Source organism: Vidua macroura, chromosome 14 (genome assembly GCF_024509145.1).
Source record: "Vidua macroura isolate BioBank_ID:100142 chromosome 14, ASM2450914v1, whole genome shotgun sequence".
NCBI classification, from domain to species: Eukaryota; Metazoa; Chordata; class Aves; order Passeriformes; family Viduidae; genus Vidua; species Vidua macroura.
Genome location: NC_071584.1, coordinates 15,387,826 through 15,457,833, shown reverse-complemented (window position 1 = coordinate 15,457,833; position 70,008 = coordinate 15,387,826). Strand labels below are relative to the sequence as shown.

At 54.7% G+C, this 70,008-nt stretch overlaps 2 long non-coding RNA genes across 2 annotated transcripts; both read right to left on the bottom strand.

Annotated features, from left to right (window-relative positions):
* Positions 1-15,061: 15,061 nt before the first annotated feature.
* On the bottom strand, positions 15,062-15,600 carry LOC128814625 (uncharacterized). The gene is made up of 2 exons (XR_008439429.1): positions 15,434-15,600; positions 15,062-15,252 (listed from the first exon to the last, which is right to left on the bottom strand). It is a non-coding gene; the product is annotated as an uncharacterized LOC128814625 (long non-coding RNA).
* Positions 15,601-25,220: 9,620 nt separating this feature from the next.
* On the bottom strand, positions 25,221-26,474 carry LOC128814618 (uncharacterized). Its single transcript, XR_008439427.1, has 4 exons — positions 26,370-26,474; positions 26,152-26,249; positions 25,752-25,856; positions 25,221-25,649 (listed from the first exon to the last, which is right to left on the bottom strand). It is a non-coding gene; the product is annotated as an uncharacterized LOC128814618 (long non-coding RNA).
* Between the last annotated feature and the right edge of the window lie 43,534 nt (positions 26,475-70,008).

The window sequence follows — 70,008 nt, the reverse complement described above, 5'->3', positions numbered from 1 at the left end:
AACACAGCAGAAACAGAAAACAAATCAATCCACATAACAACAGCATGATCAGCTTTTGTCTGGCCCGGAAGAGAGGAGAAAGAAGGGAAGAGAGGAGAGATGGAGTGATAGGGAGAGAAGGAGAGAAAGTGCAGGGCTGAGGAGGGGCAGCATTTATGGACTCGTTGGAAACCATCAATCACTGTTAGTGCAAGAGGCTGTTTAGAGCTGGTGAGTATTAAATTCCAGCAGAATTTGATGAATAACAGGAGGAAAAACATTCCTGTTGTAGAAGAATAAAAACAAGAGTTCCCTCTTCCCCCTGTGCCAACCTGAGGAAAAGTCCTGGGAAAGGTTGCTCCTGAGCAAGAGGACATGGAGCAGCCTCACTGGGAACTCCAGAGGGGCTGCAGGGCTGAAAAGGATCTGAACTGGAACATGCAGGACCTCACTTTCCCAACCCAAACCTCAGCTGGGGTGGAATGGATAGGGACTGGCTCATTTTGCCTTAATGATCAGCCAGCCCCTGCTAATTATTAGCAACTGCAGTGAGTCTGCTCAGATAAAATTAGGCTCCTGACTCCCTAAGCCTTGCACCCTTTGGGGCTCAGAGTGGTTCCTGCTGCCCAGGGGCCTCCTCCTGCTGCTGAACCTGTCATTCCACTGCATGGGACACACTCAGGGCTGCCCTCCTGGCTCTAAAGATCCAGACTCCAAAAGCACAGACCCTGGTGATGGAAATTGGCATTTGTTGCTTCCCCATGTCGTTCTCCAAAGCAGTCAGCAGCAGCATCTCTTCTTAATTAGACAGGCTGGTAATGAGAGCCCAGGGCCCCAGAGGCTTGTCTGACATCACCAGGTATTGCTGTCAAGCAGACACAGAAAAATGCACTGAGAATCAGCCAGACTGTCCCCAGAATCAGGCAATTTGTCCTAAAAATGCAGGGGCTGATGCTTTGTCTTTGGTGTGTCTCAGTGCTGGGAGGAGGGAGGGGAACACCTGAACCCAGGCAGATTTGGAAAACATCAAACAATGGCACAGGGGGCATTTGGGCTTCTGATGAAGAATTAATTTGCCATCAGCATAATTGTGAAAGGGAAAGGCTGGTACAGCTCAGGTGACCTTTTCCCAGAGCTGTGTGGGCTGTCACGGTGACAAATGGGACACCTGGGTGCTGGCACAAAGGGGTAGCACTCCAAGGTCACCTCGGTTTGCTAAACAAGGGGTGGCTACACTTTGGGGCCAGAGCCTGGACCCCCAAGCTGCTGTGGGAGGTGGGACTGAGGCATTCCCACTCCAGCCACATCCCAGAGGATGGGCAGTGGCTGTGCACGGTTCCAGCCGGGCAGAGACCCCAGCGTGGCCATGGCAACATGAGCATGGCATGAATGCGACATGGAAACATGAACATGATCATGGTCACCCACCACGGAGCACCCGGCTCTGACCCAGCCCCCTCCTGCCCCCAGAGATGCCAACACTGCTGTGGGAACGGGACGGCCAACACAAATGTCTCCTGAAGGCACCGTGCCATGGAGGGTGGGCACAGAATTCCCAGCACCTGGCATGGCACCCACCAAGAGCCTGGAGTGATGGTGGCACAGCTGGGAGCGGGGTCCCCCCTGGGGCCCTGGCCCTGTGTCCCCTGGGCCCTGTCCCTGCCATGTGGCAGCAGCCCAAGGGCCGCTCTGATGGGAGAATGACTCACAGGGACTCTGCTGCGGGTGTGTTTCCTATTAGGGCCGTTCAAGTCTCCGCAATTAGGAATGCAGCTCAACCAGAGTGTGAATCCCTAATAGGAAACATTCCCCAGATGCGCATGAGGGCCCCGAGGAAGATGCCAGCCCTGGAAAGGGCTGGGGGGCGAGAGCCGCCGGGATGGCTCCCACATGAGGAGGCATCAAAGGCGAGGCTGCAGTCCCGGGGTCTCCGTGGCCACTTCTGCCAACTTTGATCAGGGTTTGTCGTCTGACTCCCAAACAGTTTTTTCACACTTGTTTCCCAAGTGTGAAGAGCCCGAAGCCATGTTGGAAACTCTGAGACAATTTCGGATTCCTTTGCAACAAAGCCAAGGCCAGGACAATGGGACTTTGATGTTATTGACATATTGGTTCAGAGTTTCCTTGTTTCCATTTCCCAGCATTAGGCCGGAGCAGAGGGCTGCTGCCTTGCTCTGTTTAATTAGGTAATGTTTGTACAGTGCTCGGAGAATATAAAGTGCTCAGCAAGTGGAAAGCGTTATCCTTATTACTATGCCTTCCATATCCACTGGCTGCGCTTGGTGGAGCTGCAAAAGCTTTGAAAGAAAAATAAAATAAGGTCAAGTTTATTTTATTTAAATGTAAAATAAAATTGTAGTGCTGAGCAGAAGTAATGGACTGGCAGAGGCAGGGAGGGAAGAGCTCTGTGTGTCTCCGGAGCAGGGACAGCGTAGACTTTGCCAAGCTGAGCCCCCTTGATGTTGTCCCAAGCTGTCCTGTCACTGTGTGTGTCCGGTGTGGCCTGGACAAGCCCTTCCCAGAGGCAGCAGAAGGCAGGGCAGCTCCCAGCCTCCCTGCTGGAGCTGCCACCAGTGGAGCTCCTGGTGCCCGTCATGCTTTCATCAGGTGGAGATGGGACAGCTGTGCCAAGCAGGGCCACCACGGCACTGCCAGGCACAGCTGGGCTGGACAGGGGCTCCCAGCACTGGCACAGCCTCCAGGCAGCTCCTGGGTGCTGCCAGCACTGCCAGCCCACGGTGCAGCATTCCAGAGTCAGGGAAAAAACCCCCTCCTTCTGTTGCTGATCTGTCTCCCAATCCCGAGCACTGAGAGATCCTGGAGGATGCTCTGAGTAGCTGAGAACGGGACACCCCTGCACTGCCACAGCTGTCCCCCACCCTGGAGTGATGCCAGGGGTGCTCCCACCCAGGACTGCTCCACTTGGGCCCCAGGGCTGGGGCTGGCTGAGTCTTCTCAGGCTGCTGTTCCCTTTTTCCTTCCCCTGGGTGATTTCCCCTCATTGTGATTCCTCTCCTTGCTGGTGATAAAACATTTGACGAGTTGCACTGAAGGCCCAGACTCAGCAGCCCACCCCAACCCTCCCACCCCAGCGTCTCCCCCACCAAATATGTTTGTATTTTTAACATTTTTAGGCAACAATCTTAAACCGAAGCAGATGTGACAATGAATATTTATCTGCAGCATCTCAGTATGGGATTTTCTCTTAAACTCGATAAAATAAACTGCTCAGGATACAGAACAACATTTCTCCTAATATACAATACACAAGGGGCAGGAGGGGAATTAGCAGATGAACTCGGCATTAAAGCCATTTAAAATCAAAAGAGCAGCAGCATTTACATGCGAGGAGAACAGTTGGTGCTTTCAGTGAGATCCTGGCATGTTTTCCTTCTCATTCCTGGAGGCTGGCAAACACCAGGCAGAAAGGCTCCTGCCAGGGAGGGGCAGGTGAGCATGGGGCTCTTCCCACAGGTGGGAGAGGCAGGAGCAGCTCCTGTCCCGAGTGGGGAGCAGCTCCCGTGGGATGGGAGGAGGGGAAGAAGGCAAACACTGCTCCAGTGACAAGGAGGTCGCCAGGTCCCAGCCTCCTGTCTCTCCCATGCTGTCCCACTGCTGTCCCTCCCTCCTGGGGGCCCCCAGCAGCTCCCCCCTGCTGACTTCAGCAGCGCTGGTTTCCATCCAGCAGGAGAGTGGCAGTCAGGGATTGTCCCCACCAGCTGCTCGGGACTGATGCACACGGGGTGCTCCAGGCTCCCCAGGCTGGCATTTCTGAGCTTCCGGGGCAGGATGTGACTCTGCTGGTTCTTCAGCACCTGCCTGTGCAGCAGAGGGTGGGATGCTGGGGGATCCCTCGTGCCCAGGGGTCGGATGAGCTCCTGTCCCACAGGGCAGCCCCACGGGACCAAATCCTGTTCTCGCTCTGGTGCTGAGAGCCCCTTCCTCACTACCCTGCTCATCCTCAGGGCCTGGCTTTTGGGGCTGGAAGCGAGGAGTGACTGAAAACTGCTGCAAACCTTGGGGTGAGTGTTGGGGCTCGGCCCAGCCCTGCTGGATCCGGCGGCTGCCGGAGGCAGCGCGTTCCCCTGGAGCTGGAGGGCACTGCCAACCTTGCCACGTTGTGCTCCAAGAGCCAGGCACGTTTCTCCAACCTGCTGTCTCTGACGCAAATCCAGAACAATATGCAGATTAAAAATAACAACCACAACAAAAAGGCTCCACCACCACCCCAGAGAGCCCCAGGCACACGGAGCCCTCCCCAGAGCCGGAGCGGGGAGCAGGCACAGGGGCTGGGTGTCAGCTCGGGGGCCTGGGCATGGCTGGGAGGCTGGAGGGGCAGCAGGAGGAGCCTGAGGGTCTGTCCTGTCCTGTGTCCAGGGCTGAGAGGCCACTAAAGCCCCTCGTGCTCATTCACAGCCCCACAGCTCTGCAGAGGGAGCAATTTGGAAGGACCAGGGATAGCTGTGCCATGACGGTGGCCCTCTGTGACCAGTCCCCAGCTAAGCTGAGCCAGTGACCGCAGGACCATGCACTGGAACATCTTGTTCCTTTTTGGTTTAGGACCATCTACCCTCCTCCTCCTCTCCCAGAGAAGGATCTGTGTCTCTGGGTCCTGAGGGACCCCTAAATAACGAGTCAAAGGGACAAGGTCTCCTTTGCTCTGCAGAGAACGTGAACTGGAGCCAACAAACTGCTGACTGAAAGGGCTCAGCCGCTTCCCGAGGGCAATGGTCCCAGCTGGTGGCACTCACAGTGTCAGAAATGGGATGGTGAGGGATTGAGCCTGGTGGGAGCATTTCCAGGCTGACACAGGAGATGCCTCCAGTCACCAGCACAGGCCCGTGGGCCAGTGAGGGTGGTGGAAGGCGTTGGAGTCCCTGTGCTGCTAAAGCATGGGGAGGGTCCCCAGGCCTGCCCCATCCCCTGCCCAGGAGGATCCTGCTCAGGACTTTGTGGTTCTGTCTCTTGCAGCCAGCACCAGATCCCAGCCCGCAGTCCCCCTGCCCCGAGCAGGGATTTTCCCCTTGTGCTTCAGTCCCTGAGCTTGGCCAGGGCAGGGCTCCCCATGGGACTCCTGGGGCAATGAACATTCCACCCTTCACCTCCAGAGCCTGGCCAGGTCCTGGCTCCCCTCGTGCCTTCCCGGGGTGTGGAGGAGGCCGGGTTTGATTTCCTGAGCTGTGCCCAGAGCCTGCAGGGGAGCAGAGGGACATTCCCAGCCCAGGAGCTGCCCAGCATCCCGAGACAGGTTTTGTTCTTCCCGAACTCCATGGGAGTGGCCTCATGCGATGCTGCAGCCACAGAACATTCCTTTGTAAGGAAATAAAGTGTCAGTGCCACAGCTGTGACATCCAAGCTCCGCTTCAGTAGCGTGCCCTGGGCAGAAAGAGGCGGCCGGTTCCTGTTTAGGTTTTCGGTTACTGTGTTTGTAAAATATTTATTTTTCTTGGTGTTTCTATCCCAGCCTTTTTAGAATCCAAATATTTGGAGGCTGGAGGAGCCGTGGCCGGGCCCAGCACTGCTCTGCTGGGCTTGGCGTGTGCCAGGCATGCTGATGGCCCCGGACCCCCCCCAGCCAGCCCTCAGCATCAGACAGAGTTTGAATGCAGTCTCCAGGGGTGGAGAGGGTGGTATGAGGCACTGAAAGAGCTGGGAGAGGAGAAAAAAAGGAGAAGAAAAAAGAAAAGGGAAAAAAAAAAAAAAAAAAAAAAAAAAAAGCAAGGCAGTGGCGTATAAATGAATAAATAATAGTAATAAAAAAGATCATTGGGAAGCAAAGACATTCTTTATGGTGCATTAATGTGTTTTCTCAGCTGCTCTCTTGACTCGGCACCAGCTCTTGCAGTTCCTGTCCTCAGGACACTCCGCTGGGCACAGGAAGGTTTGTTCTGGCTGCTCTGTCCCCGTCCCACTGCCCCTGGAGCTCCTGTCACCCACTGCCTGGTGGGGGAGCACAGAGCCCCCCCTGCCCCTTTCCCCATGGCCTCCATGCCCATGGCTGCCTCCTGGGACTCGGCTCTTTGGGAGAAGAGCCTCTTGCTCCAGAACAGCCCCTCAGGTGGGAAACGCCAGAGGAACCGGGCGTTTTGTCCCCTTGGTGCCACCCAGCGCTGCCTCCTCCCATGCTTTCCTCCTCCCCCATCTCCAGCAGCCTCCCAGGGAAGGGATCCATCCCCAGAGCTGGTGGGACCCCAGCCGTGGAGGCAGCAGCTCTTATCAGGCGGCTGCCAGCTCTGTCACCACGCTGTGCTGAGTGACGGGCGCTCCCACCTGCTCCCGGCGCTGAGCACGGGGTGCTGCTGCTGCTGCTGCTGCTATAGAAACACCCAACTTCGCACACTCACCTCCTTTTTTCTTTCTCTCTTTGCTTTTTCCCTTTAGACCCTCAAAGCCGCCTCTGAATTCCCTCACCGTTCAAAGGAAGATCCGGCGGCTTCTCAGCGCAGCCGCATCCCTGCCGAGGCTCCGTGTCCTGGCTGTGACAGGGTGTGGAGATCCATCCCCACCTCACGGAGAGGCAACTCCAGAGTCACCAGGAGCTGAGCTGAGCTCGCACCGGGGCCACGGGATTTGTTCCCTGTGCTGGTGCTGCTCCGTGAGCTCATCAGCTGCTCCAGCAAAGCCCCACACAGAGCTCTGGTGGGTTTATTTTGCTGGCTGCTCTCACCCAGCTGTTTATTTTCTTGAGTTTCCCCCGTGAACCCACTCCACACCTGGAATTGTGCTGACGAGTTGACTTCAAAGCTGAGCTAACTCTGCAAATCCCTTCCATGCGTGACTGTGGGGAGCAGGTGCTCCTCGCTTCCCCAGGGCTGCAGAGCCCCCCAGCAGGAGAGCAGGATCCGCCTCATTCCTCATTTGCCGTGCAGAGACACTCACATGGAAAACCAGCGTGTCCTCAAGTCATGGAATCACAGAATGGTTTGGGTTGGAAGGGACCTTAAAGCCCATCCAGTCTCTCCACCATGGGCAGGGACACCTTCCACTAGCCCAGGTTGCTCCAAGCCCCATCCAGCCTGGCCTGAGACACTTCCAGGGATCCAGGGGCAGCCAGAGCTGCTCTGGGCAGCCTAAGCCACCAAGCCTGGACTCATCCAGCGTCACCGTGGTAGATCCAGCACATCCCTTCTCATCCCTTCCTGACCTCGTTGGCCTTGGCTGACAGTGGCTTGTTTTGGTATCAGTCCCTGTGGACACTCAGCAAACCAAACCAGTGTAAGATCAAGGAGACATTTACTAATGGGCTTTTGCCTGAAATTCAACCCTTCCTCAAAAAGAAAGAAAAAATTCCTTGAAACTAAAAGGTTCTAAACAAACCTGACTTGAGAGTCATTTAACACCCTGTCAGCTTCCCTTCCCACTGCTCCTGGCTCTGCCGAGGTGAGCCGTGTCCCTGGGATAGGGGTCCTGCTCTCCTGTGCCTGCTAGGAAGGTGCAAACAAATCCTGAAGTGCAGATGCCAGAGTCACTGACCCAGAGAGACCCTTCTGGAGCCCATCTTTGGCTCGAGCCTCAGTGGAAGGCCAGGACAGGCCATTTCCCAATCCCTCCACTTTGATTTCCGTTGTCTCTGCTGTGATTCCACTTCCCACAGAGCAGCCCAGCATTGCTGCATTCCGGAGGCATTTCGGAGTCCTGGGGGTGTTGGTCTGGGTGAGTGGCACAAACGGTGATGCCATCAAAGCGGGACAGACCCTCCAGCTGTGACACCTGTAAGAGTCAGGTCAGCTGTGTTTGTCCTACGCCACAGCTCATGAGTAACTGCCTTGCCTTCCTTCCTTCCTTCCTTCCTTCCTTCCTTCCTTCCTTCCTTCCTTCCTTCCTTCCTTCCTTCCTTCCTTCCTTCCTTCCTTCCTTCATTCCTTCCTTCCTTCCTTCCTTCCTTCCTTCCTTCCTTCCTTCCTTCCTTCCTTCCTTCCTTCCTTCCTTCCTTCCTTCCTTCCTTCCCTCCTTCCTTCCTTTCCTTTCTTCCTTTCTTCCTTTTCCTCCAGGCTGACTCTCTTCTCTTCTCTTCTCTTCTCTTCTCTTCTCTTCTCTTCTCTTCTCTTCTCTTCTCTCTTCTCTTCTCTCTCTTCTCTTCTCTTCTCTTCTCTTCTCTTCTCTTTCTTCTCTCTTCTCTTCTCCTCTCCTCTCTTCTCCTCTCTCTCTTCTCTTCTCTTCTTCTCTTCTCTTCTCTTCTCTTCTCTTCTCTTCTCTCTCTTCTCTTCTCTTCTCTTCTCCTCTCTCTCTTCTCTTCTCTCTCTCTCTTCTCTTCTCTTCTCTTCTCTTCTCTCTCTCTTCTCTTCTCTTCTCTTCTCTTCTCTTCTCTTCTCTTCTCTTCTCTTCTCTTCTCTTCTCTTCTCTTCTCTTCTCTTCTCTTCCTTCCCCGGCTCTCCTTAGCCGCGCTCGCCCCCTGGCGGCAGCTCTGGGTACTGCCGGGCCCCAGGTGCCGCCGCCCCGCCCGGCCCCGCCCCGGTCCCCCCGGTCTCGGCCCCTCCGGTCTCGGCCCTCCCGCTCCCCCCGGCCGCCTCCATCAGCCCTTCCACCTCCAGAACCTGCAGGGACCGCGGCGCTGCGCAGGACAAGGACCCCGGAGCGTCCCCCGGTCCCGGGGGTTCGACGCTCCCCCGGCCCCCCGCGCCCCGGAGGTGACACTCCGCACGCGCTGCCGGTGGCACCTGATGGGGAACCGCTGGGCCTGGAATCTTTGCTCTTTCCTAGCTCAGGGAGCCCCACGAGTGACTCCCAGCCATGAAGATGCATCTTCCAGCCCCCCATCGTTCAGTGCGACCCCCTACTCGCCCCGGCCCTGAAGCTGGTGGCCTCCTTGGAACATCCTCGCTGGAGACTGAGGGAAGAGAAGAGAGGGAGGGAAGGAAAGGAGAGGGAGATGGAAACAGAAAGAATTAAACCCCCTGCTTTAAATGATGGAAAAGATCCCAGCAGTGTTCCTTTCAAGCCTTATTTTGCTATTCAGGAGCTTGAAAGGCACTGAGCTCCCAGGCCCTCACAGAGCAAGCAGAGATTTCATGTTATAAAATATGAATATCCTGGTTTATGAATAAACCTGGGTTTGCTGCTCAATCCAAGCCATCAACGACCTCCTGGGTTTCTCCCTGGGGTGATTTGGTGTGGGGTGTCCCAGGTGTGGCATATCCCAGGTGTGAGGTCGGCAAGGGAGGAGGGGATGGGAACCAGCAGGGAGCAGCTGGAGGCACAAATCCCCCTCCCCTCCTGGGGCTGCGAGGGGCAGAGGCACTGCTGGGCTCTGGGGTGATGGCAGGGCTGGGAGATGTCCCAAATCCAGCGCTGGGAGCCGTCCCCAGAGCTCAGGCACGTGTCTGGGGGGGAGACACCCAGGGTTCTCAGTGGCTGGAGCCGCCGGTGTTGGAACACCAGCCCTCGGGAGAGCAAGTGGAGAGATCCAAAACCTGCCCCGAGTCCTCCGAGGTCCTACAGTGCTGACAGAAGGAAGAGAAACGAGCACAGAAGGAGAAAGTCTAGGCTCCCCCTCTGCGGGGGGGACAAAGGCGGCAGGGATGGACAGAGGGGGTCCCCCCGGCTGCTGCCAGGGCGCTGGGCACGGGGCACCGTGCACAGCTCACCTGCTTTTCCCTGCCTGGGGAGGAGGAGGCGATGGAACGGGCATCCCCCAGCCTCTGCCCACCTCTGGGCACAAAGCCAGGGCACAGAACCCCCGCCAGAGCCCCTCCCCCCGGCCCCGCTGCCGCCCGAGCTGTGCTGGCGAGGGATGGACCTGCAAAAGGAGCAACGAAGACTTCAGAAGCACTTTGGAGGAAAAGGAAGGAAGGACAAAGAGAAGCTGGGAAGAGGCCATGCCTGGTCCCCTGATGCACTTCAAGAGAAAACAGTCTAGACCTTCTTTATTTTTTCTTTCCAGGCCCTGTTTTCCATTTCAAATCAGCCCTGACATTTTGGTTATCTTTTCTTTTAATAAGCCAGGTTTGGTCTGTTAGAATCCATTCATCTGTGTGGCACAGGAAGGCTCAATGACAAATAATACCTGGGGGACGAGGGAGCTCCCCAGTGTCCCAGTGCCCTGTGACAGAGGCCCTGGGCAGCACAGGAGGACACCCAGCACCTGTGTCACCCTGCTGACAAGGTCCTGTGAGCCCCAGGGGACACGAGCCTCTCTCAAGCTCCTCTCCACAACCTTCACTCTCCCGCGGGAGGTCTTGGCATGGGGCAAATCCCCTTGTCATAGCCAGGGACCGCTCCTGGTGAAGGGTGCAGGGAATCAGCCGCGGATTTGGGGTTCCTTGAGCCTCCCTCACCTCTCCTCACTGCTGCCTGGCAGAACTGCCGGAGCGCAGCAGCCGCTCGCTGGGGCACTGCAGGGGATTTCCAGCTCCTCCCGCCTGACCCCGGCGCAGTCCCTTTGGCGATGTTGGGAGAGCTTCCCAAAATCCCGCCCCAGGAGCCCTTCCCTGCTGGCAGCCCGGCTCAGCCTCGCCCGGCCCCAGCCCCGCTCCGAGTTCTCGCCCCTCATCCCGCAGAGGCTGGAGAGGGGGAAGGCAGATGGAGCTCTGCAGGAGAAGGCGGCTTGAAGGAGGAAAATAACAACCAGAAACACAGAGAAAGGGATGAAATGTTACAGAAAAGTTGGCCTGAGGGAAATAAGGGAGCTAAAAATAACCCGCCAAAGGCTGCGATGGGAGCGAGAGGAAAACTGCCGATCCCGAGGAGAAACGGGGTTACCCTGCAGCTGCCCCCACGCTGCTCCCGCTGAGCCCCCCCAGCTTCGCGGGGGTGTCCGTGGCAGGAGAGGGCCCGGGGGCAGAGACCTCCAAGAGGGTCCCTGAGCCGGGCCAGCACTCTCCAGGAACGGGGCACATCCCACGGGAACCGGGCAGGCGCCCACCCAGCCCAGCCCAGCCCAGCCCAGCCAGCCCTGCCAGCCCTGCCATCCCTCGCCTTGATTACATTTCTGTTTCCTCCCTGAGCCGAGCACAGGAAGCTGCTTTGCCATCCATTCACCCAGGGACTTCACTGGTATTTAATAAACTCGATTAAGCAAGCGCCTTAATTTGCTTTGGTAATGAAAACATAATTGTTTCTGCAGCTCCGGTGCGGGGACTCTCCACGGCGAGTGGCGGGTGCAGGCAGTGGGATAATCAAGCAGAAGAGCCCAGAGCTGGGGGACGTTGTTGGTTCTCCCCTGAGGAAATAACCAGGTTTTCACCTCGGCAGGGCACGGCTGGGGAAGGGCAGGGGGAGAAGCTGCTGCCATGGGGGGCTGGGGTGATTCAGGGCAATCCTGCCCCCCTACCCTTCTCACCCTCCTTCCCCACAAAAACACACACCACACCCCACCGCTGACCTTTCCTATTCCCTCACCTCGCAGCTCCATCCACACCCTGGGCAGGACGCACCGTCCCACACGGGGTGATCCCATGGGATGCACGCATCCCACACAGTGTGAGCCCACGGAGGGATGCAGGTGTGATAAAGCAGGTGTGATAAAGCAGGTGTGATAAGGCAGGCACTCACCCTGGACCTTCTCGAGCACTGGTGCACAGCTGTGCCAGGCCATGGGTAATGCAGAATTCTGTCCACAGATGTGTGTGCAACCCTCAGCTCTTGACTCAAAATCGAGCAGATGATTCCACTGTGCTCCCTCCCAGTCCCTTTAGGGCTGTGTGAATGGAGCATACCAGTGCCCAGGGACACGTGCCACAGCAGCCTGGGGACAAATAAATGGGAAAACAGAAGTTCCTTGTAATGGCAAGACCCGAAATGAGCAGCCAGGTGCAGCGTGTGCAGTCGGTGTGACTCAGGAGATCTCTGCAGGGACCAACCAGCTCAGCCCAGCAGGGATTGTACGCTTAATGTGAGATATTGCTCACGATTAGGAATTACTGCAACCCCTGCAAAGGTGGGGAGAGCCCAGGGGTCACCGTGGCCAGCAGGAGCTGGGCAAGGTCAGAGCCCAGTCGTGCTCCCCAAGAAGACTCCGGGGAAGAAGGGCCCTGGATGTGCAGTGAGCACAGAGAGAGAAAATGGGAGGAGGAAGAGACAGATGGTCCCATTTTGTATGAAAAGGCAGAGAGGGAAGAGTAACTTGGGAATCTCCCCAGAACAAGCCATCTGTGAGGTGTAAGGCCTGAGCTGCCGCCAGTGCAGCCAAAATCCTGGAACAGCAGAAGATGCTGTGCTCAGCCCAAAGATTTCATTACCTTGTCCCCGTTATTTGTGACTCTGAGGTCACAGGTAGTGAAAGCAGCAATTTAGTCCTTTGTCTTTTTTATTTTCTTCTGCTTTAAAAGGTTTGTGTTTTCCCTCACCCCTGTCTGATGCCAGCCAGGAGCTCTGGGAATTCTTGTGAGCCTCCGGCAATTCCCTCCACTGATTTAAGGAACCCAAATAAATAAATGTTGTAGACAAATCCTTTAAAATATCAGAAACTTGGAGCAGCTCTTGAAACCTTGTGAGCCAGCCTGGCTTTCCCACTGCAGCTCTGGGAATGCCTGTAGGAGCTGCTGGAACAGGGACAACTCAGCCCCAGCACCCTCCCCATGTCCCATCCTGTCCAGAGAGTTGTGATGGTGGGCAGGGAGGCCTGGGACAAGGGCAGCTCCTGGATTATCTCCTCTAGACAGGACATATCCCTGGAAATCTCAGTCCCTCCGGAGGGACACAGCAGCTCTGTCCCTTCTGTAGTGCAGCCATGGGGGACTCACAGGTTTTTCTACCTCTGGGGGCAGCCAGGCCAGCGATGTCCCCATGCCTGGGGACACTGGGTGCCCCAGCCCCAGGCTGGGCCCCTCCTGCACAGGGTGAGAGAGGGACAATGAGAATGTCCAACCTCCAGCAGCCACACACCTCCCACCCTTCCCGCAGCTGGCTCCCAGCACTGACAGATCTGCAGGGCCACCAATCCGGGCAGGGCCATGGTCCATCCCAGAGCCCAGCCATGCTCAGGAATGCAGGAGCAGCAGGATAATGGGCCTGGCTTGCCTGGGCACTGCCCGTTGTCTGATGTCACCCTGTTTGGTCAATGGAGTGGGAATGGGAGCCAGGTGAGACGTCCTGGTGCCACTGGGTGGGTCCCTGCAGGGTGCTGGGCTCTGTCCCCATGCAGACCCCAGCAGGGTGGAGCTGCCAAGGTGCAATCAAGGCAGGGATTTGGGGTTTTGGGGGTTGTGGGCAGGAGGGGGAATGAAACAAGCCTCAAAAATAAAAGACACCGCCCCTATAAATCACTAATATTAAAAAGCACGAAAGGGCCGGAGCCTTCAGCCCCGACTAAGCACTGGATGGGAGAGCAGGAGCAGCGCTGGCCCCGCTGCTCAACTCTGCAAATATCCATCAGCTCTTCCTGACACGTCGTTATTAGCTTTCCTACGCTGAATTGCACAGGGATAAACTTGGGGCTGGGAGAAAAACCGCAGAGATTATTGTCAGCCCGAGCGCTGCCACGCGCTGTGCTTTTCCTCCTTCCCCCCTCCGCCTTCTTCATGCAGGAACACAAAGGAAATTCATGGCATTTCTACGGCTCATACCGCAGGAAGCGTTGGTGGGCTTGAAAGAGGAGAAAGAATTAGAGGCTCATCCAGACAGTGGGATGTGGGGGGCGAGGGAGGGGGAGCAGAGGAGGGGCGTCAGGGAGGGCCGAAAGCAGCTGATCTCAGTAAAGTGAGAGTTTGATGCATTGGTTGGGGGAAAATAAAGGAACTTCAATAAAACAAATTGAATTTAAATCCTTCGGCAGAGCCGGTTCCCAGCGAGCGAGCCCCGGGAATGGGTTTGGGTTACACTGGGGCAGCTGTGGCCCCTCACTGCAGTTTGCTAACAAAGGAGGGGGTTTGGGGGGCTGGGGACAGCGAGGGGCCGACATCCCCCACTTCCCATCCACACCCATCCACTCTGCATCCATGTGTGGCCCTCTTCGTCTTCCTCACACACCAGAGGGATCTCGAAGCACTGCCAGGCAGTCCTACCCAACTCCTGCACAAACCCCCAAAACTCTGGGATCCCCTCCCCAAAACTCTGTGTTCTCTGACCCAATCTGGGCTCATTCCACCCCCTGGACCCTCTGTGTCCCTGACAGAATCCCAGCTCTGGCTCTGCCTGGCCCTGCTGATGTCAATGGAGCACCTGGCTCCCAGTCTAGGAATGACGAAAGCCAACTCTTGGGAAGGGCAGTGAGCTCGGGAGGCTCAGGGGGCTCAGAGCCCTCCCTGGGCACTGGTGCCATCCCTGGCTGCCCATCAGAGCAGTTACCAGATGATCCATGAAGGCTACTGGGTAAGAGGAGGCTCCACCTTGGATTCCACTCTCCATAAGCAGGGATGGATGTCAGGTCCCAGAGGGGTGAAGCCCCCGGAATTTACTCCCCTGCTGCCAAGTTAACTGCCCAGAACATTGATGATACAATCAGCAATAAAGCCTAAAAATAGCCTGGAGCTGCTGTCAGCAGTGTAAATAGAGATTGGTGAGTGTCGTGGAGCGGGATAAATACCGAGGATTCATGGATCAGCTCCCTCACATGGGCAGATGATGCCTGTGGGTTATCTGGGAGCAGCTGTGACTTTGGGAGTTGCCCAGAGAACCTGGACTCTGTGGGGACACAAGGTGGCATTTCTACAGCAGCAAGAGCTCCAGGAGAGCTGGAAAGGTACTTTGGACAAGGGCCTGGAGGGACAGACAAGGGGGAATTGTTTCCCACTGCCAGAGGGCAGGGTTAGGTGGGATATTGGGAAGGAATCCATCCCTGAAGAAATTCACCCTGCAAGGATTGTGAGGCCCTGGCACAGGCTGCCCAGAGAAGCTGCAGCTGCCCCATCCCTGGAAGTGTCCAGGACCAGGTTGGATGGAGCTTGGAGCACCCTGGGAAAGTGGAACTGGGTGATCTTTAAGGTCCCTTCCAATCCAAACCACTCCAGGATTCTGTGACATGGAGCAGAGCTGTGGGGGGGATTAAATCTGCAGGAAAGGGGAGCAAAGCCCGGGGTGCCCCACATTGTTGGGCAGCTCTGAGTGCCTGATCCACTCCCCTGATGCACAGGGTTCCAAACTCCTTCCCAAGGCTCAGGTCTCCTTCCTAGACTGAAAGGCCCCCACTGTGCTAGAGGCCCCCACGATTTATTTATGAGTTTATTCCTGCAGGAAGACCCCCTCCATGTCCATGGGGGCAGTCCCCAGGAGAGCACACAGCACCCTCTGCTCTCCTGGGGACTGCTGGAGCTGAGGATTCTCGTGGCACTGGGAGAAATCTGGAAGCGATTGCTCCGGTGCGCCTCTCCAGAGGGAACACCGTGCCCAGTTCATTTCCTTTAAGGAAACACAACCCCAGGGGATAATTAGAGCTTCTTTGCGTACACAATCCCATACTGTTTATCCAACACAAATTAAAAAATGTGGTCCTCAGGAACTTGGAGTGGGGAGATAAAGAAGCGATGGCTCCCAGCCGGGTTTCATTACTGCCCCAGCACACCAGGCCCCCTGAAGCCACCTCGTGTTCCAGGACAACAGCAGGAAAACCAGGATGTTTGGAGCATGAGTGAGATGCAGGGATACACCCAGGGTGCTGTAAATAAGTATGATGGAAAATCAGCTGAATCTTGGCACCAGCATGCATCTCTCTCTCGAGCTTTTGTGCCTCTGGTGTCACATGTTCAGGTCTTGGGTGCACACAAACTGTGTGAAGGCCTGTTGGTGATGAGAATCATGGAATCACAAAGCGCTTTGGGTTGGAAGGGACCTTTGACGTCACTGAGGACTTGGAGAGGTGCTGAGCTCCAGGGTGGTTTGTGCTCCCCGCCTGCTCCCCGTGGCAGGAGCAGAGGGTCCCTGCTGGGGGTGGCGTCTCTCCCAGCACCAGCAGTTAACTGAGAGCTTCGATGGACCCTGGAGACGGGAAGAAGGTGAAGAGGGAGTGGGGAAAAGCCCCTGGAGTGGAGCCCCAGCTCAGTTACCACAGGTCTGGCTCCGTCACTGCTGCGGCCAGGCGGAGAGGGGAAAATCCCATCTGGGGTCTCACTTGAAAGGGGTTTTACAAGCACTGGGATTTTATTACAAGCAGCCCAGTGCTGGTGTGATTCCTGCCTGGCTCCGGGGTGGAAGGGCAGGGCTGGGAGCGGGGCTGCCCCTCCACACCCAGGGGAGCACAGAGCTCACCCCTGGGGGACACCCCGGGCAGAGCCACCCAGGGCACCAGTGCCAGCACCAGGCAAAATCCGTGTCCCCTCCTGGAAACGTGCTGTGAAAGATCCATCCCAGAGGGACACAGGCTGGGATTGAACACTTTGTCCTGCGGTAAAACAATAGGAATGTGAGAGGCCAAACCATGCGGGGACACGCAGGAAGATGCTGGTGACATCCCCCAGTGCCTGCGAAGCACACTGTGGGATCGGGGGAATGTCATCCCGGGAAGGGCCACGGGCATTGCCTGACTGCGGGCCGGGCCCCCAGAGCCAGCGCAAAGGCAGCGGTGGCAGCCGGTCCCAGTCCCCTCCTCCCCTCGGAGCCGGAGCTCATTAGGGCAACGCTGTTTGTTTGTTTTGTTAATCGACACCAAGAGGCCCCATCTGGGCTCTGCCGAGCCCCCTCTCCATCCCTGGCAGCACGGAACCCGAAGCCAATTTTCCAGTGTGGTTTCTGTGGCTTGGGAATGTATTTTAGGATCCTCATTTGGAGACCTCGATCAGAGCTCAGAGTTCTTCCCTTGCACTCCCTGGTCTCCATCTCTGCTCCCCCCGTGCTCCGTGGGACTGAATTGTTCTCCTCAGGCCGCTCACACCCTGTCCCCGCACAGCCCCTCCCGGGGCCATGTCGCTGTGGGGAGGATGGAGGGACATCCCTGGACACATCTGGGACAGGCACCTGCAGGAGGTGCCAGCCAAAGCTGGGTACCAGAAACCTGGAAGCAGCTCCCAACCCATGATCTCCTGGAGACACGGGGGGAGAGGCCACCTTTGAATGGTCCTGCTGGTGATCCTGCTGCCTTTGGGGGACACTGGAGCCACCCAGCTCCGTGATGAGGCCACACAGATGAGCCAGAACACACCGTGCCAAAGACAGCCCGGCAGGGACTCTGACAGGGACACTGACAGGGACACTGGCAAGGACTCCTCTCCCCTGGGAAGTTGTCGTGCTGGCAGCTGAGTGTGGATGTGACACGAAGACAATGTGACAAGCATTTGCCACCATGAGCCAGCAGTGGGGACAAACTGGGCTGCTCCCACCTCCAGCCTCCCCTTCCTACCCCCATAACACCTCCCCCTTTTTGCTGGCACAAACGCCTCTGTCGCCAGGAAAGGAACAGCTCTGGCTGAGAAAAGCCACATTTCAAAGCAAAGCCACCCCTTGTGACGGTGTGGTGGCTCCAGCCGTGCCCCCGAGGCACGCTGCTCCTCCCGGCCGTGCCTCCCACAGCCCCGCGCTCCTCCACGTGCGGATGCTGTGCGAAGGAAAACAAAAGTCGGTGAAATCTATCAGGTGAGAAAAGCTTTTTGGAGGATGAGAATGAAAAGCAAAGGTTTTTCTGAGCCTTCCCTCAGGCTCCCTCCACACGCACGTCCGAGGGAGCGTCTGTCCCGCTCTGTGATTTAGTGAGTGAGACAGCACAGAGCAAACGTGCCATGTGAGGGAAGGAAGGGAAGCTGCTGGTGTGTTTGGCATTCCTTCCTTCCTTCCTTCCTAATGACCTTGGGAGGCATTGGAGACACAGGTAAAAGGACACAGGGGCCTGTGGCCACCAACCCAAGTGGCAGCCACCAGTGAGCCCAGCCAGGTTGTGACAGGGAGCCCCAGGGTGGCCGTGCCTTGGCTGAAAAGCTCTCACCAGGTGAAGGAGAGGATGAATCTCAGCACAGGGGGTTCACAGACCCCCAGCCCTCCTTCCCGTTCTCTCCCAAGGCTCTGTACATCCCGGCTCCCCCTCCCCTCCCTGGACTCAGGAACATGTGTCTGGCAGATTTTTATTAACTGTGCAGCTTTCCCTTGCTCGCTTTCCGTCTCTTTTTTTCTGCTCCCTGCTTGCTTGACAGAATTTAGATTAGACAAAACATGAGATCATTCCTGCCTGCACAAAAAGGAAACAGAAGAAGAGAAGGAATTGGCTCTGGCTTCTGCACCCCCTTCCTTCTGCACCCCAGCATCTCCACCTGCCCCAGCCCTGTCCCTCTCCCCCAGAGGGCAGATTTCTGACATTCCAGACGTGATGAAGATCCAGGGCAGACCTGCTGCTGGCCACCACCTCATCCTCAAACTATCCCTCTCCCTGTGCCTGGTGGAGCTGTTTGCTCTCTCCAGCCCTGAAGGCTTCACGCTCCACATGCACAGAGCTGGCACAGCCACCCAGAACCCTCCCTGCAGGGACAGGGATGTCCTGCAGGGCACAGGCTCTGCCAGAGACCTCTGGGCCAGCACTGGCCTCTGGCCAGAGCTGAAGGTTTCTCCATCCTCACTTCTCCCCACACTCCCCAGAGTGGTGGCTTCCAGTGAAACAGGGGCAAGAGCCAAAAGGGGACGCTGGTCCTGGGTGTTCATGGGTGAAGGTGGGAGCTGTCTCCCATCCGCAGGGTCTCCCACTGGGGAGAGCCCCTGGCACAGCCCTGGGTGCTCCTGCCACCCACAGAGCTGCTCCTCCTCCCCAGGAAAACCATGGGGAGGGGGCACCACCGGGGATTCAGATTTCCTCCTCACTGCTGCTCCCCTTTCCAAGGAGGAATCTGCAGCTAATTTTATGGACACCTGGAGGAGCTGGAAAAATGATCTAACATCTCCCAGGGCCTTGCAGAAATGGAGGGAGGTGTGAGAGGGGGAGGAAGGCAGCTCTGGAGCCATGAGCCATGCGGGCAGCTGGGAGGTGGGAGGATTTTCCCCTGTTCCCTGGTTTCCAGAGAAACTTGCCTCTGGGTGGAGAAGAGGTGGTCCAAGGCTCCAGTCTTGGAGCCCAAAGGCTTGGAAACACCAAGATCATGAGCTGTGAGCCCTCCAGAGTGTCCCCAGGTGGGTGCTCCCCACATTCCCAGGTCCAGGGCATCACCTCCTCTTTATACCCCAGCCCTGTTCACACCTCCCAGGGTAGCACTAATCCAAGGTGAGGGCAAGCAAGGGCAAAGAAATCCATCCATCCATCCATCCATCCATCCATCCATCCATCCATCCATCCATCCATCCATCCTTCTTTCCCTCCTTTCTTCCTTCCTTCCTTCCTTCCTGGTCCTGTCCCAGGTGTGTGGGGACGATGTCCCAGGGCACAGGGATGCCATCCGTGTGTGCCAGCCCTGGAGGGGCCCAGAGGCTCCTGTCCCTGTGCTGTTCATGCTCTGGACAGCACACACGTGTTCTCCCACACACGCGTTCTCCCCTGATTCTCTCTCAACAACAACAACGGAGGAGGAGGAAAAGAGAGAGATATCTCTCTCAACAACAACAACGGAGGAGGAGGAAAAGAGAGAGATTCTCTCACATTTCCTTTCCTCTCTCCCTGACCTTCCTCTTGGACAGGACACCTGGATGACTGACTGGAATTTAATTATGACAATTGGATAAATAAACCCCCGCCCTGACAGCAGCAGTGACATCAGCCTGTGCCCTGCCCTGCCTCCGGAGCGCCAGCTTCCAAGGATCACATCCAAACACGGTGCCTGCTCCAGAGGGAGGAGAGAGCACTGCAGGAGCTCCTGGAGGAGCTCACAACCTCAGCAGCCCTGGAGTCTACTGGGACACATCTGATCAGCCATGGATCCTATTTCAGGCATAGGTGACCTCAGGCAGAGGAAATCCAGAGGGGCCCAGCCTGCAGTAACACTCCCAAGGGAGCAGGGACGCCCCAGGTTCAGTTAAATGATTTTGTTTAATAACACCCCAATGACAACCTGAGAGATTGGAAGTCAAGGCCCACCCAAAAACACTTTGAGAGAAGTCCTAATGTGCTTCTCAGGAGATGGAGCAAGGCTGATGGGGCTCTGCCCCCACCCTTCAGGGTGCTCTGGGGACACCTCGCTCCTGTTTCTGGTGTTTTCTTTCCCTGTGGTCACGAGGTGGTTTTTCAACAAAATCTTCATTTTGGACCTGCTTTTCCAGGGCCTGGAGCTTTAAGAGACAAAGAAAAACGTGTGAAATGTCTCCAGGCTTGCCAGGAACACAGCTCTGATTGTCCTTTGCATCTCCTCCTGTGTATCCCACTGGCTCCTCCTTCTCAAGGGGGACATCAGCTCTGGGCAGGCAGAGGCTGCACCAGACCCCAATTCCCACCCCAAATCCTCTCCCTGCAGGGAATATCCTCACCCCAAGGACACAGCAGCCCCAGAGGAGTGGGTGGGCCATGGCTCGGGCTGAGGCACAGCTCCGTGAGTGATGTCCCTCCATGAAGTCAGAGCCCGGAGCTGTGCCAGGAGCCTGGTGCATCATCTCCCAGTATAGAAGCGTGAGCTGTTCACAAGAGCTGAACATCTTGAATCCTGAATTTCCAATGTGCTCCAGCTCTTTGGGAGCCCAGGGAAATGTCATCTGCTCGCTGGCAGTGGGAAGACAGCCCAGGCCTGGTGCAGCCTGGTGGCTCCATCCCCAGCCCATGCCGATGCCGGCGCTGCGGCAGCAGGAGGTGCTTGGGGAAGGAGCGGCGTGTGCTGACACGGAGTTGGTGGAGAAGGAAAATCAATTCTGATCACTTTCAAAGCACCAGATCCAGCTGGATGACAACTGCAGCACCCCACAGAGCAGTGTCCCCCCTTGCCACCACGGGCTGGCCTCCATCCTGGCCACGGAATCTCCCAGTGGAGAGACAGTGGGGGATGAGGAGCTCCCACCATCCCAACTCCCCTGGAGCTGTGGGGACTGTGCACAAGCTCCCCAGGATTTCCCTGGGCTTCTCCTCCCTGCTGGACTCCTGTGCCTTGGTATTTTCTTCTGGAAGGGAAGGAGAAGGCTCCCTCTGCCCAGAAAAGCAGGACAAACCCAGCCCTGGGGGGTGGTGTGGTTCCCCACTACAACCAGAGCCCGGTTCCTCCCATACATCTCCTGGAGTCTTTGTGTCCCTTGAAATCTGTTTGTTCCTGGCTGATATTTGCTTTCTCCCCACGTTTTCATGCCAGGCACCCTCCCTGCCCGTGCCCATGTCCACCCCCACGGTCCCGTGTTCCATCCCCGTGTTTTTGGGGGCGGGGGGGCCCCCCCCAGCCCATGAGCTCCGGAGGTGCTCACCAGCCTCCGATTACAGCTTGTTAGAGGCTATTATAGCCTCCCTCATTTAGAGAATTACTCATTTTTTAGGCCTTTCAGGAACTTTAATGAGTTGTTTTAAACACATGCAGCAGATGTGGCCTTGGGATGAGTTCCTTTGAAACCCTCCCTCTCCAGCACGCAGCCGGGAGCCCCCCCAACTCCAGAGGGAGTGAGTGGGGTCCCTCAGTGATGTTCCTTGTCCCCCTGAACCTGAGCACCTCCAGCCTTGCTGTGGTGCAAAACCAAAGACCCCAGACCAGCCCAGCGCTGCCTCTCTGCTCGTGATCTTCCTGATTTCTGGATCTAAAGATCCCAGAGGATGCAGAAGAGGGGAAAAGCACAGGGAAAATGCAAAATGAGAGGAAGATAGGTGTGATGGGGCTGCTCAGGGCCAGCCTGGGCTCTGTCTTTGAGACCTGCTTTTAGGAAGGGAAAGAAGTGTCCATTGGTGCATCAGGATCAAGCCTCAAACCTTGCTCCAGGGAAGCCAGGGAGGCTGGGAAGCAGTTGTGGGAAGCAGTTATGTGCCAGCTGGCTGGTGAGAGGTGCAAAAAGCTCCCAGCCCTGAGCCCTTCCCAAAGCCCCTGCAGAGGATCCAGCTGGGATTTGCTGAGCTGGTGGCTGCTATGAGGAGCTTCCCCAGGAGAACACAGCCCAGGAGCTCGTGGAGACACAGCCCTGCTCTGCCTCCTCCCAGGAATCTCCACAGAGCTTGTGCTCCTTTTTTTCTTTGTGGGATATTCATCAATGTATTTGCAAAACCTGGACCAAATTACAGCCCATTACTCAATCCAGCTTGTTCCAAATCCCCGGCATCCCTGCAATCAATAACTGGGATCCAGCTCCCATCCCAGCTGAGCCCAGGAGCCAGTGGCTGTCCCCAGCCTGCCACAGGTTCCTGTCACCTCCCTCCTGCTGCCTGCCAGCCCCAGCCAGGACACCAGGACGGAGCTCAACAAGGCAGGGGGGAAAGGAGGGGAAAAGAGAAAGGAAAAGGAAACCAAAGGCTTTGGGTGCAAGGCAAAGCTTCAGTCGTGCTGGAATGCAGATTCCAATTGGAATTCATGTAAACATGCCTGGAGTGCAGGTTGCACAAGCCAAGAAATTGCAGGTGCAGGACGTGGTCCCTGAGGAGCCCCTCGGCAGAGCTGGGGATGGAGCAGTTCCCCCCTGCACTGAGGGCTGGGCACGGGATGGGGGACAGTGACAGAGCCCCTCTGATCGCCGTGCTCCATGGGACAGGCTGTGCTCATCCTGCCCAGGAGATGCTTCCTTGGGAAGGGGGATAGATGGCATCAGCCCCTTGCAAAGACATCCACATGTCACCGCTGACAGGGATCGCTGTGTCCTCTTTTCCTGGTTTTTTTTTTTTTTTTTTGCCTGTCACTGTGAGGCCACTCGAGCTGCGAGCAGGCTGAATCACACCCACCAGCACTGCTGCTGCACGAGGGAATTTCAGGAGATAAAACCCGAGGACCAAAGCAGAGCGGTGCAGAGCGGGAGGTCTCTCAGAGCTGCCGGGAAGGAAGGAAAGTGTCACTTCAAATCACACTGACAAGAAGTTGCCTTCGGTGCTTCCCCGCTGAAGCTGCTCTGCTTCAGCTGCAGCCCAGCGAGCGTGGAGGTGCTGGCTAATGGAGTTAAAAGTGTTTCCATGCATGCCAGGGAGCTGCAGCCTCACCTGCAGGAGCTGCTGAGCCGTGTGGTCACCAGCAGCACCAGGGCTGGGACTGCAGTGCCTGGAACAATGCAGGGCTCAAATAATCCCCCTGAAGCTGATGTTGGCGCAGGGGGTGGGGGGAAAGAGGCACTCTGTGAGCCAGCTGCTGGGAGAGACACAGAGTCCACCTGGGACTGTAATTTGTCTCTGCACTGAGCTGCTGTGACACAGTAAAATGTGAGGATAAAGGAGGGAGATGGGTGCCTGCCCCACTCCCAGCACAGGGCTGGGAAATGGGAGTATAAAGATGAGTGCTTGGAAGAAAATCTCATTTCTGGGAGAGCTCTGCTTCCCCTGGTTTATGCGGCCTCCAGGTTAAGCACCAGCAGCAGCACCGGCTTGGCCAGTCAGCCCTAAAAATGCCTGTGCCATTAACCCAGTTCCATCCCAGCAGGGAGAGGGAGCAGCAGCTCCCCAGAGCCCCCCCAGCTCCCCCGTGACCCCCGGCTTCCCCTCCCCAGCAGCCCTGGCACAGCAGAGGCTCCGGGATGGCTGCCAGGAAAACAGCTCCGAGTGTAAACCCGGCTGCTCCCGAAAGCGCAGCTTAGCCCAGTTTCTCCTACATTGCCTCTGCTCTGCTTTCACTCGGGTTTGCTCCCCGCAAGCAGCAGGAAATTGCTCTGTTGGCACTTTTTAAACTCTCTCTGGGGGAGCCGGAGGGTCTGATGGGGATTTGTTCGGTGTCCATCACTGGGACTCAGGGCAAGAGGGACAAGACAGAGACCCCAGGGCTGCAGAGCTTCAGAACACCACCCGTGATGGAGTGGGTGCTCCCAGAGCCTGGCACATCCCAGCAGGGACTGGGGAAATAAATGATTCCAGCAGGAGGCATCTCTGCCAGTGCTCTGATGCCTTCCCCACTCCCGCTTCCCTCTCTTGCACCCCACATGTGCATTTTTCCAGATCCCTCCTTTCCAACTGCCACAGCTTGTCAGGCCTGGGAAAGGGGAACAAAGAGGGAGCAGAGATGTGGGGAGAGCTGGAGAGTGATGGGAGAATGTCAGGAAGGAGCTGCAGAGGGGCACAGGTCTGCCCTGGAACCAGCACTGCCACATCCCTGAGGGGAGGGGAGGGGGAAGGGGAAGGGGAAGGGGAAGGGGAAGGGGAAGGGGAAGGGGAAGGGGAAGGGGAAGGGGAAGGGGAAGGGGAAGGGGAAGGGGAAGGGGAAGGGGAAGGGGAAGGGGAAGGGGAAGGGGGAGAGGAGAGGAGAGGAGAGGAGAGGAGAGGAGAGGAGAGGAGAGGAGAGGAGAGGAGAGGAGAGGAGAGGAGAGGAGAGGAGAGGAGAGGAGAGGAGAGGAGAGGAGAGGAGAGGAGAGGAGAGGAGAGGAGAGGAGAGGAGAGGAGAGGAGAGGAGAGGAGAGGAGAGGAGAGGAGAGGAGAGGAGAGGAGAGGAGAGGAGAGGAGAGGAGAGGAGAGGAGAGGAGAGGAGAGGAGAGGAGAGAACTCTATTGTCATCTGCAAGGGACTCACAACCCTCTAGTCCAAGTGTCCAGCAAATCCCAAATGCTCCATTGGTTGGAGATGTTTTCCCTTTGGCTCAGGGAGCCAAGTTCAAGTTCCCAACCAGCATGAGGGAAGAAAGGCTGTGGGTGCCTTCCCTCCCTTCCCTCCTCATGGAGCTGGCAGCTCTCCTGCCTCTCTTATCTCTCACTGAGCAGAGCACAGAATGAATTTTGCAGCATGAGAGCTGCAGCTGGAGGCCTGTGTGTAAATAAGAAATGCAGAGCCAGCGAGGAGGCAAAGCATGGGGGAGAGTCATGCCCTGACGGCAGAACGGGGGCTCAGCTCTCAAGGAGGGCTCTTTAAGCAGAGCACAAATCGAGAGGGTGACACAAACTGCTCAAGTGGCTCCATCGTTCACTTCTCCTGGGGCTGAGGTTCCCAGGAAGCTCAGCGCTGAGCTCTGGAATCCTGGTGCAGCCCCTCACGCCCAGGATCCCTCTACTCCTCCCACAGACCTGGGGATCCATACACAGCTCCTGATTTGTGACCGTGGCTCTGGTGCAGAAGAGCCTTTGTTTTCCTGCTGTCACTTCCAGGAGATGAAACTTACGATGAGTCTTCTTTTATATTATGACTGTAAAGATATCGTCCTTTCTTAATGCAATAACCTAATAAAAGTTGACAATAGCATCTGTTCCCGGCGTTTAATCTGCATATAGATCAGGAATGTGGTGATTCCAGAAGGAGGAAACAAGAGTTTGATGAAAGAAGATAAGATGGAAAAAATACCATCTGGAAAACAAAGGAAGGAAAAGCTGAGGCCATGACAGTAATGGGAGATTTAAAAGATGACAGGCTCTAAATCAGATCGATCTGGGATCGTACCTGGGCTCCCTGCCCGCCATGGGACACAAAGAGCTGGCTCGTGCTGCTGGCAGGGAGGTCCCAGCCTGGGCCATGCCCACCCTGACTGCTCTGGCCTCTGCTCCAGGGAGGGAGGGGGAGGACAGCCCGGGTTGGACTGGCTCCAGCCATGGGGCTTTTCTCTAGCTGAGCAGCGAGCTTAGGGTGTGATGTGATGTCCGACAGCCCGTCCGGGACACAGGTGGGACACCAGGGGATGGCTGGATCCAGTGGTGCCACGAGGGAAGGAGGAGCAGGGGCAGAGGCAGGAGAGCTCTGCAGCACAGAAGGGCCCATAAACTAATAAAACTTGACAAGATGTGGAGATGTGGAGCAGCTTTTTATCTCAACACCTACAGCTCACACGATCCCTGCACCAGGCAATCTTGTGAGATGGTTTTGTACTTTCATCCCAGGATGGTTTGGATCCCTAGAAAAGCAGGGTAGAGATTTTCCCAGGAAGCATTTTCAGCCAGTCCTGGGCATGTGGATGGTGCCCTGCAGGAATGCTGGGCCGGTGGAACTTGCTGACCTGTTGTCCATCAGACACCTTGGACTCCCAGGAGGGCTCAGTGGGATGTTCAGCGGGACTCTGGGAAGGACACACCGCTGCAGCTGGTGGAGCCTGTGGGAATATCTGGGAATGGTGGCACACTTTAGCCAGACCTCAAAGACACTGGGAAGCCTTGCAGCGAGGCAGAGGAGCTGGCCCACACAGAGAGAGCCAGGTCCCTCTGTTGTAAAACTATCACAGAGCTTTGAAGCCATTTCCACATCCTGTGCCGTGCAGGATGGAGCCCCCAGCAGATCCTCCCAGCCCAGAGTCTGCGACCAAGCCTTGATATGAGACCTGGACCCCCTCCAGGTCTGCAGGCAGCAGAGGGACTGCTGGACTCTGGTTTGGCAGAGCAGAGTTTGTGGTGATTAATTACCCCTCTCTCGAGGAAGTCCCTCCCCGTCCTTCTCTTCTGGTGCAGGGCCCTGACCTCCTTCTGCTCCTTTTGTCCCACTCTCCCCGGGAAGCCCCTGCCTGGAAAAAGGCTCTTTTAAAACCAGTATTTCCAGAAGGTGACGATGCTCTGCACCGGTCACAGCCCTCACAGTTATCCCCTGTGGTGGGGGGCAGGAAAGTTTGGGGCTGGGGACGCACAGGGAGGGTGGATGTGGCTGGGAGAGGCTGGGATGGAGCAGTGCAGGAAGGAAAGAGCCGGGATCTCTGTGCCAGCCAGGCCTGCATCCCTGTCCTGGGGAACTGCCAGAGCCTCGCTGCCCACCTCGGCTGCTCTCCTGCCATCAGCAAGGTGTCCCTGAGGCCGGTGACATCACGGCGTGCAGAGGAAATGACCTCACAGGGAGGGCAGAAGGAGCCCGGTGCCAGGTGATGGCTGCAGAAGCATCCCGGCCATTCTCATGCAAATGGGGGAGGCAGGAGCGGGGAGAGGGAGCCCGGAGAAATCTGATGTGTCGGCAGAATTGTTTCTATACAGAATATTTTTCAAAGACTTCAATAAGGCAAGAGCAGCGTTTGCAAAGGGAGTGCGAACAAAGAAAACACAGCTGCATCTTGGGGCTGAAAGGAAGAGCTGGGGGGCGGCTGCGATCAGCTGGGCGAGGGGCGACAATCGGGACAGCGGGGCAGAGAATGGGCGCATTTTTCTGCAAATATTTGACGCTTTGGATGAGTTTGCTTTAGTGCTTCTTCCCCCTTGTGCGCTCCCACTCCACAAACATTAGCACTATCAACTTTTACTGGCAGGAGAGCTCTCAGTGGGAGATCTCCGCAGCTGATTCATTGAGGGTTCGCAGGAAACGGAATTTTAAAGGGAAATTTGCATTGTAAGTGCTTTGCACGTTCGGCTAATCAAGGCGAACATCAACGCCATGAGGCTTCCATGGCCAATTACAGCACAGCTCAAATATTGGCGATGGAGCCAAGGGGGAGACGTTCTCCAAGAGACGCTCCCGGGAGATGGGAGCCGTGGCAGGGGCGTGTTCGGGGGGCTCGGGGGGGGCTGTGTCTGGCTGTCGGGGTGTGTGCTCTGCGAGGAGAACACCGAGAGCTTCCAAGTGTGGGAGCTGGGAGCCGGAGCTCGTCCATGTCCTGCGAGCAGAGATCTCGTGGCTGAGGTTTCGGGAATGCTGACAGCCGGGCTGGAGAAGTGCTGACTGGAGACGAGGCAAAAATTTTCAGAGCAGCTTCCAGCAGTTCCGAGCTCTGTCCTGAACCCTTTGGATCCTGAACTCGCTCTGAAACCATGCACAGGAGTTGTCCCGTAGTGTTCGCACCCCACGGTGATTTTCGCTGGATTTGCAGACCCCAGGAATTGTTCCTGGCTTTCCCAGCTCCGGGTTTACATTTCTCATTCTGGCCCAAGCCTGGAGGAACAAAGAGGCCTGGGAGGAGAATATTAAACAGGATCTACAGCCTTGAAAACTGTCCTCGAACGGCAGCTTGTGACCTGTGCCATGGCTCCAGTGAAGGCCTGAGCAGGGAGTTTTGAGTCTGGCTGTAACTTTATGTCCTTTTTCCTTTGCCTTCTGCCTTGAATCACCAGGCAGGGAAAATCCTGCAATGTTTCCATGTGGTATTCCTAGGGTAACACCCAGGTTACCCCACAGAGTGCCCCGGTGCATGAGGGGGTGTGGGGACAGCCAGGTGTGAGCCAGGTGTGCAGCTCCTCTGTTCTCCAAAGCCTGGCTTAAATCTTCTGCTTTTCCATTTCTTTGTCTTCTTTATTTGCCCCAAATTTTCCTCCTTTGGAGCTATTTCGGATTGAGTTCCAAGGGGTCTGTACCATTTCTTTCAATTAACCTTCATATCAAAGAGATTGCACCATGTTCAGCAAGTGTTTTTGGAATAAATGCTAAAAAACCCCCACACTATCCTGATTTTCCTTTCTTTGCTGTTATGCCTGGTGGCATCAACACCTGCCCGTCACAGCGCTTTCATTCCTGGAACAGCTCCATCTCTAACACACTCTACTTTTTTTTTTTTAGAGTTTTTTTTTAATTTTTTAATTTTAATGTTATTGTGCAGCCACTTGTGTTTTTCTCCCTACTTGTTCCAGTTTCTTCCATGTATTTTCTGTTTCTGCTTCCCACCCAATGGCAGCAGGCACCTGCCTGTGCTCGGGGGATCCTTGATTCAATTCCTCTCCCTGACTCCGAGAGCATCACGCTCACTTTGAAGCTGCAGCAGGAATTTGGGTGGAAACTGTGGAATGGCTTCTTCTCCAGGACAAGGACAATTCAGTGCTGTGATGTTTCATTCACACAGAAGTGCAAAGTCCACTCCTCAGGTCCCTCTGGCATGGGGAAGAGCCATGGGAATCTGCAGCAGGAGGGAGGCAGCTGGATGTGAATCTGACATGGAAAGGGGTGATGGAAGTGGAGGATCATGGAATGGTTTGGGCTGGAAGGGACCTTAAAGCCCATCCAGTCCTGCCCCCTACCCCAGGCAGGGAACTTTCCACTGTCCCAGGCTGCTCCAAGCCCCATCCAACCTGGCCTTGGACACTTCCAGGGATGGGGCAGCCACAGCTTCCCTGGGCACCCTGTGCCAGGGCCTCCCCACCCCCACAGGGAAGGATTTCTTCCCAATATCTCATCTAAATCTACTCTTTCTCTTCCAGTTTAAAGCCATTCCTCCATCCTGGATCCATTCCAGGATGTCCAGAAACAAGTCCCAGAAACCATCCATTGCTTCCTTTATTTTAGTTTTACTTTTAAAGAAAACAGGGAAAAAAGAGAAGCTGCTGAGCACTTTGGGAAACCTGGCCTCATCTCCAACCCTGGAATAACCAGGTTCAGTTCCCAACCTTGGGAATGGAACAGTGACCTGAAGGATCAGCTGGGACAGACCTCGGTTCCTTTGCTTTCCTTGTGGAGGCTGCCAAGAGGCAGTGGTGGCTTTGTCCTGGAGATCCTGCTGTGACAGGAAAGCAGGGGAGCATCCCTAAGAATGGCATCCCTGCATCCCTGCATCCCTGCATCCCTGCATCCCTGCATCCCTGCATCCCTGCATGCAGATCCCACACATGCAGAATGATTTCAGATGGAAAACCCCATAGTTAGGTTTTGCTTCCTCCACCTTTCTGCAGCAGAGGAAGCCACAGCTCGCAGAGGTGACCCAGGAGCACCAGGAGGTGTCTGCCTGACCCTGGGGTGACTCGGGGGGTGACCCAGGGACAGGGCTCTGCTGGGAGGGGGCTCCTGCACAGACCCTCCCATCCCACCACCACACAGGAGCCTTTTTTCAGGAGTTTATGCACCTGGAGCATCCTACGGGGGCCCAACAGCCCTAATTACACCTCTTCAAAGGCCTGTGGGCTCTGGCCAATTTACTGGGGCAAAACTTGGGGTGTTTTTTAATTAAATTTTAAAAAAGTTGGGCCAGTTGGGTCAAAAGAATTCTCTGTTGCTCTGACCCATCATCCGCTTGGAAATTGTTTAGCTGGGCATGGTTTCCCCCCTTTAATTAAAACTGAATTAAAACACAGCTTATTTGGGATAATAACTGTAAAAGCCATTTGCATTTTCTGTGGGTTCTTGGCTGCCCAATGGACTCTGCAGTGGGAGCCTGGTTTGGGGGGAGTCTGGTTTGGGGAGAGCCAGATCTGGGGGGCCCAGGGGCAGCTGCAGAGCAGCAGAGCAGCGGGACAGATGCCAATGTCCCCATCCAGTCCCACAGCAGCCACTCCCATGGAGGATTTTGGGCTCAGAGGAGGAGTTTGGTGTTCCCACTGCCCCACAGAGCCCCCGGGATGTTCTGACCTTGCTCTTGGCTGGAGAGGCAGAACTGGGACCTTGTGTTTGTGACATCTGTGCTTGGCTCCAGGGAGGGCCTGAGAGACCACATCATCCTGGAGAGAAAGGGAAAAGGGAAAAAAGGGAAAAGGGAAAAGGGAAAAGGGAAAAGGGAAAAGGGAAAAGGGAAAAGGGAAAAGGGAGGGAAGGGAGGGAAGGGAGGGAGGAAGGGAGGAAGGGAGGAAGGGAGGAAGGAAGGAGAAAAGGGAGAATAAAGTAAAAAGGAAAATGGAAAGGGAAAAGGAAGATGGAGATGAAAAGAAAAAGGAGGAAAAGGAAAATACAGAAGACACTGGAAAAGGACCTTAGGCCCAAAGAGCCATCAAAATCCCGAGTGCTGAGCTGGGCTTTGCTGGTTCCCCCAGCAGGTGATGAGCAGCCCCACCTGCCCCTTCTGCCCACCCAGGCTCATTCTCAGCCCCCCTGGGGCTGTTCCCCCCCAGCATCTCTGCTGGGAACACCCAGGGATTGGTGATCCCACCTGAGCTCTGCCAGCACACGAGGCTGAGGCAGCTCTGGACAGGGATCACTTTACTGGGGTAAAAGTAACAAGGGAAAATCCCTACAAGCTGAAGAAACACTCCCACTGCCACCATGGAGCATCTCCCTGCATGCAGAACACATCAGTGCTGCTTTTTTTGCAGCTCTGCCCTGGCACTTCTGGGAACTGCTGGCTGAAGGTTTGGAAATGCAATTTTAGGCTTTGCTGGGTAATTTTGGGTTTATTTCCCACTGTGTTTGCTGGTGCTCTGCGGAGAGGAGAGGCTTTACTTAAAGTTCATGGAACACAGACTTGCCCACTTTGTGCTTTTCCTAGAAATTTTATGCCATTCCTCTGTGGGAATGGGCTGGGCCATGGGAAGTTTTCTTCTGGCTTGACATAAATAAATGTCTTGGTCCTCCCTGCCTGGGGCTGGAAACAGGATACAGAAGGTTTCCCCTCCACATCATCTCTTTACTTCCAAAGCAGCTCAGGCAGGACCAGAAGCAGCTGCAGTCTGATGGCTCGAGGTGTTTTGGGGGGCTGAGCCACACTCCCCATGGATGGAGCTGCCCTCCCACATAACCCCTGGCAGCCTGAGGTTGGCCACAGAATTGTCCCACCCTTGGAAGTGTATCCATGTCCCTCCATCACTTGTCCAAGTCCCTCTCCAGCTCTCCTGGACCTTCTTAGGCCCTGGAAGGGGCTCTGAGGCCTCCCTGGAGCCTTCTCCTCTCCAGGTGAGCACCCCCAGCTCTCCCAGCCTCCTCTGGACCCTCTCCAACAGTCCCACGTCCTTCCCGTGCTGAGGACACAAGAGCTGGACGTAGAGGAGCTCTTGAGAGAGCCCTGCCCACATGGAGACCCCATTTAACCTCACACCCCTCACACTCTCCTCTCCATCCCAGGACAGCAGAACCCCCTTCCCACACCCGGCCAGCATTCCCCAGCCATTCCCCCCTTGTTTCCCTGCCACGTTCACTGCCAGAACAGCTTCCCACAGCCCCTCCAACCAGCAGGTACTTTGTGCTGGGTTAATCATGCATTATCCCAGCAGTAATTCCTGATGGGATTGAACATGTCACAGCCTGGGGAGCCATCAGGAGCTCGGCAACTTCATCCTGTGGCTCTATGAGTGCAGCAACAGAGGCTGGACAGGAAAACATCTCCCTCATCCGTGTGTGCTCCTGGTCTGCACGGAGACCCAGGAGGGGCTGGGAGCTCGGCAGGGCTCCAGCAGGATGGAGCCAGTGATTAAAGGTCAGGCTTACCTTAAAGGGAGAGCTTGAGCCCTTTTAATTAAATATTTATCTGTAACAGTCATTTCTCTCTTTCCTTCTTTCAAGTACCAGGCAGCCGTTAAGATTTGGTAAGAGCCAAAAAAATTCCAACAGAAAAAGAGGAGACCAGGAGAAAGGATGAGCAGTGATGGGAGCAGGGCTCTGTGCTCCCTTTCACCCTCAGTGCTGGATCCTCTGCAAACAGCTCCTCACCTGAAATTCCCATTAAACAGCCCCTGCCACGTCCTGTCCTTCAGAGCTAAAATACCCCACAAGCTTGGGCACAGCTGGTGGGAAAACTCCATTTTTGGGGAAAGGAGGAGGGTGTAGGCCCGGGTGCCTCAGACATGCAGTGCTGGGCCAGCATTCCAGCTGGATGCCAGAGGAGGGAATGAAATGGAGGGAAAGGCATCCCTGGGAGAGCGAGCCAAGGGAAACGCGACTTCTTTGCACCTGATTAAACATCGCAGCATTGGCGGGGGGAACTGGAGCGGAGCCGTCTGAGCCGCGCAGGGAGAGGGGCTGAGGAGCATCCTCCCGGGGCTGGGATGACATTCCTGCTCCAGAGCATCCTCCCGGGGCCGGGATGACATTCCTGCTCCAGAGCATCCTCCCGGGGCTGGGATGACATTCCTGATCTAGGAGCATCCTCCCGGGGCTGGGATGACATTCCTGCTCCAGAGCATCCTCCCGGGGCTGGGATGACATTCCTGCTCCAGAGCATCCTCCCAGGGCTGGGATGACATTCCTGCTCCAGAGCATCCTCCCGGGGCTGGGATGACATTCCTGCTCCAGAGCATCCTCCCGGGGCCGGGATGACATTCCTGCTCCAGAGCATCCTCCCGGGGCTGGGATGACATTCCTGTTCTAGGAGCATCCTCCCCGGGCTGGGATGACATTCCTGCTCCAGAGCATCCTCCCAGGGCTGGGATGACATTCCTGTTCCAGGAGCATCCTCCCCGGGCTGGGATGACATTCCTGCTTCCGAGCATCCTCCCCGGGCTGGGATGACATTCCTGTTCTAGGAGCATCCTCCCCGGGCTGGGATGACATTCCTGCTCCAGAAGCTTTCCAGCCCAGCACTCATCTGGGCGGATCCCAGCGCGCTCCTGGCCTGGCAGGTCACCGGGGTTATCCATCAGTGAGACAATACCGGCCAGAGCGAGATAATTCAGATTATTCACTGGCAAGGCAAAACCAACCAGATGAGAACACTGAACTCTGGTGCATTAGACCAACAAAAGGATAATATTTGGGGTTTAGACACTGGAAAACCATAAAAGCAGCTATTGCCCATCCCAGGCCTTGCCGTTCCCTCCTCAAGCTGTTCCCTGGGCTCAGACTGAGCCTGCAGGCTTGGGGGACCTGGGGGGATCCAACAGAAAGAGAACATGAAGATCAAAAGTTGACACATATCTAATATAGAAACAAAAAATATTCAAAACATACATGATAAAAATATATAAATATAAAGCCATTAATAGATAAAATACTATGTATTCTATATAAATACTCTAAAATACAATAGATTCTATATAAATTATTAACATTGAAAATACTGGTTATGTACATTATAAATCTATTTTATATTGTATATAAATAAGTATATTTAATACAAATTTTATTTTTTATTTGTTTTAGTTGATACCTAAAGGCCTGGGTGGAGCTGGCACTCCTGGGTGTGCCCGTTCTGCAGCCCTTGGAGGGGATGTCCCAGTTTGTCCCCAGGGCACAGGGACCTGCACGAAAGTGCCCATTTCTAGTGGAAGTGACAAAGCTCTGGAGAGCCGGGGGCACTTCCCAGCGAGAACGGCTTTTATTTCCCAAATTGCAGCTACTGAACAGTCTGGTCTTGTCAGTAGTGTCGTGATAATGGCAAAACAAGGATCTCCCGGGGTGGAGAGAGGAAACAATTTGGGGCAGATTTGTCCAGGACACCGCTTCAGCCGGTGGGTGTTGAGGGTTCAGAGGCTCCTTCCTTTCTCCTGTGGCGCAGGTCAAGCTATCCCCACCCCCAGGAAAAACGAGAATGCAGGAGAAACGCAGCCTCCGGATGAACCCAAGGCACAGACAATCAACTGCAGCTCAGGGGTAATTTTTGTTCCTGATCAATCTCAAATCATTTTGACCCAAGGTATAATTTGAAATGTTCCTGTCTCAGTTATTGCAGCCCCAGGGCCCTCTGGGTTGTTTTCACCCTTTTGCCTGCTTGTTCTCTCTCGCTGCTTATACGATCTCAGGAACAGTTTAATGAAAAATGAGTGTGTGGCTGGAGGGGTCAATGGAGAGTCATTTTAGATACTTTTTAAAAATCGGGCAGGGTTTGGATGTGTTCTTTTAAACAAGGGTTTTCACACTGGAGAAGATTTGTGGGAAGAGAAAAGCATTTATACCTCTGTCAATTGTTCTGGCTGCCTGCCCCTGCTCTCTTTTTCATGGAATCATGGACTCACTGAGTCATTAAGGTTGGAAAAGCCCTCTAAGAGCATTGTTTCCCCAGCACTGCCAAGTCCACCACTAACCCATGTCCCAAAGTGCCATATCTACACGACTGTACATCCATCCATCCATCCATCCATCCATCCATCCATCTATCCATCCATCCATCCATCCATCCATCCGGGATGTGGGTTTGTGCTGTGCTCTAGGGAAGCCTTTTCCCATCCCACCAGGGCAGGGCCCGTGTCACCCCTGGCCAGGGCACTTGGCTTCACTTGGGAGTGGCCCAAACCTGGGAACCCTTGGGAAACGTGCTGCAGCCTTCTCTGACCAACAACCTAAGGACAGGCTGCTCCATTTTTGTCCCCTCACGAGCCTGCCCAGCCCATCTGGAGGCCTCTTTCCCCCCAGGAATGCCATTCACTTGGGAAATGGGAGGAAAAGGTAAATTATGGATGTGGCCAAGAGCAGCCACTAAAACCTGAATCAGCACAAAGCCAGGGCAGGATGGGCTGGAGGGTGGAGGGTGCTCAGAGAAGCACCCAGGGCTTGAGGATGGCAGTGAGCAGTTGGCAGGATAATTATTACAGGCAGAAAACAAAGGAGAGTGACAATTTTCATGTGGCTGGATTCAGCCCTCGTGCTTCTTAATTCCCGCGGAACAAAGAGCTATAATTGTTCTCAATAGCGAGGAGGGGAAGAACCTAATTTCCAATGTGAGTCAGAGAAGCTTTCAAGCAGGGGGTGGGTGGAAACTATTTATAAAGGACCATTAGGGAAAATCAGATTTCTACGCACAGTAAACAGAACACAGAAATAAAGCATCTATTTATATGTGAGTGTGGAAAGCTTGTCCCGAGCAGCGCAGCGCCCTGGTGACACCCAGGGTCACCCTGTGGGGCCACAGAGGGTTGTGGTGGCTTCGTGATGGAACAATGCCTTCCTCCAGGCAGGCAAACAAAGCTTGTTCCATCCTTCCTGTGCTGCCTTTAGAGAGAGAAAAAAAAAAAATTTAATTGAACAATTGTCTTTGTTTGGCCAAAAATGTGCAGAAAGCAAACACCAAAGTGCTGTGCCAGAGTCATTGTGGAGATGAGCTCCCAGTTTGCTCAGCACTTGTGTGCCCAGGTAAACTGGCATCCTGCTGCAGCCAGCACTCGTGGAATATTTACAGTTCTATATTCCCAGCATGGAGAAAAACCCTATAAATAAATAAAACACAGAAACAAATTCTGGTGGTGCGGCAGGATGGTGAGACCGCAGGCATCGGGTGTGAGAGGAGGCTGCAACACACGCAGAATGTTTTCCTGGGAATTGCCTTGCTCCCTGGAGTCATGTGCTTTTTAAAAGCATCTTACTGGAGTCCCAGAGCCAAAGGGAATCTGCTCCAGGCAGAGCAGAGGGGCCTGGCTGTGAGATCCCCTCTTACAGGAAAGGAGCTTCCCTGTGGTGGGAAGGGCACCAGCTCCAGGTTCCTCTGTGCGTTGACTCCAGCTGAGCCCAGCTCAGCCCTGTGAGCACATTTTGGGTCTAGGACAGGAATATTTCACTGCAGCCACTCAATAAAAGTGAAATGCAAGCAAGAAAAATCCTTATGTCACAGATGAGCAATGTGGGCTCCCTCCTCCCTGCTCTCCATGAGGGAATTGCCTCCCTGAGCCTAAATACAGGCTTGAGCAAGGTCTGGAGGTTTGGCGGGGATAACAAGAACATGGAACAATCAGAGTGATAATCTGCTGATTAGCTCTGGTTTAGTGTAATCTGTTAGGTATCAACTTCACAGAGAGCTGGCAGTTTTCCTCTGTTACTTTTGGAGCACTAAATCAACTGGGTGAGTGGATCCATTTCGTATTTTTTAGTTTATTTTTTAGGGTTTATTCCTATTTTATGGGTTAGCGAATGGCAGCCAGTGAGCAGAGGTGAGCACAGCCATGCCTTGAGCTCGTGGCTCGTGCTCCCCCACAGCCCTGCCCTTCCTTCTGCCTCTCCCTTCGGTGGTGTCTGTGAGTGATGACACAGCCTCTGCCTGTGGAGCAAAGCCCGGTTTATGGGATGTCTGCCCTCGCTGCAGAGTTGTGCTCCCAGGCTTGGAGCGTGAAGGAGAGCTGTTCCCGATGTGAGGTACTTTATGTGCACACAGGCCTGATTTATATCTCTTCCAACAAGCTGTTCTTTGCTATCATGAGCCAACAGGACCCATAGGGTGTTACAAGACATATTACACACAGCCAAGAGCTTTAATCCCCTTGGGGGAGTGATTACAAACAACTACACACGTCCCAGAGTTGCTTAATCACTGTTAAGAAATTTCTTTATAATCTGAGTAAATTACTTTAATTACTTGCAACTACCAATTAGCGTTTGAATGCTTCCACTGAGAAGTTTGCAGGCATTAATCTGCTCCCTTGGAATGTGAAATCAGCGGCTGGAAGATGGCTTTGGTCTGTGCACAGGCAGCAATCTGGCAGGACGAGGAGGAGGCAGCAGCCCCTGCCCGGCAGCCCCTCCGCAGCCGCCTGCCCTCCGCTCTGATTTATTTAGGAGCTTGAAAGGAGAGTTCAGCGCTTCCACGAGCTTTAGCAGCTGGATAATATTGCTGGATCCTGGGAAAGGGAGAGCCTGCTTGAACCTTGTGGTGGGCACGGAGGCTCTGCCTTTTGTAGCCGGACAAAGCAAACACTCCCAAACCCTCCCTACCTGGGAGATCACGCACTCAGACACATCCCACAGCCTCTCTGCTCCCGTCCCTGTCTGTGCAGCCCCAGTTGCTCCCTAATCCCCAGCGTTCCCCAGCATGGGGTGGGTTTTGCCAGCTGCCAGGTCTGAGCTGAGCTTCCCCTTCAGACGTGAGCGCTGCTGAGGTCTGGGCAAGCACAGCTCTGCTCCCCCTTCTCCCACCAGCCTGCTCTGCCAGGAGCTCTCAAACTTGAAATGGCAGGATCAAGGCCTGGACTTGCTTTTCTGGCCACTTTCAAGGCTTTGCCAGCCTGGATCAGGTTCAAAACACGTTTTGTCTTTGATATTTCGGCACAGGGTGGCTGCTCCGGTCCTCTCTTCCTTTGCTGGTCATTAGGGGGGTGCTGGTGTGAGGAGTCTGGGCATGACCCAAGTGTCCCAACCTGTGCCCATGAGGCAGAGCAGCTGCCATGGAGGAGGCTGGGTCCATGGGCAGGGATCCTGGGAGTTCCTTGAGCTGGGATCCTGGGAGCTCCATCCCAGGTCCATGGCTGGGATCCTGGGAGCTCCATGGGTGGGGATCCTGGGAGCTCCATCCCAGGTCTGTGGCTGGGATCCTGGGAGCTCCATAAACTGGGATCCTGGGAGCTTCATCCCAGGTCCATGGCTGAGATCCTGGGAGCTCCATCCAGGTCCATGGCTGGGATCCTGGGAGCTCCATCCCAGGTCCATGGCTGGGATCCTGGGAGCTCCATGAACCGGAATCCTGGGAGCTCCATGCAGGGTCCATGGCTGGGATCCTGGGAGCTCCATGAACTGGAATCCTGGGAGCTTCATCCTGAGCCTCTGCCAAAAGTGCCTCTCCTGCTCTCTCGTAGGCCGTGGCTGGGCCTCTGTGCCTGGGGCTCCCACTGCTCCAGTCCAGGCACCTGCCTGGGGCTGGGGGACAGGAGCTGTGTGCTCATATCCTCAGGCCATGTCTGAAGGGATGAGCACTGTCCCCTCCACATCACCCCAAAGGTGGGCTGGTGCATCAGCCTAGTCCCCCTCCATAAGGCAACAAGAACAACTCCCCAGAAATGACAGAGTCACAAGTTACGTGGCTCTTTCCCACGGCGCTGGCACTGTCATGGCTGTTCCTGAATTTGTGGGCAGCTCTCAGAAGTTTTCTTTCGCCCAAGAATTTGCTTGGCTGAAGAAACTTCTCCCCTCGCACCAAGTCCTGCCGTGAGCAGGTGAGGAGCTCTTTGGAGCAGGTGTGTGGCTGCTGACTCACTCCAGCCCAAGTCAGGTCTCCTCTGGTGCTGGTAGCGGTCCCATCACCATCCCGTCCTCCGGTGGCTCCCAGGGGATGGAGCGTGGCCAGCCCCTGACCGCGGCCCTGGCGCAGGCTGAGCTGCTCCTCCCAGCCAGCATGGATGTGGCCCAGGCCCCACCAGCCTCTCCCAGCCACTGTTTGTGCCTTGTGATACTTTCACATGAGAAACAAATAACGGCTGATGGTATCTCCTGCAGGAAAAAAACAAGGTTACTCCCCTGACCTGATTAATGCAAATAAACTGAACGGAGTCCTGTTGCCCGGGGCTTGCAAATTTAATATCTGTTCCCTGCCTCATTTCATGCTGGTTTAGCCTCTCGCCCTGTGACTGCAATTACCTCTGTGGCTCTGCCTGGGCGTCGGGGCCGCTTCCCCCGCGCCGCACGTGATGCAGCTTGGGCCGGGGCGCCTCGCTTTGGTGTTTGGGCTTTCTTCTTCTTGTGGTTTAATTTCCTTTGAGTTTATTAATTATGGCCAGGGGTGGGGGCCAGGAATGTTTGGCTGATGCTTCCTCTTTGCATGGTGCAGAACTTCAGCCCTGTAATTCCCCCTTTATTGGATGCCCCAGCTTGGGTCAGGGAAGAGGAGCCGGTTCTGGCTGCAGGGAGCCGGGGATGAGAACATCTTTTTCCTTGTCCCAGCCTGTGATCCCTGTGCCCAGCTCCTTGCATCAGTCCCTGAATCCCCTCCACCCTCTTGCCCTGTGTTTCCCACTGTCTTCACTTGCATGAAGTGACCACTTTGCAAGAGTCTCTGAAAGGTGTTTGGAACCATTTCATTGGGGCATTCTCTTGGTGTGCCTTGGACTGGATTTCTGGGAAAGCAGGCACAGACACCCACATCCCCCATGCCTGGGTGAGCCAAGAGATGCTCCAGATCCATCACTGGGCATTATCAGCATGACCCTTTGCAGGCCATGAAGCAGATTTTTATTCCAATCCCACCTGCTACAGGCAGGATCTGCATCCAAATTAATCTGAGTGGCAGAAGTCTCATGAGAACAAAGGGCAGGATAGTCCTGGAGAGATGGGATTTCCTCCCCCTGCTCCCAAGGCATCCTGGACCACTGCACTGGGATGAGTCAGTGAGGTAGAGCTGGACACTGGTGCCCTCCTGGGACACTGGTGCTGAGCCAGGCAGGGGGTGTGGAGGGGAGGCTGCAGCCCCTTCACCTGTGCCGTACCCGTGCCCACGAGAGCAGAGACTCTGTGCCCATGAGCCCAGCCCACCTTTCAGCAGCACAACACTCAGTTTAAAGGCATAAAAGCAGCTCTGTGAACGGCCCTTTATAATTTCCAGGCAGGACTGCGAGCGGGGGCTCCCACCCTTCTGTTTGCTTACATCTTCCTTCGAGCTGGGAGCTGTCAGGGAGGTGAGAATGAGCGATGGTGACTTCCCGAGCGTGCCCGGCCCCACGCGAGCGCTCGCACACCCAGCGCTGATCCCGCAACTCTTGTTTGGTTCCCGGCCCCAGAGCTGCCAATCTCTGCTGGCTTTCGGTGCCTCTGTGCGAGTCTGTCACGGTGCCTTAATGGCTGTATCACCTTGTGAAGCTTTCAGACATCCTCCTTCCTTTCATCAGCAGTGGGAAACCTGCCAGGCTCTGACAGGTGCTCCCAAACAAACCCCAGTGTGAAGGGAGTGGGAGCTGTGACTGGCACTTTGGCCCCATGCCCAGTGCCCGCGGTCCCCAGACCTCGGCGTGTCCCTCCAGCAGTGCCCAGTTCAGCCATGACAGTGCTGGCTCCACGCTCAGCCCCACGAGGGACAGAGAGTTTCTCATCCCTTTGAATAGCAGTGAAGCCCCACTGGCTCATCCATGTCCCTGTGCTTGCAAGGTGTCCCTGGGGCGCCGTCCCCCTGTGCCCGGCACCGGGACACCCTGGAACCCTGTCCCAGCCACAGCTCTCTGCACCTCAGCAGTCCAGCTCTGTAGAGGGCTCCAAAGGGGTTCTCCCAAGCTGATTTGGGTATTTAGGTTTGCCCCTTCCAGTTTTGGAAGGGGCTGCCCAGGGAGGTTTGGAGTGCCCATCCCTCGAGGTGCCCAAGGAAGGACTGGATGTGGCACTCAGTGCTCTGGGCTGGGTGACAAGGTGGGGTTGGGCACAGGTTAAACTCGATGATCTTGGAGGGCTTTCCCAACCTCACTGACTCTGGGATTCTGTGGTCCCAAGAGACTCTCTGGAGCAGTTTTGGCGTTCCTTGGGCAGCCTGGCCATGGCACTGTGAGCCTCCACAGCCCATCCCAGGGCTGGGCCATGCACAGAGCTCGGAGCAGCTCTTGGGGCCTTGATCCACGGCAGCATCTGGGGCTGGCTGCATCCCCCTCCCCCTGATCCCTCTGCAAGAGCCTGCCTGGGGGCAAGAGCTGCTGCGAGCAAACAGAGAGCTGCTGGAAACTGCAGAGGACACAGCATTTCATCATTTTGGGGCCCAGACTGTCTCTGCTGCACCAACAAGGGAACTATTTGTGTGGTTCAAAGCCTTATTCATTCTGTTGTGGGTTTCTTTTCCAAACCACCCACTTCAAGTTTTGGGTGAAGGTTCAGTTCCATTTTTCTTATTCCCAGCTCATTTGCCCATCCCTAAAACAAACATATTGGAGCAAGCATGTGGGGGAGAGGGAGCATTAATCAAAGCAAAGGGGAGGTGAACGTAACGCAAACAGGGAACGACAATGCACAGAGTATTTGCATAATCCAGGGAGAAAGCTTTCCTGCTGAAAAGCTAAAGCTACTGGCATGGAAAAGCAAAGGTCTGAACAGGAACTCCGGTCCTGAGCAGCAACAGACACCGGGGGTAATAAATCAGAGATGTGCTACAGACGTAGCGGTTCCAGCACGCTTCCCAAACTTTGCATTCCATGCCTTTGGAGGAGGGCCCATCCTGCCTGCTTTGAAGCTCCTGGCCAAGGTGCCTGGACAGCAGCAGGAACAAGCCCAGGCCTGAGGAGCAGGTGCTCAGGTGGAGCCTGATCCCCTCAGAAATCAGCACTGGCCTCGTGCAGATGCTTCCCCAGGACAAGGGTGTCCTGCCAGCTGATACAGCCAGAACAGAGCCCCGAGCACTGGGAGATGGTAATGGATGCAATTCCAGGGCTAAGAAGCCCAGGAATTTAATAGCAGTTGGCATTTTACAAAGGAAATGGCTTTGTGGAGGTGTCTATGAAAGCGTGGGGTTTTGGGGAGTGCCCTGGCTGGCATTCCTCACTCCTGGATGACCTTGGGCAAGGTGCTTCACCTTGCTGTGCTTGGGTTTCTGCTGAGCTGCTCCACAGTGGGATAATTTTCCCTGCTCCACACATGTGATGTGGCTGTGTTTGTTGGTATTGGTGAACAGTCTGAGAATCCCTGAAGGGATATCTTAGAGGAAGGGAAATAAAAATCCAGCCAGGATCCTGCCCTAGCAGGAGGTGCAGAGGTGGCAAGGACCTTTACAGGTTGAGTTCCTATATGTGCCAGGTGCAGGCAGTGCCAAGGAAGGAGCAAGGAAGTGTCTGGAGGCCTCAGAACCACGACCTGAGCTGAAAGCCTGGGGTGTGTTTAGCCTGGAGAAGACAGATCCAAGGGGGATGAGATGGTGCTCCTCAAATACACAAGGGGAAGCTGAAGCAGAGAGGGTTCCAGGCCAGGCTGGACAGGACCTGGAGCAACCTGGTGTAGTGGTAGGTGTTGGAACAAGATGAGTTTTAAATTCCTCCCAACCCAACCCATTCTGTGATTCCATGATTAGGGACATGGAAATAACAGGATGAAGTAGCAGCAAGGGAAAAGCAGGGTAGAAAGTGGGAATGGCAGGCAGGGTGGCACAGCTCATACCTGGGGACAGGCTCCCAGCCTGGCCCCACTGCAGACAGAGGCTCTGCATCCAAGGATCACCAACAGTCTGTGGGAACACAGAGCCCCAGGAATGGCTGGTGCAGAGGTGGCTCTGCTCTGCACCAGGTGAGTGCCACCTGCCTGCCTGAGCCCTGTCCCAGCACTCTCCTCTCTCTCTGCGTGACCCAGGGCACAGTGCCACACACAGTCCCAGCCCTGGGAGCTGTGTCCCTGCCCGCCCATACTCGGGGCACACGTGGGATGTGCCATATGTTTCCTTCTCCTGCAATTCCCTGGCTGAAGGTATTTGATCAGACCAGTCGTTCAGGAGCCATCTGTCCCCTGCACAAACACAGCTGATTCTCCTTCCAACCTCCGAGGGCAGCTCCAGGGGCACACCCAGGTTAGCAGCCCTTGAAAATGTAAGAGATGTCAGGCATTCCCAGGGACGGCAGTGGCAGAATATTCAAAGCCCATTCTGCAAATCAGTGCCTTGGACACTAATATAAGTAACTTTAAAAAAGCAGAGAGAAAGGCAGTCGAGGAGATAAAACCCTGTCATTTCCATTTCTAAGGGATATGAAATGGTGCTTTTGAAAAAAAGCAATTTGTAAACTTTAGATAGCAGCAAATTCCTTGTTTTTTGGATACAATACCAGCTTTGCATATGCGCTGAAAGAAAGAGGGAGAGAAAATAACCCCGAAGCATCCTGCCCACTGCATTAGCTTTTAAAATAAAACCCATTTATATATAAATGTTGGCTTTTTTCCCAGTCTCTGTAGAAAAGCTTTTTTATATTAAATGCTACAATGAATTAAATTAACCATAATGATTTCTTTGTGAATGGAAACCCTTTTTCCTGTGTGACATGTTTTTGATCATTTTTTTTTTCCTAGCTACAACAACCCCTGCTCCTATCAAGTTGAGGATTTTGTTTGTTCTGCTATTTGCACGCTTCCATACAATTACTACGTGCACTCCTTGTTCTGAGGAGAAATAAGCCACAGATATTCCAGGTGCTGCCTCTGGGTACAGAGGGGTGGGAACACTCACCTGTGGCAGCAGGGTCAGGACAGCCCTGTCACCTCCCATGGCCAGGTGCCACAACAGGCAGCTTCCCCAACAGCAGAGCCAACAGCCCAAAGCAATTTGGACAAGGCCTGGAGGAGCAGGGCAAGGAGGAATGGCTTCCCAGAGGGCAGGGTTAGATGGGATATTGGGAAGGAGTTTTTCCCTGTGAGGGTGGGCAGGCCCTGGCACAGGGGGCCCAGAGAAGCTGTGGTTGCCCCTGGATCCCTGGAAGTGCCCAAGGCCAGGTTGGATGGGGCTTGGAGCAACCTGGGCTAGTGGAAGGTGTCCCTGCCCGTGGCAGGGGTGGCACTGGATGGGCTTTGAATTCCCTTCCCACCCTGATTCTTTGATTCACCTGTGACCCACAGCCACCACTTCCCCTGGACTTGCCATTAAGGGACTCAGCAGCGTTCAATGTTTTCAGTTGTTGATGTTTTCAGTTGTTGATGTTTTCAGTTGTGAATGTTTTCAGCTGTTGATGTTTTCAGTTGTGAATGTTTCAGTTGTTGATGTTTGTTCTGCAGTGCCCTTTGGCTCTCCCTGGGCACCAAACCCCTGCCTGTGCACTGGGTGCTGCAGGGCCCAGCCTGGGGCTGGGGGCACTGGGGGTCCCGGGGCTCCTGGTTGGGTGGTTGGGCTGGGCAGGGAGCTCTTGCTGGGGGGAGTGAGTTGGCTCATCACTGGAAAGGAAAATTAGGTCACATTTCTGGTTTGAAGAGCCTGGATGGCATCCCGTTTATTTTGGGTTTCTCCTAACGAGTGACAAGCTTCTGTTTCCCTCCAATCCCATTTCCTTCTCTAGTTATTCTTTAAAGCATTTCTCCTTTTTTCTGCTTGTTTTTCCTAGAAAACAGAAACTGAGCCATGCTGAGCTGTGCTGAGCTGAGCCCAGCCACAGGGACATGCCTGGGGACACCAGAGTCATCTGCAGATCCCAAAGAGGTGTCCAGGACTTTAACCAGGCCAGCCTGAGCCCTCTGTTAAATCATCTCCTATTGTCCAAGGCAGCCCATGGCACAGTTTGTCCCCAGTCCATTTGGGAAACCATTCCGGTTCAACAAGAACCATTGGAAGGCCTTTTCATTTCTTCCCTGACATTCATTCCTGATTTGCTTCTGCTGGATTCAATTCCAGCACTGCTCTCCAGGCCCCTTGAGCCACCCCTCTCCTCCCTCACTTCGTGTCATCAGATGTTTTTGGGTAACTGCAAAGCCCTTGGCCCCTGTTCCTGCCTCTACAGTGGCTTTTCCCAGATAGGAGACCCCTGGGGACCCCCCACCTCCTGCTGTTCAGCACCCCCAAAATCCCCCCGAACCAAATCCTGTAGTGTAAATGAAACAAAATACCAGTCAAAGCTGTAGGAATTCATTTTGGGGGTTTGTTTGTGTGATGGGAAGCCAGGAGACATCAGGCTCAGAGCTGTTCCCATCCCTACACATGCTGGGGGTGCCCCAGCCCCGAGTGAGCCCCCACTTCTCCCAAAATGTGAGCATCACCACCTGGGATGTCACTGCCAAGCCGTGTTTCCTTGGCAATCCCTTATCTCTCATCTGAGCCATCAGCATAATGAACAGCTCTGCTCCTGCACAAACAGCACCTGAACACCCCGTGGAGCAGGGAATTGTCAGATTGAAGGAAAATGCCTGAAATGGAGAATCCCCTCAGGATTTTCTCTCAGGATCCGGGATTCTTCCTGAAAGGAGAGGCTCTCCCTCTTTTCCAGGGGTAATGAGGTAATTAAGGAATGAGGAAGGGATGGTTGCATCAGTACCTGAGGATTCCAGAGATGAGAACTGTCCTGGATTAAGGTCAGGATTTGTGCTGCTGGTCACTAAGCGTGTGTGACCAGTCAGAAGAATGCCTGGTCCTTCCAAGGACAGAAATAAACACTCCTGGGTTTGAAATACGTTTAAAGTGTGGGGTGAGACTTGACATTATTGAAGTAATTTCTCATCTCCCTGCCAGGGAGAAGTGGGTCTGGAATGCTGGAGACGAGGCAGGAACAGCAGGCAGCTCCTGTGGCCCTGGAGGAGAGTGTTCTTATGTTTACATCTCCAGAGCATTGGTTGGGGAGTTCAGAGAGCAGTTTGGGTTGGAAAGGACCTTCATGGTCATCCAGAGCCACCCCTGCCATGGGCAGGGACACCTTCCACTGTTCCAGGTGGCTCCAAGCTCCATCCAGCCAGGCCTGGGACACTTCCAGGAGCAGGGCAGCCACAGCTTCTCTGGGCACCCTGTGCCAGGGCCTCTCCAACCTCCTGTAAAAAATATCTTCCCTATATCTGACCTAAATAAACCTTATAATTTAAAACCATCCCCCCTTGTCCTAGAAATGGAGCCCTGCCCAAATTCCTCATCAGGGCTGAAGGAGAAGCTGTGGTGCTGTGATTGTTTAAGCTGAGGCAGTGGAACTGCACAGTTCTCAGAGCTTTAATTTAGATGATTTAAGGTCCTTTTCTTTATGTCTTCTCCATCTGTAATTGCAAAGAGGCTATGAACCAGGACACTGAGCTTATCGATGGCTCTGAGCAGCCACCGACTCTGGGGTGGGATGTGGTCAGGCAGGAAAAAACCACCTCTTCCCCTACCTAATTAAGTGCCTCGTTGGGCTCTGCAGGCACACGTGGTTGTGGTGGCAGCGGTGACATTTTCAGCTCACTGGGGCGATGACAGGGAAGCAGAGCAGAGAGCTGGGGGAGGCACTGAACTGGGGAGAAAAAACCATTTCCATGTGCCCCAGACATGTTCAGCTAAGGCGATCTTTAACCAGAGCCCCGTGCTGGCAAGGGACCCTGTGGAAATCTGGATTGCTGGCATGGAAAGGACCAAGTTCTGGGCACTGGGTACTGCAGGGATGCTGGAAAAGGTGCTGAAGGCACTGGGAGTCTTGGGGGGCTCTGCTCCCCTTGCAGCCCTCTGAGGGGAAGCCAAGGGGGAGAGATCCCAAGAGGAGGCAGGTAGGAAGTGGGTTTGGGAGATGAAAGCGCAGGGAAGGGGTGGGGAGCTCCAGGTGTGCTGGGACCTGACCTGGAAACGGGCAGGGAGGAATCTGAGCATCAGCAAACAGGCAAAAATAACCTAAGGAATGCCTGAGCAGCAGGAATGCCACGTGCTGCAATGGGGAGAGGAGAGGCAAAAATACCAACACGAGTAAATCAGTACCGTTACTCTCCCCTCCAGACCTTAACGTCACCTGGGACTCTGTAATGAATTCCCTGGATTTTAGGAGCATCTTCCTTTGGGAACCACTGCTCCAAGGCTGGGCTCCTGAAAGAGATGGGATACAGTGGGAAGCTGGAGGTTCTGCAGCCTTCAGCCATCCCAAAGTCTGCTGTCCTTCCAGGCAAGGGCAGGACAGCACAAGAGGAAATGGCCTCAAGTTGCACCAGGGGAGGTTTAATTGGATATTAAGGAAAAATTCTTCCCCCCAAGTGTTGTCCAGCCCTGACACAGCTGCCCAGGGCAGTGGTGGAGTTCCTACCCCTGGGGAGATGTAACAGACACATAGATGGGGCAGCTGGGGACACGGCTTAGTGGTGGCTTTGGAACAGCTGGAGTCGATGGCCTCAGAGGGCTTTTCCAACCTTGATGATCCAGAGATTCCAAACCCACCGTGGCAGTGCTCGAGGAGTCAGTGAGGGGAAGTGCTGAGTCAGCAGCGCCGCAGCCTTATCTGTCTTGTGCTGAGCCCTCCCTGCTGATCGTTCTGGGTTTAGGCAAGAGCAGGTTTTGCTAAGTAGGACCGAATGCCCCAGATCCTGCCACTCCCCTGCCTGGTGCCAGCCCCACTTGGCTCTGCCGAGCCCGGGGTCAAGGCCTGGGGAGCTCTGTCACCCTGTGACCCGGTGGGGACATCGCTGCCAGGTAGCACTCAAGAAGCTGCTGGTGTTGTTATTCTTGGTTTCCTCTGGGTTTTATTTTCCTAACCATCTTCCAGATGCTGCAGAATCCCCAGATGCAGCCGCAACAAAGTTCTTGCATTTTTAAGTTTAAAAAACATAATTGGGTAACTGAGAATAAGGACTAAAGAGTGCAATAAATCATGTCTCCACCTGGCCTGGAAAAGGGGGAGGGGCGGGGCACGTGTTCCTTCCCCCGTTCATGAACAGCGCTGAGCCATCGGCACAAAACACTCCCGGAGTCAGCAAATCTGCTCCAGCCCTCGCAGGGCTCTGTGCTCCCACCTGGGGACCCGGGGACACGAACCCCTGGGCAGGAGGGGACTTGGGAACCTCCGAGGTTTGCCCCAGAGACAAACTGGAATAGAAGTGGCACTGGGGAAGAGTCTGAGACACTCGTGTGTCCCAGCAGGAATTTTTGCCTGCACGGTGCCGCTCTCCCATTCTCACCTGTCCGGTACCACAGCTGTGCCCAAGCCTTGGGAGCTGTCTGGGGCAGGAAACAGGAATAACTGTGCTGGAGCTGTTAATGCTCCCGTTTTTGCTCCTTTATCCCTCCAGCCAGGGCTGTCACCCCCAGTGCCAAGATCCCCGACAGCCACAGGACCTGGTGGCAGCGATGGGGCTGGGAGCAGCGGAGCACCAGGAATGTCAGAGTTTCCCTCACTCTCCGTGTTGTGTTCCCAGGACTTGGCTGGGATCTCTGCAGCCTCCTGCCACCCCAAGGTTCTCCCTCTGCAGGGCAAAGGGAAGGATATTTTTGGTTCTTTGCCCTGCAGCTTTCAAAAGGAGATGTGGGATGGATTAGGACCCTCTGTGGCAGGATTAGGAGGGAATCCCAGGAGAAGGAAACCAGTGACATCATAGAAGAGAATCATGGAATCACTAAGCTTGGAAAGGACCTTTAAGATCATTAAGTCCAATCATCAACTTAACCCCACCAGGTTCACCATTAAATCATGTCCTCCAGTGCCACATCCACACTGTTTTTGAACACATCTAGGGATGGTACCTCCCCCACTGCCCTGGACAGCGTGTTCGATGCTTTGCAACACTTTTTGTGAAGAAATTCTTCCTGATATCCAATCTAATCCTCCCTTGGTGCAGCTTGAGGCCATTTCACTGGTGTTTCCTCCCAGATATGACTTTGACACACAGAGCACTCCTGGGAGAGCGGAGGGAGGGAACCCCCAGAGCAGGGGCAGGACTGGATGGAGCGAGGGGCAGAGCTGTGAGCCCCCTGTGCTCCATCCTGGGGAAGGGCTGGGAACAATGATTCAGCATGAGGGAAGTGCAAGGATTCTTGCACAGGTCAGTGACACTGCAGGACATCCACAGCCCTTCTCAGACATTCCCAGCCCAGGCTCCTGTCACTCCCATGCTCTGGCATAGATTCCTCCCAGCTTGCAGCTTTATCAGCTGTTCCAAGGCAAGATGCTTATCTGCCTGAGCCTCTTCAAGCTGATAGCTGCTCTTATCTCTGCTGCTCTCCAGGGCTTTGAGGCTGGGAGGTTTTTTGTGGCATAGTCATGGAAAAATTTCAACTTTGGGAGACTAAACCTGGGAGTGATTTCTGGATTTTTATCACTCATTGTTTGTTCATTGTTCAAGAGCCTATGAGGGACTCATGGCCATGGCTGTGTTAAAGGGACGTAGAAGCAGAGCCTTTTCCAGCAGCCTTTGTCCATGACAGACACAGCCACACGTGTCCCAGACATGGCAAAGAAGTGTCCCATGGGCACACAAAGGCCATAAGGAGGTCGGCACAGGAAGGCCAGTGAGAGACAGGACTAAAAAAACTGCCCTGAAAGTTCCAGCTTTGGCTGATGGTCATCCGAAAGCCTCTTCATCCACCTTTGCAATTAAATTTTTGGATTTTGTCTGCTTTGACCTTGGCCAAAGCTCTCCAGCCTATGTGGCTTTGTCTCCTGACCTTCTCCGTCCTCCTGGGAACAGTGCCTCTGCCCACGGGCTGTTCCCGAAAGTTGCAAGGAAAACATAAACATAATTGAGAAAAAGTAATTGAAACTTGTAAGAGCTGATGAGAGAGTTCTCTCCTTGGCCCGCCGTTCGTCGCCAGGAAATAAACACCTTTATGGCTGCTGTAATTAAGGCCTAAATACAACGGAGACAAAATTTCTGTCATTAAAGGCATCCTCAAAGATCTCATGCCTCCACCTGCTTCCCTCCAATGCCGCTTTCCCAGACTTCATCCACACAGCAACAACTTTCCAGACACAAGCGTCACCTCTAACCTCAGCTAAGTTGAAATTTTCCCAGTTTCTCAGCAGTTTTTCCCCATTAAATCCACCGCACACCGCAGTGCTGCCCTGAAGCTGCTGCCCTGTTGGGCGCTGTCCCCATTGCCCAGTGTGACCTGGCCACGTGCGTGTCCCCATCACTCCCTGCATTCCGTGATGCCCTGAGACATCGGTGGCCCAAGGATGTTGTGGACTCCCCATTCCTGGAAACGTTCAAGGCTGGGTCACCGCAGGCCCCCAGCTGGGGAATAATTAGCAGGTGTCCAATCATCATTGACTCTGTGATTGCAGGAGGCTGATCAATTGCTTTATTATATCATCCTATACTGTAATTATTATACTTATAAAGAAACTCAGTAACCCTTCCAGCCAGTCCGATACAGCTTTGACCTAATTGGTCAATCCATCCAAACACCATCCAGTGTCCAATTAAGAAATCACCCTTTGGTAAGCAAATCTCCATGACACATTCCACATGTGCACAACAGCAGGTGCAGCAAGTGGAGATAAGAATTGTTTCTCATTCTTTTCTCTGATCTTCTCACAGCTTTCCCCCGGAAAATGCCTGGGAATGTCTGTGGCCAGTGCCTGCTCTCTTTGGCCAGAGAGCTGCTGCCACAGGACAAGGCTTGAAACAACCTGGGATAGTGGAAGGTGTCCCTGATCATGGCAAGGGGTGGAACAACATGAGTTTTCCAACCCAAGCCATTCCATGATTCCATGATGCTGGAGCTGGTAGAAGCTTTTTAATGTCACATCTCCAACCACTGTGTCTTGCTCAGCTCTGCTGGCCCGCACTGGGGCCAAACCATGGCTAATTCCATGTTTTCTGGAGTGGCTGGAGACCCTTGGGCATGGTGGCTCTCAGAGAGCACCGTGTTGCTGTGTCTATTGTATTTCTAAGCTCGTTAGCTGATTAACCACACTAGCAAGCTGGCAGCCTGAGCTGAGGGGCTTCAATGGGAGCCTGGAACAATGCAATGACACAGACAAAGGGTTTAATGGATAATTAATTGTTCCAGTGTGTGAAGTTTCTGTGCAAGGATCCTGGTGAATCAGAGTTTCCAATTTCCACCCCCTTTACAACAGAACTAAATAGTAACACAGAAATCATGGAATGGATTGGAAGATTTTTGAAAAGAGAAGGGCCAGAAATGAGGCTCATTTGGGGTGGGATGCCCCAGCACTGCCACTCTGTATCCATGTCCTAATCCTTCCACACAGAGAAGGTGCTGCCTCTAGGAAGGCAAATACAGCAAAATGAGGGAAAGGCTCAGTGCGGGTGCCCAGCCCTGCAGAGAACACACTGCCAGTGCTGTAAAGGAGCAGAGTGGCCTGATGCCTTCTCCATTCCCCTGCGCTGCCCTGGCACCACCGGGATTGTCACCAGCACTGCCTGTGAGCGCCTGGCATGGCAGCATCCCTGTGCCAGCAGATCTGCAGGGACAGAGCCCGCCAGCCACAACACACTGAGCACCCAACACATCCACCCAGTGCTACATCCACACATGGCCTCCCGGAGCCCTGATCCCACACCGGAATTTCTGCCCTTTCCCTCGGTTTACCGGGTGTATTTGACACCTCACAAAGCCCAACATCAACACCCAGTCGGTGCACAGGGCTCAGAGCCTGGGGCACACGGGCACAGAGAGTGACAGCACACACACATACATGTGCTCACACACAGTAATGCTTTCCCCTGTCTGTATCCCCCTCTCTCTCTCGTTTCTGAGCTGTGGCCAGAGCCAGGGAGAGAAGCTGCTCCCAGCCCAGGCCCGGCACAAAGCCGGGCTCAGCGGGACCGGGCACAATGGCAGATTACATTAGAGACAACAGCCAGACGTGTCCTTGTCATCCCAGGTTAATATGACTATGGATTAATGCTGTAGCTGCTGATTGTTATGGAAATCCCCCCATTTAGCTCCTTCCCAAAGCATTGACAGTTCTAGCCTTGAATTCCGAGCAGGGGTGGAACTTGTTAATGGATTTCATTTTCCTGCAGGAAGCCAAAGCATTTAGAGGGAGAGGCAGCGCCAGGGTGACTTCCTGGAAGCTTTCCAGTCTGCATTGAGGCACCGTGGACGGTTAATCCCTTGCTCGGATGCAAAGCCGTGTTGGTCTTGCCTCTCTAGGAAAAAGGAGGAATTTGGGTGTGGGGAAGTGAGCGTTCATGGGATTGTTTCCTCTGGAAACCTCTCCGGGCCTGGGTAATGAATGTCCCGGGCACATCCCACTCCCTGTTCGCAGACACGCCTGGCACTGCACCTGCTGCAGGGATGGCTCTGCCAGCCTTGGCTGCCTGGTGCCAGCTCGGGAACTGGAGCTGCTGCCGCCCCTCTGCTTTGTTGCCATCTTGTAGCTGCTGTGTGTGTTCCTGGCTGTCCCCTGGCCGATGGGAACGTTCCGCAGTGCGGCTCAGCCGTGCTACTCTCTCCCTGCACCTTTTCATTGCTTTGTCCCTGTCCTCCTGAGCAATAGGAAAATATCCAACTGCTCCTGAGCAAACCTGGAATGTCTCTGTACATGCCTACCCCAATGAACTATTTAGGATTTAGATGGTGGCTCATGGGGTAGGTCTCCAAAAACCTGAGCGAAGGAGGGCTCTGACACCAGCACGAGGAGCAGATGGATCGTGGGGCGCAGACACTCAGAATTAGGGTTTTCCTTACAGGTATTTGGGTTATGTTTAAAACCAGGAGTGGCTGGAGACCCTTGGGCAAGGTCCTCTCCCCTTCCGTTCTGCTCCCTCTCATCAGGAGGGATCATTAGTTCTTGCAAGATGGTCCAACTTCTCTCTGACATTTTTCTTGACTTTTGCTGGGGAAGTTCGTGGCTATTTCATCCCCCAGCCAAAGGTCACTGCTGCCCACAGGAAGGGATGAAATCCCATCCATCCCATCCCATCCCAGTTCTGCCACAGCAAAACAAACCAAATAGAGATGCAGCCTAGAAGTACCATGGCTTTTTCCACAGTGCAGGGAGTTGATTCCTGAGCCGACGCTCCCGTTGGAACAGAGCCCTTGGTGGGGTCGGAGCGGTGGGAGGTGACAGCAAAGAGACACCCGGGGTCCTCCCCTCTGCTGAAACACGTGTTCCGTGGAGAAACCAGCGGAGTTTCCAGAGGCAGGGGCTGTGTCTGACAGCAGTTTTACACACTCCCAGCACACAGGATACCTGATCCTGACGGGAGCTTTGGGATGCTGCTGCAGAACACGCCATGCATAGTAATAATGGTAATGAATCCCGTCCCTAATTGTCCCACTCCCAGGGGTGACAGGAGCTCCCTGTCCCAAGCCCTGTTCGGGGGAGGGAAGGGGGGTTGCTGTGGAGATGCCTTGAGGGATCTCACACTTTGGAGCCTGACTTCAGGTGCAGGAATAAGCAGCACGGAGACACAAAGCTGCCCTTCTCATGGAAATGCCTCTGGTGGTGCCGGGAAGGGAGGGAGGGAACCAGAGGGTCTCTAGCCATGGAGATGCAGCATTGTTTCCCAGTAATTAGCATGTTTTCCAAAGCTTTCCACGAGTCATCAGCAGCCTTTTAAGGGGATTTTGCCAAGGAGCATTTAAATGGAAATCCCCCGGTTCGGGGTCTCCCTGGAAGGTAGCTGCTTCCCAGGGAAACCAGCCCCCATCTGCTCGGTGGGTTTATGTGGATCTCAGATCCAAGGGGTTTTCATGTGCTCCACTATGGGCACAGCATTCTGGACTGCAGCCCCTGTCCCACGGTGCTGCTCCTCAGCCCCAGCTCCTCTCCTGCATGGACACAGGATGGTCACTGCTGCTCCCTTACTCACACTGCCCGGGGGTTCCCAAGGGAGTAAAACCATGGAATCATGGAATACTCTAACTTGATGAAGTCCCTTCCAACCCCAAGCCTTCTGTGATTCCATGGGTGGAGCAGCACTGTGCCACTGGTGGCTGAAGAGATCCCAGGGGACAGTGCCAGGCATGGTGGGACTGGCAGGGAGGTCAGTCCTCCTCAGGGAAGCCACAAGAAGACACCTGGAACAGTCACAGGCTGGAGCCATCCAGCTTTTGGTCATCCAGATGAGCAACACCAGGTCCCTAAACCAGCATTTGGAGACAGAAATGACATCACCCGGTGGCCAGAAATGATGGAGACCCTGCAGCACCACCCCACGGCTCCATCCAGGTGCAGGTACAGGTGTAGATGCAGATGAAGGTGCAGATGCAGGTACAGGTGCAGGCAGACACCTGCCCATGGGCAGCCCTGAGAGGTGTGGGCAGTGAGTGCCAGTGCTGCTCTCGGGGTGGCCAGGCTGGATGAAGATCCTTCTGCAGTCTCACTTTGCCCTTCACCACTCTTTTTACCAGTCCTGTGGCAATTCAGAGGTTCCCTACCAAAACCGTTTGTGACTTTCCCAGCTGACGGTCTCAGTGACCAAACTGCTGGATCTGACTCAAACCCCCCATCGCTTTCCTACACAAAGGAAGCTGCAATTTTGTTCCTTTTCTCAAGGATGAGGAATTTCAGCCCAGTTTATTGTATCTGGGAGATTTTCCTGGCCTGGTGATTTATGCCAGGGCCTGAGTTATAACTCCCATTTCTGTTTAAAAGCTAAACACTCCAATAGTGGGGGCTATTACTGTCAGCACGTCCCAGCTCCCAAGATCCAATCGAGCCAGAGCCGACATTATCTGGGTGTTTGTCTGCCTGATGGAGCTGCCTTGCTTTTTCCTCCCTCACATATTGCTGTCTCAAGGACTGTTTTCCAAGCAACAATTCATGTCTCCTTCAGTCATCAGCGAAAACAATCAAGCTCAATTTTATTTTTGGCAGAAATCAAATGCTAAATGAGATCTCAGAATCATAAACAAGAGTGATGTCGACAAATCAGAGGGAATTCAGCAAAGAGAGGCAGAGATGATGAAGGGGCAGGAGGGATTGATGATGGGGAAAGATTAAAATAAGGAAATACAGCCAGGCCCAGAGAAGACTAACAGGGAATATAATGGCTGACTAGGAATATCTGAAGGGTGTAAACACTGAAAAGGAAGAAATATTGTCCAGAATGGCCCAAAAGCAGTGGAGCTATGAATAAAGGTGATGAAACTCAACACAGGGAAATTCAGCCTGAACACCGGCAGAGATTTTCCCCATTTCTGCCCATCCAGCCTCTCCCAAGGAAGGCAGGATAAACACTGTGCTTGAGTGTTCTGAGCCTGCCAAGGAGAACATCCCTTCAATAAATAATTGGCACTGGAACATTTTCAGCTTTCTACTCTTTCCTCATAAGCAGCTGGGATGAATGAATATTCCATGATGGAGAGTTTACTCAGTGAATCTGTTCATTGACATCACTCACACTCCACTGGTGAATGGATCACACTTCCCTTCAATTCATCTCAGATTGGTCTCACCTGATTCTTTTTTTTTTTTTGGCAAAGGGTTTTACTGGATGCACTGAGTGCCCTTGGAGAGCTCTTCATGCCTGCCAGCTTTTCACAGAAAAAGGAAAAGTCCCCTGTCCGCTGGCCTGGCACTGCCTCCCCTGGGACACAGGGGTGCAGTGGGGAAGTTTATCTTTTGCAGGAAGTCTGCTTCTGCCTCCAGCTCATGCTGTGTTGGAGCTCCTGGATTTGAGGTCTGAGCGGGATGTGCAGCCTCTTGGCACGATGAGAGTTGTTTGGGTTATTTCAGAGTTGGTAATGGGCTCATGACCTGGCCCCACTGGCCAACAGAGTGCCAAAACCCCTGTGTCAAAAGAGCCAGGACCCCCCTGGAGCCCTGCTAAGCTGTTCAGAGCCCTGTTTGGACCAGTCACAAAATCCCAGAATCCCTGAGGTTGGAAAAGATCTCCAAGATCCTTGAGTCCAACCTGTGACCAATCCCCAGCTTGTCAACCAGCCCAGAGCACTGAATGCTCCCACGGGCATCACCAGTCCTGCTCCCACAGGCATCACCAGTCCTGCTCCCACGGGCATCACCAGTCCTGCTCCCACACCTCCTGGTACCAGTCCCAGCTGTCCCAGTGCCTGGGGGATCCCTCCTGGTGTCCATGATGACTCGCACATCGCCCTGTGTACACACAAGCCACCACAGCTGCTCACTCCAGCCCTGGTTCTGCCACGTGTCACACGGGGCTGCTTGGGGCTGTCCCAGAGTGTGGCACCCCCAGTTCATCCCCCCAGACCCCCATGTGTCACATGGGGCTGCTTGGGGCTGTCCCAGAGTGTGGCCCCCCATTTCAGCCCCCCAGGTGAGGCTCGACCCTGGCAGTCACAGCTGTGCCCCGAGGCCACCGCGGGGTTTGTGTTCCCCGAGTCGCTGGCAGAGACTGCTCAGGGTAAAGAACAACAAACAAGGAATAACGCAAATTCAAACTGCCAGCCCGTGTTTGGGCCAGATAAACAGCAGGGGAAGGATGGATGGATGGATGGATGGATGGATGGATGGATGGATGGATGGATGGATGGATGAAAGGGGTGGGAATGGAGGGGCTTCCCAGGACAGCCTGTGGAGCTGCACTCGGGTGTGGGGACACACCAGCCACACCAGGCAGTGCCAAGGGGACACCCACCGAGTCTGTCACCTGTGCCACTATGGGGATAGCATGTTCCCACTGTGCTGTTGCCCCAGTGGTGGAGATGGAGCTGGGAACACTGAGCTGTTTTCCTAATGGGCACCACCGAGCCAGAGGGGTGAGAGGACAGAGTGGTGCAGCTGGTGGAGCAGCAGAAACTGCCTTTCCTTTGTCATTCAGGAACGTTCCTGGTTTTCCTTTTTCTTTTTTTCACTTTCTTTTCCTTTTTCTGTTTTTTTTTTTTTTTTTTTTTTCCATGACAAATGGTTTTGTGCTGGAAACAAAATAGTTGCTCTGACTTTAAAATAAGAGACCAGAAGCTCTGGGAGCCACAGGGAGCTGGACTATCTGGGGACTGGGATGCTCCTGTTCTTGGGATGTAGGGGCCCCCAGCAGGAGCATCCCCCTGCCCAGAGGTGACAGTCCCTGTCACCCTTCTCCAGAGCCCCAGTGCCAGTGGGGTGGTCCCAGGTGTTCCTCTGGGACAGAGAGCTCCAGCCCTGCCATTTCCACCATGGGCTCACCCAGGCTGCTCCACAGGGAAGCCCAGAAGAGCCCAAATAGGAAACACATTGGGGATTAGTGGGAGAGATAATTCCAGCAGACGGGCCCGGGCTGGCCTTGATTAGTGCAAATCACAGCGATCGCTGCTGGTTGCAATCCCAGCAGAAGCAATTCCTTTTTTATTGTGATTTCTTCCTGATTGTGTTTGGGGTTTTTCTCCCTCTGGTGTGGAGTTGAAGTGACCCTGACATGTAGTTTAGGATCAGATCTGGCCCTGTCAGGGAATTGCTGTAATCTGATTACACAGGACTGTCCCCCACGTCTGTGACATGACAGCTTCAATTGCACTTGAACTGTCCTTAAAAAAAACTTCCTTTGTTTTATTGAACAAGCAGAAAAATTCCAGTTGAACACATCTTGGGCTCTCATTAGCAAGAACAGTGCCTTGGTCCCGCTTTGCACTGAGGGTGCCTGGCAGCTGAAGGCACTTTAGCTAAACCACCCTCAGGTGTGGCAGCAATGCCACCCCGGTGGTGCCACAGCAGGGCAATTTGGGCAATCCCAGCTGCAGGTGCCAGTCGAGCCCCTGTCAGAGAGCCCAGCTGCTCCAGTCAGATATTCCCATGGGTCCTGGGACGGGTCCTGGGATGTGCCCCAGGATGGCTCTGCCAGGCTGGAGGGTCCCTTGTGCCTGGGGTGGCTCTGCCAGGCTGGAGGCTGGACCCTGCTGTGCCCAGGGCTGCTGCAGGGAGAGGCTGAGGCAGCTCCCAGCCCTTCCCTCTGTGCTCCCCACACTCCTGCCCGTGCTCCTGTTCCCACCAGCCATCACCTGTGGGATCTGGTGATTTCTCAGAGGTGCCAAAAACCCTCCAAGCAATTAAGTGAACTCCTGCACAACCCATTGCTCACTGCAGGGACGCGCTGGGGCCGGTGCCAGATGAGCAGCCCCACTCCCAGCAGAGCTGGGACAGCAGCACCAATGTCCTGGGAGCTCCTGAGGGCTCTCTGATTTGGGGAGAGTTGGCAGCGAGGGCCAGGGTTGGCAGCTGGGCTGGTGACCCCAAAAGCAGCTGCAGCATTTGCAAATGTATCAAAGCGTCCCAGAGGGTGAGGGTAGGGGGTGTTCCTTCGTTTAATTGCAGGATGGTTTCTTTATCTAAAAGAAGGGATAATTAGTGCCTTCTGGAAGAGACAGTCCTTCCCTGGGCACAGAGCAGTCTGCAGAGAGGTCCCTGGGCAGGAGTTCAGCCCACGAGCAGCCCTTTTCCTCACTGCCTTCCCTTTGTCCATCCTGATCCATTTAGGATCTCTGTTCATTCATCCCTACACTTCTCTCCCCCTCTCCCTGCCTGTCAGATTTCACCCTCCCTTCATACCTGCAGGGATGGAATTGGAAGGTTTTGAGAAGCACTTTTGGAGACAGCCCTCACCCTTTGTTTCTCTGATGGCATCTGGTGATAATAACAGCGCAGCAGCCCCAGACCTCCTGGCTTCAATTACTTTACAGGATCAGCTAATCCCAGTTAAAATTACCTTTGTAACTGAAGGATAATTGTAAATCAGGCTCTCTCCTGCGCTCGGGTGTGCTGAAAAATCGTTGCTGAGATGCTCCGTGTGCCAAGGTTGCAGAGATCAGCGGATGAGGAGCAGGCGCTGGGAGATGCTGTCCCAGAAGGTTGGTTTTCTTTTTCAAAGCAAATTCCAAACAGATGGGCCCTTTTTATTCCTATGGCTCTGTGGAATGGATGAGATTGAAGTGATGGAAAGGAGACATTTCACAAAGGTTTTTGCCTAGGTGATTTTCAGTCTCCAAGGATTCTCCCAGGATTGCTCCATGAGGAGGCTGATGCAGAGGTAGGTTCAGGACAGCTCTGGCAGTGCCCTCCTGCCTCAGGACTCTGGGAGCAGTGTCCCCAGGGCAGCTGTGCAACCCCCAAAACACCAGCACAGAGCCCCAGGTCCAGGGAAACACCACATGAGGCTGCAGGCAGGGTGAGGGTTGGGTTTGTCCCCCTTTGTTGTTCTCAGCCATGACTGAAGCAGGGGAAGGTCTGATAGGAAAAGGGTGAGGGGCTCAAACTGAAGGAGGGCTCAGTTAGATTGGATATATTTTTTAAAATGAGGGTGGTAAAACCCTGGCACAGGTTGCCCAGAGAAGCTGTGGCTGCCCCATCCCTGGAAGTGTCCAAGACTGGGTTGGATGGGGGTTGGAGCAACCTGGTTTGGTGGGAGGTGTTCCTGCCCATGGCTGGAATGAGATGGGCTCTAAAGTTCCTTCCAACCCATCCTAGGATTCCATGATTCCATTATCTCTTCTCTTGCTGAAGCCTCCCTGAGCTTTCCACCACCTCACAGTCTCAGGACATCTCTCTGGTACTGCCATCAAGCAAATCCTGCCACAATTCTTCCTTCCATGGCAGATAAATCTCTCCTGAACTGCTTTATCCAACCACTGTGTTCTGCTTTATCACTTTGACCTTACAGTAACTTCCATGGCAGTTTCTGCAAATTGTTCCTTTAAAAGCTGAGATTCCCTGGCTGTGACCCAGCTCTCATTGTGGTCACCTCGTCCTCTCTGCCCAGCCCTCCTGCCAGCCTTGCCTTAGCATCCATGGCAATTTCACCACCTGCCCCTGAGCAGCAAATTTATTTTCCCTGGCAGTTTAGCTGTAAGCCCTGATGAAGGATCAGACAGACTCTAAAGGCTCAAAGACTCAATAAACTTTATTAAGTCCATGACAAACTGAACACTCTCCCCACAGGCTCTGATATGGCCCCAGGTTTCAGGAATTGCTTGGTGCATCCCACAGAAAACCCCAGCCCAGCATCGTTTGGCAGAACTCACCCACAACTGCTGAACAGATCCCTAAAAAAAAAAAATAACAAATGAGGCAGGTGTATTCCAAGATAAATCATCTGGTCAGGTGCTGCCAAGAACAGCACGGAGTTAATCCTGAGCACATAACTCTTCCTGTGAGCTGCTCTGGGGCCGTGTCCTGTGACTGCAGTGGTGCCATCGGGGCAGCTCTGGCTGCCTTCGGCTCCCTGGCAGGGACAGAGAGCCCCAAAACTCCCACCAGTTGTCCCAGTGAGGGTGGGACAGACCAGGGTAATACAAGAGCAGAGCAGCTCTGCCCCTCTCCCTGTGTGCAGGAGATGCTCCTTCCTCCCTCCACTCCAAGGGTTTGACAGTGCAGGGAGGGGGAGAGGGGGCCTGCCCAGGGAATTTTCCTAAGGAAAGTAAGGGTTAAACCCAGCACAACACACTGGGAATGCAAAGAGCAGCAATGCCACGCGTGGGCTCCAGTAAAGGTTTCTGATGTCTGCAGTTCGCTGAGAACTTTCCCAAAGAAAGATAAAAATGGGGGGATAGTGGCATGATCAATGTTGCTATTTTGTCCTCCTCAAATTGTTTTTCTTGTGTAAGTGTAGCCCAGCACTCTGGTGCCATTAGGCCTCTCCCCTATTTTTCAGTCTGCTTTATGAAAGCTATTGATCTCCAGCTGCTCGAGGATCCGTCAGCCCCGGCTCGTCCCAGCCCATTACAGGCTCTGCTCTCTGCGGTGACAAGGGATCGATGCTGTCCTGGGCACGCTCCCACTCCAGCCCCAGTGTGCCTTTATTGATCTGTGGCTTCTGAGGTACCTGGGGACACTGGCAGGTGACAGGGGCGCCTGAGGCAGCGGGGAGCAGGCTCGGATCGCCCGGCAAAGCTCCACTCCAGCACCAGATCTGGCTCTCTGCTTCTGGGCTCGCCATAATGATTTTTGATTTGCCTCTTCCAGCAAGTAAATAATTATGTAAGGCCAGGAACCTGCTCAGAGGGAGGATGAGGGGAAGGCAGAGGCTTTTTCCTCTTTCCAGTCCCAAAGTCACGAGGTTCTGCAGAGGAATGAGGCCGTGTCTGGCTCCATCTGCCCTCACCTAGCCCATTCCCTCAGTGCCTGAGGGGTGCAAGTCATTGTGCTGGGCCAGAGAGGATTAAGGAGATTTTCACAAGTTATCTGGGATGGATTTACATGAGTTTGTTCAAAAACAGACCCCGGGGGGCTCCATGGCTGGAGTGTGTGCCCAGGGAGAGCCAGCATGCCATAGTCCCAAGGCTCAGGGATTGGCCTCGTAACCATGGGTGTTTTATTCTCTGCTTTGAATTACATCACCAAAACTGGAGGCTGTTCATGGGCAATTTTGAGTCAAAACCAAGCAGAATTATTCTATTAACCAGGTTACCATGAATGATGCAATCCTGGTGCAGAGGTGGAGGTGGCAGCTCTTACAGATGTCAGAAGGGTTTTGCTGAAGGGGTGAAAGTTTGGGTGTTGATGGGAGCAGAGTGCCCAGAGTGCCTGGCCCAGGGCTGCTGCTGGTGTCCAGCAAAATATTTACCCAAAACTGCTTGTAAGGATCAAATCCTGCAGCAGGTACTGCAGCTGATTCTCCCCATCTCCATCCTCCTGCCCACAGCAACCAAACTGGTGAGGAACATCTCCATCCACGCCGGCACAGCAGCCAGGCTTGGCCAGCCCAGGAGAGCCTCATTTCACAAGGTGGCAATTAAAATTTTATGCTCTGAGTTTTCCCCTGAATGATTTTAAACCATCTTTTCTGATGACTTCCTAGTAGCAAGTTGAGTAAATTAGAATCTGAATGCAATCAACATCCTTGATTCCTGGTCCGTCGGGGAGGCTGCGTCTGAGCAGCTCTGCCTGATGAAGAAGGTCAGGGGCTTGGGGTCCTCGGAGGCTTTGCCCTTGGGATATTGTCAGAGAGGGAAAGAAACAGCTGAAAGTAGGACACAGTCCCCCAAGCAGCACAGAAATCCCACCCTGCTCAGCAAACTTTACTTCTTTCCCTCATCTGTGTGTTTTCTGTCATGTCTCAGAGATGGGACTAAGATGATAAATGAATAAAGGAGCTGCAGCAGCAGCTGAGCCAGAACCAGCCTGTTCCTGTCTGTGGGGCCTGAGAGGGCAGAGGGGTGATGCTCAGCACCCACTGCAGAGTCAGGGGTGCTCTCAGGTCACTCTTGGAGGGGTCTGGCACAGAGATCTCATTCCCTGAGTCCTCTCCCTCTCCTCTCCACCACAGCCCCAGCCATCCCTGAGCTCCCAGCAGTGCCGACTGCTCCAGGTGGCTCCAGGCTCCCATCTCCACCTGCAGCAAGGTGATGTCACTGTGGGAAGGTCCTCGGGGGCTCCCCCACACCTGATGAGTCTGTTCAACCCCGCACAGCACAAGTTGTGCAGTGCTCAGTGGGGCTCAGGAGGCACCAAGGACATGGGGAAGGACCCGTTCCTGGGCTCAGGACCAGCAGAAGGCACAGGCTGGGTGCGGGCCATGTGCCCTGCACACACAAGGACGTGCCATCCTGGCTGGCACTGGGGACACTCCATCGGGGCAGCCTTGCAAACACACAGCTCTGAAACTCCCAGAGAACAGCCCCCAGGAGAAACCTTTGGATGGAGACAATCCTGCTACACCAGGAGAGGGGTGGGAGAGTTTTCCTTTCCAGTTACCAGCTCAGAGGCTCTGATACACTTCAGCTGCAGGGAGTGGGGTCACTTTCCCCAGCCCTGGTGAGCTCGGAATGGCTGGGACATGCTCAGCCTTTAATAAATCACAAAACGGCTCAGGGAGGGGCTGCTGGCAGCCCACACTCCTGCACCAGTCCTGGTAAACTCAGCTTGCACCCAGCACCGCCGTGGGATATCAGGGATGGGACCCTCCAGGGTGGGGAGATGCCCAGGGATGTGCCAGAGGCCATGGGCAGGTGATGTCCAGGATCACCTCAGCAAGCAGCCAGGGCGGGCATCTCCCTGCAGAGGAGGAGCCATCCCAGAGGCAGGAGCTGTACCCTGCCTCAGGGGGAGCGTGGGGGTCCCTGGGGAGGAGCAGCTTGGCCATCCCAGGCGCTGTGGTGGGTACCACGGCCGGGGCTGCTCCATCTCCCGGTCCCCTCCGTGGAATGAAAGCCGGGATTGTTTCACCTCCACCCCGGAGCCGGAGGTGTGTAAACATTAAGAGCCGCTCCCTGCACACTCGGAGCGAGGGAAAAACGAGTTGTTGAAAAGATGACAACCGGTTCTGCCCAGAAGTTCACCTGGGCTGGGAGCGGGGGCGGGAAGAGCAGGGAGCGAGGGATGGGGAAGGCGAGAGGTCCCCAGGAGGAGAGGAGATGCTTAGAAATTTGTATCCTTTATTTTGGGAGCAGAAAATATTCTCTATCGCTTCCTGGCATCAAAGGATTTTCACTTTCTTGCTCCTTGAAGAAGGAAAGGCAGGACGGCGGGAGGTGGAGCGGGGCGGGCAGGGGCCGGGCAGGAGCGGCGGATGAAAAGCGCCCTGTGCGGCTCCGCTCTCCCGGGGGCAATCAGGGCTCGGGAAAAGCCCAGAAAGAACCTTTATCATTCAGCGTTTAGCGCTGAGGTCATTGCTGCCCTTCCCCTCTCCAGCCTTCTCCTCCCTCCCCTGCTTGCGGGACCAGGCTCGGGGTTTTCCCAGGGAAACCTGCCGTGTCCCAGGCGCTCCCGCCGCGCTGTGCTGTGGGTGCCTGGTCTGGGGACAGTCACAGCGGGGACACGGCTCCATCAGCGCATGGTTGGTCAAGGCAGGATACCGAGACTCCCCCACGCTGCACCGCTGTGCACGGGGCTCATGAAAAGTCCTTTTTCTCCAAAGGGCTTTCGAGAAAATTGACATTTGGTAGCAGCTAAGATCCCTCCATCCTTCAAAAGCATTTCCCCATCGCCATACAACACTCCAGGGAGGATTTCTGCCCCGCCGCTGCTCCCTGGAGATCGATGTCCCAAGGCGCAGAGATTTCTTTTCCCACCCACCAGTGCCTAAGAGCAGCTGTCCGGGGCCGGGTGGCATGAAGGGACAGCCGGCTCCTGCACGTTGTTACCACCTGGTGGCACCAGAAAAGGTTGTCAGAGCAAGAACTAATTAATTCCAGCCGCAGTCCTTGGCTTGGGAATTTCCGCGCAGTTTTTCGGCTCGCTGTGGTTCGCCGTGTGGCTGTTAAACACCGAGTCAGGTTTTATGGCCTCAGGGTTAATGTTCGTGGGCTTCAGCCTCGCAGCAGGGGCTGAGCACTCAAATAAGTGAGGGGGGGGCTTTTCCTGCCGAGTTCGGCCCCTGCACCCTCCGCTCGCCCTTCCCGCGGGGCTGGCACGGCGATGGCACCGCGTCTTCCCCGGACTCGCTCACAAGAGTGAGACTCGCTGCCATTACGATGGTAGGCAGTGACTCTGTGGGATCCGAAATCCTTTCGGGCGATCCCAAACCCCACCGGGGCTGGATTGTCCCCTCTGCTCTGGGCACGGCAGGAGTGAGGATCAGGGATGGCTGCTGCGACCAGCTGCATCCCAGCGCAGGACACCTTCGGGGCTGGGGTGGCTCGGTGGGAGAAAACCCATCCGAAATTCCTCCACAAGCCAGGAGGGAGGTGTCAGCACCGCGGCCCCGGGGGTTGGACCTGTAGGAGCAGAGGTCGGGTCCCCGCGGGGCTGCATCGCCGGCTGCTGACAGCAGCTGGATCTCCGGGAGCCTGGAAGTGACCCTAAAACTGTCCAAACAAACTGTCCCGTCTCACATCTTGGCCGGGTGAGGCACAATCTGTCACTGGCTCTGCGTCGGCGCAGGGGGAAGGAGCTCGGCAGGGCTGTGCGTGTTCTCCCTCTTCCCGGGAACATCCCACAGGGACAGGGCTGGAGCTCCCCGTCACCGCCACACCGACAGTTCGTCCCTTTCTGCTAAAACTTTTCTTCATCCCACAGGAATGGCATGGACAGACACCGGGAGAGGGGATGGGAGATGGGGGGACAGTGTGTGAGGCACCCAAGCTGCTTCCCACCAGCTGTGCTGCCCTCCCAAGAGGTGACCCCGGGGCAAGGGCTGCTGCTGGAGGTGACGGGGCTGCAGGACAGCAGGACTCACCTGAGCTGTCTCTGCCCACATCCAGACCCGTGCAAGGCTGCAGGAGCCTCCCACATCCTTCCTTTGCCGGTGATATCGCTAAGCAGGAGGTAAATTGAAGGCAGGACATCTGATGAAAGAGCTTAATTGCTTCAGGTTACATTCAAAAAACACAGCCTAAATAAAGAGGTGGGGGGAGGTTGCAGCTCTTGATGTCTGGAGAGATTTATGTGTCTCAGCTGCTCCTGATCAGCCCTGGTCACCTCCAGTTCCCCATCGCCTGTTTTCCACCTTCCAGGGTTGCCCCATGTGTTGAAATGTTTGGGTGTCCCCAGAGGGCTGAGCCTTGGCCCCCATTAATCCCCCCTTGCTGACCCGACAACAGGGAGGAAATTTGCCTCAATTAAACGTGTAAGGTCTCATTTCCCTTTGAAGTCAGAGCGGCACCAGGAACTGCTGGGGAGGTCTGGAGAATAACCAGAGAAACTGAGCCCAAAGTCTTAAAATTAGGGAGTTGCACACTAGAGATGAGCCCAAGCCTATGGAGCAGCCCAGCTCCTGTCTCATCTCCCTCAGGAGAGTGCCCACATTCCCAAAGCAGAGCTGGAACACCCTGGCAGGGAGGGAGAGCAATGCAGAGATGCCAGAAGGACAGGAGAGAGACCCCTAATCCCCTTCAGCCGCTGTCCACGGGAAGGAAAACCTCTTCTGCTTCCCTCTGAGCTCAGTTCTCCAAGGCTGTGGTGATGGCAGCTGGCACTGACACCTCCAGAGAGGGGCTGAAGCCCCCAGGTCCTGCCGTGCCTCGTGTCAGTGTCCGTGCAGGACGAGGGTGAGCCCAGATCCACGGAGCTGGCGGTGCAGGGAAGGCTCATCCCAGAGCCACCGTGCTGGAGCGAGACCTGAACTCACCCAGCCACATTTCCTGCATCTTCTGGCGCGGTGGGAATAACAGATCACCAGCTCCTGCCTGTCATCCATCCTGCTTATTTCCTGCACAGGGCCTGATTTATGCCGGCATCTCCTTCCCCTGTGCCATCGGCGCGTGCTGATGGATGGCCCCGCTCCCTGCTCTCGCTGTCCCCTTGTGCTGCATCAAACCATTAATTCTGTGCCAATGTAAACCTGTCTCACCTTCAGGACTTTAATTTTGCAAAGGCATAAACACCTTATAATCCCTCTGTCTTTATCTGGCTCCGGAGCTCTTCCTCCCCTCCCTTGGCTGGGGTTATCTGGGGTGAGGATGTGGCTGCAGAGAGGGAACAGCAGAAAACGTGGCCAGTGGGGCTGCCCCAGTCCCAGCACGGGGGACAGCTGGAAGATTCACTCCCCACCCCCATCATTCCTCTGGAGCACAGAACAGCCTCTGCATAATTCTGGAGAGATGCAGGAGGTGCAGCCAGGCCCAGTAAGTCATTAAATCCCAGGGTCAAGTGCTTGGAGAGCCACTAAGTGGCCTAAGCCCAGCTTCCAGACCCTGAACGATGCCCAGACCTCCTGTGCAGGGAGGGTTCTCACCCTGAATGAATCCCAGGATATCCTGGGGTTTTAGTCCCAGAGACAGAGTGAAAATGGAGCTTTGTGAGGACCTGGGAATGGCCACACAGCTCTGGCCCACTCTGCTGCTCCCCCCATTCTGCTCATCTGGCTGACACTCAGGGGTCCAGCTGAGGAACTGTCCCCTGGCTGGGAGCCAGGCAGCACCAATGACGCTGCTTGGAGGCACCACACAAGAGTGCCTGGGGTCCCCTCCAGCAGTGGCGATTTCACCATGGCCAGGAAGGAAAAGAAAACTCCAGTGATGTGGCAGAAGCAGCTGTGTAAGCCCTGGCACTGCACAAGGGCTGGACACGGTGAGCTCGGAGGTATTTTCCAACTTCATATTTAATGGTCCCAAGGGACACGTGTGTCACTGCCCTGCTGTCTGCTGATGAATGTGTCGGTTCCTGAGAGAGGGACACAAGGAGCTGCAGCCACCCATGTCCCTGGGCCAGCCCCAGGGCAGAGCTCTGAGCTGCACAGCCCAGGTGGATGGACAGAGCCACAGCAGGTCACAATCTGGGCCATCACTGCCCACCCCTCAGTCCCCAGTGAGTCCTGCAGCATTTTTTCCTTCCTTCCCCAGCTTTCCTCTTTCCCCTTTTTGAGTCTTGAACCATTTGTCTCAATCTTTGGCAATTCCTACTGTATAGAAAAATCCATGCCACTCCTCCCTTTGGGGAATGACGTGCTGCAGTTCCGTGGCTGCCATCCATTCAGTGCCAGGTTATGAAAATGAAGATATCTTTCAGCACTACAGACCTGTTAATCAGGGGAATGGCTTCAGAGGGCTTTTGTGGGCTCTGTTAATTTGTGCTGCATTGAGCCACGCAGAGCTGAGAGGAGCATTAGGGGTGGCAGAGAAGGGAATAAATCAGTACAGGGATGGAGGAGAGCTGGGCTGGCTGTCCTGGGGCTGCCACGCTCTCACTTAAACACTTTCCATCCATCAGAGCCTGCAGGTGGAACTCTGCCTCCCAGGCAACAGGTTTTGTCCTTAACAGCTCAGCATGTGCTGTGCAGGCTCCTCAGGGCGGGGAGCAGCTGATCCTGCCTCACCTGGCTGGCCCAGCTCTGCCCCAGGGGCTTCTGCAGCTCAGGCAGCAGCTCTGGGGTGCTGGGAGGGGCTGGGCACACCATGGTTGCTCTGTGATGACGTTCACAGAATCATGGAATCACAGGATGGCTGGGTTGGAAGGGACCAAGGGACCTTAATGCCCATCCTGTTCCACCCCCTGCCATTGGCAGGGACACCTTGCAGTAGCCCAGGGTGCTCCAAGCCCCATCCAGCCTGGCCTTGGACACTTCCAGGGATCCAGGAGCAGCCACAGCTTCTCTGGGCACCCTGTTCCAGAGCCTCCCCACCCTCATAGCCAGGAATTCCTTCCCAATATCTCATCTATCTCTGGCAGCGGGAAGCCATTCCCTTCTGGCCTGTCCCTCCAGGCCCTTGTCCAAATTCCCTCAGCAGCTCTCTTGGAGCTCCTTTAGACCCTGGAAGGGACTCTAAGTTCTCCCACTCTTGCCCTGAGACAGGAGAAGACAAGCCCACCCGTTTTCTCTGGCCCAGCTGAAGGCTGGGTTGCCCGTAGCGAGGCTGTTCCCTGCGGGAGCATCCCCTGGGAATGCAGCTGCAGGGAGGTGAGATCTGGCCAGAGCCCTGTGGTCAATGCCACCACCCCAGGGACACCCTGGGAAGAGAAGAGCCTGCTCCATGTTCCACTGGGCAGCTCCTGCTCATCTCGGAGGCAGCCCAGGGAGGAAATCATTCAACACATCCATTAATAATCAGCACTGCCCGTCCCCCGCCAGCGCCAATAGCCTGACTTTGGGAAATTCATAACTTCTGCTAAGTGGGATTTTCCTTTTATCCTAATGGCCTTCTGGCAAAGAGAATCCATCAGCCTCCCTCTGCAGTGCTGAGCTCCCGTCCTTGCAGAGGGGAGGCAGTGCAGATCCTGTGTGCAGGGAGGGATCCCCTCCTCACTGGGGATCAGCAGGAGCACGTGCCATTCTCCGTCCTCCTTTTGGCTGAGAGGGAGCTCTTGCTTCTGAAGGAAATGTTGCATTTTCATTGGGTCTCATTCTTTAGGAAAAGGAATCATTCATGTCTCCTGCCTTTGAAACCTGCAAGTCTTATCATCTTGCTGTTAATAATGTTCTTTTTTGCTGAAATGTTTCAGAACAGCAGCTTTTAAGTCTTTGCTGTGGTCAGACAATGGGGAGATGGCATCAGCTCCATGCCTGTGAGTGGCCTCCAGGGAATTTTAAGGGAGAGAGATGCTGGAAGTTCAGTGCCAAAGAGATGGATTAGGATTGTTGCCAACTCACACTGCTGCTCAGGATGAAAGGTCAAACAAGGTTATTGTCTGGCTGGGGTGATGGAGTTTGGGCTTTCCTACACAGAGGTGAGGGGGGCAGAGGAGCCAGGTGGGTGCTGGGACCCCAGCACTGGCACAGGTGACAGGGTGTGACCAAGCAGGAGAAAATGCCTGATGGTTCAGAGATGGTGCAGAGAGCTCATCCCATCTAGAGCACACGGATAACTCAGGGAGCAGCCATCTGCAGAAGAGCCTTCCCAAGCACAATTTGCTCCTGGCATTTCATCAAGCACTGCATGGACCACCCAGTGCCCTTGGAGATTGAGGAATGGGTAGAAAAGAAGAGTTTTGGAGTTCTCCCTGGGAATGAAGTGCCTGATGAGGATGGGTTTTACACTTTGGAAAGAAATGTCACCTCTGGTTGCCACCTTCCCTGGGCTGTGGCCATGGGGATTTGCCCATCCCTGCTGAACCCCAGCTGTCTCTGAGATCCCCTTGCTGTGGATAACCATGGAATGTCCCCACTGTGGGAAACACAGGGAGGTGCCAAGGCTGCAGGTCCTCCCAGGAGCTCCAGATTTGTTTTTCCTTCACCTGAGGATGCTCTGGGTGAATCCCTCCAATTTGCTTTGGGGTTTTCAGCAGCGAGGAGAGCTCGTGGTGCCTTTGGAGAAGATATCACTGGCTGGCAGCCTGCAGCCCTGCCCTCAGCCCCCTCCCCACAGCCACAGGAGAGGGAAGGCACAGGCATGAGGCGCTGCAAAACGCTCTTTGTCAGAGGAGGAGCAGAGATTTTCATGCATTCTGTGTACATTCCTTCTGGGCTGGCTCTGGCTTTGTGTTTCAGAATCTCCTGGTAACTCACTCTTACAGCACTCTGCCTTTCAGCTTTGTGGGTTTTGCCTTTTTTTTCCCTCCAGGCTGGATTTTCTGGTTTGGTTTGAGGCTCTTTCCTGCCCGCCCTCTGCAGCTGCTCTCAGTGCTCTGGCTGCCATCGGCTGTTTGGAGGTAGAGGAGCTTGGGGTGCTCTGCTGCCCCTGCTCACCCCAGAGGAGGGGATGCCTCTGCCTCTGAACATGTGCTCCAGAACCAACGGGGGGTGGAAGAAATCTCTTCATTCCCATGGATATTCCGTGAATCCCAACACCTGCCCTCAGGCATGGAGCACCAGCCTGGGTGGTTGAGCACCTGGAATAGTCCTGGCCCAGGACTATTCAGGATGGCACCCTGGGCTGGGGGGAGGCTGCTCAGGCCATGGAACAAGGCAGGAATGGAAAATCCATCTGAACACAGAGGTCCTTAAGGACAGGGCTAAAGCACCTCCTGTGCAGTGACAAACCTGCCTTGTCCCAGCTGCAGGACCCTGGGCACTTTGCTTCCTTCCCTGTTCTTAACTGACTTTGACAAACATTTGGAGATTAAGAGCTACCATGAGATATTAAAAAAATGTAGAAATCAACATCCTCCATTATATCAAAGAGGTTATCAAAATGCTTATTTCTTCCTTCCAAACAAAACTTAGCTGAAGATAATTTCTTCCTGCCGAAAGGCCGGTGTTCAGTGAAATGGTGTTGGGAAGAGGATGTAAAACCGTGTCCCCTTTCTCTATTGAAGTGGATGGGGAGAAAAATCCCAAAACACCAAAGGCCTTAATGCTTCTCTCAGGGAATCTGTAGAAAGCATGAGGCAGCCCAGGGACTGCCAGGAGCTGCAGCTTCTGCTGTCCCTGCCATGTCCTGCACCAAGGAATTTCAGTGCTTCCCAATCTGTGGGAAAAGAAGGGAATGGTTTTCCTTCCCCTCGTAGGATTTTGCAGACTTGTTGTGTGGGCCCTTGACTCAGTTTCATCCATCCAGACTCTGCCTTTTTATTTTTTTAAGCAAACTCTTCTCAGAGATGATAAATACCAGC